Source organism: Mustela nigripes, chromosome 1, assembly GCF_022355385.1.
Source record: "Mustela nigripes isolate SB6536 chromosome 1, MUSNIG.SB6536, whole genome shotgun sequence".
NCBI classification, from domain to species: Eukaryota; Metazoa; Chordata; class Mammalia; order Carnivora; family Mustelidae; genus Mustela; species Mustela nigripes.
In genome coordinates, this window is record NC_081557.1 from 33632077 (window position 1) to 33703031 (window position 70955).

The following is a 70955-nucleotide window of genomic DNA, read 5'->3' on the forward strand; positions in this document are numbered from 1 at the left end:
TTTACATATATTGTTTGTATATATTACGTGCACATATATGTGTATGTTATATACAACATAGCATGTATATGTTATATGTATATATTGTTATATGTATACATCTACATCTACATGGAACATATGCTATATACAGAGACATATAACATGTGTACATATTTATATAACAACAGGATAATAACTTTATCCTATCTTATTCTTTTTTTTATAAAGATTTTATTTATTTATTTATTTATTAGGCAGAGAGGCAGGCAGAGGGAGGGGAAGCAGGCTCCCCACTGAGCAGAGAGCCCAATGCGGGGCTCAATCCCAGGACTCTGAGATTCTGACCTGAGCTGAAGGCTGAGGCTTTAACCCACTGAGCAACCCAGGTACCCCTATCCTATCCTATTCTTGCACCGGCAGGAGAAGAGGGCAACTCTTCTTTCTTGCAGTGAGCAATTTTCCTTCACAGGAGGTTAGTAGGGCCTGTCCTTTTCAAGGCCAAGTTCTGAAATAATGCTGGTTCACAAGCCTAGGAGAAAACCGAATCATATGGGAGAGAAAAGATCAGAATAGGATTGTTAACAGATGGAATGTGAAATATGGACATCAGCAACATCCTTTTCCTCTTATCATCCATTTTAGACTTTCATGGGGGACCCTGACACATTTACCAATGTGTATCTCATTCCAGTCTTTATTAATCACTATTGATATGTATGGGTGCATTTGCACATTATGTTGTTGGGGGGTGTGATGAGAGAGAAAGGCACATACACGTACATTATATGACATTCGCAGCTTCTCCTCATCTCAACACTGGAATCCCAGTCAGGGCAGGAACTGGGTTGTTGGTTTTCTCACCTTTAACAACCAGCACCTAGGAGAATGCCTAGAATATACTCAATATAACGAGGCTTACTTGAATGGGCATGTTTACTGAAGAAAATGTGCCAAATATAAAATAAGTATAAGGAGAAAAAGAATAAGCAGCGCTAATTTCATCAGCCTGGATTGGGGGAAGGGCGGGAAGAAACTCCTAGAACCTTCCTGTCTGGCTTCTGGTCTATTGTCTAAATGTATGTATATATATGAATCCATGAGCAAATACAGGGATATAATTGTCATTTGATATTCTGCTTTTTCGCTGAACAACTTCTCATGAGCATTTGTCCTTGTTTCTACTCTTCTCCACCCTAAAGGCAGTGACAAAGCTGAAATTCAAGTGTGGTCTTCTGGGAGGGGGCACCTGGATTCTTCCCCATCTGCCATGCACCTGCCACCTGAACTTGGCGGCAGGATAGCACATCCACTGGTAAATGTACACTATCATTTAATTCAGTTATAAAAAATATGCGCAGCTTAATGAGGGCTCTCTCGGGAGAGGGCTACCTGGATAGGAACACCAATCTCTTCTGTGCCATGTCCTGCTCTGTTCCGGGGCCCCGCTCAGTTCCTGCCACATTCTGGGAGCTCATTCAGTAGGCCTTGAACAGAGAATGGATGGATTGATGAGTTTTGGAAGCATCTTTCCCAGGGCAAATAGGAGGAGGTTTGAAAGGCCAGTTGTTAGATTACTCAGACCTTCCTAAATGGGTGCCTTCAGGGGAATTAAGGGAATTTCCCTGAGCAGGGCCACTCCCCCCCAGGTCAGATCATTCTGGGAACACAGCCCTCTGGCCAGCCTGGAGCTCTTGGCACTTTCCCAAGCTCTTTCAGCAAAGGCACATGTGGGTCATTGACTGGAGGCTTTGTGAACATGTTTTAAACAGCATGGCTTGACGGCACTCCATAAATCATTAAGTGTGCACACCACACACGATCTTCTCAGAAAAGACCCGAATTGTCTTTCCCCTAGTTAGAGCCCTAGTTAGAGATTTCAAAAACTGAACCTGGGAAATCAGAGAATTGGGAAAGGGCTCCCTTTGCACCTAAGTTTGAAGAGCAGACTGTATGGTGAAGTTCTTCCCTGTCCCACACCTGAGGACCAAGAGGCTCCACGTACCCCACATCCTGGGAGAGCATCCAAGAAGCAGCCAGATTTCGTGCGCCCCAGGGCCGATGATGAGGTAAAGGGCAGCCCCGTGAGATCACCACCTCCTTGGCCCATTCTTCCTCTGGGCCTAGCAGAAGAGACCAGGGCAGGAGGAGAAGGGGCCCTCGGGCACTCTGGGGTCTGCTGGAGAGACCACTGAGGATAGAGGGAAGGCAGTGGCTGGGCCAGGAGGGCCGGGTACAGAGAATACAAGGCACTCCTAGAGAAAATTAAATGTATATTCTATGACAAGGTGAAATTTTGTCCATTTCCCCAGGATCTTACTGCAGATTTTGGTGTAAATTTCAACAGTCGCCCAAAGTACCTCATTAGCACGTTCTCCAGATGAAACCTTGCACCACACATCTGTACTCGGTGCAATCCCAAGACGCTTCCTGGGTCTGTCAGCTTTCGAACAATACTTCTACTTCATTCACCCATTTCAACAAATATTTAGTTAACAAGTATTAGCTGTGCCCTGCCGCATGACAGGTACGGAGGATAGAGGCTGACACATACAGTAAGAGAGACCAGCTTTTTGCCGGTGGGTTTCCTGCCTACTTGCCCTAAAGACACACCGGTAAAGGGATAATGCAACAGAGGGTGAGGTGGGCCCTCCAGGGGTTCGGGGCCCAACAGTCGGTACAACTGGATTCCTGCTGGTCCCTGTCGGTACAACTGGATTCCTGCTGGTCCCTGTCCTGCATCTCAGGTGCCGTCCCTCCTCTCCTGAAGTTTCTTCCTTCAGAGCAGATGCTTCTGCTCCCTCTGGGTTTCATCCCCCCCCCCCATTGGCTCCATCCCACTCCTACTTGCTCCCCCTTGACTTTGGTGCAGCTGCTCTTCCATCCACTTTACCTTCGGTGTCTGCAAACAAGACAGTGGAGTGAAATATTTAAAGGGCTTGGCGAGAACAACCCCCATCAGCAATTCTGGACCCTGTGTAGTTATCCTACAAAAATGTGAATGAGAAACAAAGACTTTCTCAGAAAACAAAGTGAGGGACTCTGTTGGCCTACACCTGCCTGGCACAAAATAAGAGAAGTTCTTTAGAGGGAAGGGAAATGATCGGGGTGGAAAGTCAGATCTGCATAAAGAAAGGGAGATCTGTGAGGAGGGAGTAAGGCAGGGCCGAAGAGTACTAATGACGGCCCATACGTTCATGTTAGGTCAGTTCAGACGGTACCACTCTGGGCTGTCATCTCTCCCAGTGCCTGGAGCCTGCTCTCAGCAGCGATGGCCACAGGGCGCCCTGCACCTGTTTCTCCCGCCCCCGCCTTCTTTGGCAGAGTCTCGCCCTCTCAGACCAAGTCTCAGGCAGTCAAAGCCCGCACCTGCCCTGCTGTCCATCTAAGGGCTCCCGTGGCTAACTACTTTATAGGCATGTCCTTCACACGCAAATGCAGTTTGTCTTTGCGCTATAGAATTGTATCATTAATCTTCTTCCCTTAGGAGTTCTCAGCAATTTCTCTTTCAGAGAGGAGGCACGGGAAGTCATCAATTTATATACTCGAGCTCCATATCCACATTTCTTTGTCCGTTTCCATGCTGGAGCCGGACCCTGCCCACGTTTCCCTTGTGCCCCGGAGCGAGGTGCTAAACTCTGTCAGTAGAGGGCGCTGGAGGGACAAGCAGGAAGAAAGACCTCTGCCCTTCAGGTCCTTGGAGCTTGGTCTCCAAGCTTCAGTGGTGCTCTTCTCAAAGCAGGGCCCTGACGGCCACTCACCAGAGGAAGTTTCTTAGGTGTCCCACTGAGGTTTCCTGACAGTATCTGTGATTCTCCATTGGATTTCCAGGGTGTTCTGCAGCGCCCTGTGTTAAGTGGGAGCCTAACTGTATACCACATTCTGAGTTACTTAAACCACAGAAACGTTATTTCACCTCTTCCTGGGAGCTGGGAAGTCCAAGATCAAGGTCAAACTAATTTGATAGTTGGTGGGAGCTGTCTTCTTGGCTTGCAGATGGACACCTTCTATCTGTGTCCTCACAGGGGCAGAGAGGAGGGAGCAAGAGCTCAGTACTGGGTATTTATAGACGCTGATCCTATCAGACCAGGTTCCTCACTTAGGACTTGTCTTAACCTCAGTTACTTCCCTAATCCAGTAGACAGCCACGTGAGGAGGTGGGGCCTCAGCATATGAATGAGAGGCGGGGACACAGTTCAGCCCAGAACTCCGCCCCTGGCACTCCTGTCTCAGGCACCTGGACAGCCTATCCCTTAACCCGCCGTGGGCTCCCCTGAGGCGCTTTCAGCAGCCCAGCTACATTCCCAGCTCAAGTGCCCGCCTTCAGAGTTTCCTGCCAAGTGTCCTCCTGGCACCTCAGTGGGGTGTTCTTATTTGTGGGTGGTGGCCCGTGACGCCCAACAATCTTCAAGGGCCATCCCGTGGGCTACAGAGTTTCCAACAAGATCCATAGCTCAGCTTTATGTATCCTGTATCCCTTAGTGTTTACTCATGTCTCAGTTAATCACTCCTTCTGTTATTTCCCATCTCAGACAGCTACCTGGTGTCTGTCTCCTGCCTGGACCCAAGCTGATACAGGGGGGGGCTTCTCCACACCCTGCTCCCTCCTCACTATCACTTCCCCAGTTTTAACTGGTTAAGGCAGAAGTGGTGAGGAAAGATCACCAGGGAGGTGGCATCACCTCTCCACAGAGGCCTGAAGTAAGGCAGTGAAATAAGGCAGAGAAAAATGGCTCTGGACATGTTTCTTAGAAGTCAGGGACAGAAACTGGTTTTCAATGGATTTGAAACCAATAGAAGATCAAGGTGACAGTGGCCAGATCAGGATGCCACCATCCCATCCTTCCATCGCTAAGTCCTCTACCCCCAGGGACAGAGACCACTGGGGAGCAAGACAAAGGGAACTAGACCCTGAGGACAGAGAAAGTGACAGGACTCCATGGACAGCAGTGAGGGACCTGGCCACGGAAGGACGTGAAACAGCACAAGTGCAACCAGAGGGGCCTGGACAGGGGAGTAGGTCTGATTGGGGATGGGTGGGTGCAGGGCGTCTGTCCCTGTGACGCTGAGATTTCCTCCCCAGCACATCAAACACAGGGGCCCAGGCTCTGCCCGCTCAGGGTGGAGATGTCCAGCCTTCACTCCTGGGGAGCAAACAAGCAGTCCTTATACCCAAGAGTAACACACACTTTTCAAGTCAGTCTCATTAAGCATTTATTAGACACCTATTAGGTGCCCTCCCCCCGCCTCTGGGGACAGAGAACTCAATGACTGGGTGTCCCTGTCCCCAGGGTCCTCATAGCCCATTCCCCCCAGGACAGAGCCAAGGGGAAGCTCAGTACTTGTCAGACAGGCCAGGAGGTCGGAAGTGGTTGGGGTCTTTGCCACTCCGGCCCCATTCGTTGGCAGCCTGGTCAGCCTTCGAATCCTCCACTCCGTGGCCGCTGTCTCCATACTTGAAAAGGTCTGTGACTCTCTGAGAACTCTCTCTGGCATCACTGGAATGGAGGAAGGCAGGTGGAGACTCATTAGGGGCTGCTGAGCAACAGGCCCCCGCCCCCACCAATCCCTTCTCTTTCCGAGGGATGGCTGAGAGGAGCCCAGGCCAGAGGGGCTGAAACACGGACCCTGCTCCACACACAGCCCAGGTCAGCACAGGCTGGTCCCCGTGCCCACAGCAGGAGGGTGGGAGGCCCCCATTCCCACTGGCCTTGCTCTGGCTCTGCCAGCCAGTCAGACCCCACACTGGGCACAGAGGGGAGGGTGGGCAAGAGGACCAGGAGCTGCTGTCTCTACAGGAAGCTTCTCTACTGTAGGCCCTTCCTGGCTCTCTAAGGCCGCCATGCTCAGCCAGGCCATCCCTGCATCCCCGGGGCCCTTGTTACCTGATGACTTTAGCAGCCCAGGCACCCCCAGGGCCCCTTTGTGCAGCATCATAGTTCCCGCGGGCATGGAAGTATTTGTCGGAATTTTTGAAATTGGCTTCTCTCATGTCAGAATAGGCTCTGTACATGTCCCAAGCCCCTGCGAGAGAAGGACAAGGCAATAGGGATATCAGGTGGACAGAGAGCCAGTGGCAAACCATAGGGAAGAATCAAGGAACGGCCTTCTCCCACCGACTCGAGATTTCTGCCTGTGCTCCCAGCACCCTTGGGCACCCGAGGCTGAGAACAGGCTTCCTCCTAGTTTGCTTCTCCAGGCATCCCTAGTGAGGGTGCTGGCGGTGGGGCACAGCCAGGCTGTACCTATGCTATCTCCATGCTCCATCCACCGAGAGCTCTATGTGTGAGCTGTTCAAGAGGAGGAAAGAGGTGTTATCAAACAGCCTTTCTCAACCACAGCACCACTGAGATTTGGGGCCAGATAATTCTCTGTTGCTCAAGCCCATTCTGAGACTGTAGGATGCGTAACAGCCTCCCTAACCTCTCCTGCTAGATGTGAGCAACGTATGCCCTGAGGCTCACAACCAGAAATGTTTCCAGGCATTGCCACGTGTCCCCAGGCACAAGATTGATTGCCCTTGGCCAATGAAGCACAGTTGGTGAGGCCCTGGGGACAGGGAAGTCCGATTCTGAGAAAGGCCCAGGAGCACAGCGCCTTTGCCCCAAGGCCTAGCAAATCCGTTCTTGCAGAGCGAAGGCACATGACTGTGACCCGAGTCCCTCTGAGTGTTGGGGCATAAATGGCATCCTGACAACTCTCTGAATAGACCGTTCAGATGACAGCTTGAGGAGGCACTCACTAGAGCCCCGGCCCTCAGCCATCCTTGGCTTCTCGTTCTAATCACCAGGGGCCTCTGAACGTTCTGGTGGCCAGGTCAAACCCCCCTCCTCGCCCGGTTTCCTGAGCCTCTCAGGGATGGATCTCAGGCATCAGGGGACTGAGAAGCTCCCCCGGTGAGTCCACCACCATTGGAGATTGAGAGCCCCCCAGCTTTGGGAAGTGACACTCAGACACATATAACCTGGCTAGAGCTCTGACCTCCTCTGCAGCTGGGTTCTAGCCTCTTTGCCAGAGACTGGATGGCAGTCTCTGACCTGGGACTCAGCTGCTCTAAGCCTCAGCTCCCTCCCCTTCATGTGGGGAACACGCCTGCCTCACCAAGGGATCCTGAAGTCAGAGTCAGAGAGCAACTGTCTCAGCTTGAGCAGAGTTAAGGCCCAGGAAAGGGGAGGAAACAGATCTCCCAGGGACAGCATCACAGACAAGAGGAAGCATCAGGGAGAGCCACGCTGGAGGTGTCTGTAAATGAGTCAGTCAGGAAATGGCAGGAAGGTGGAAGCGAGGCTGGAAGGGAGGGAGGGAGGAAGAACGGGAGGAAGGGCTGACTGAAGGGAGAGAGGGAAAGGAGGAGGAGGGGCAGCTTTAATCAGACGCTGTGCCTTTTGTCTGCAGGAAACTCTGTGCCATTTCAAGACTCATTTTGTGTCTTCTAGTCGAACTGACACTTCAGCTGGGAATGATGATGGCTCCTTCTCTAGTGACGGATGGACACAAACCCTGTGCCTTTCGATCTGTTTCATGAAGAGCTCCCCAAACACGGGGCACATTCTACCACATAGGGAAACACACCCTTGCAAGTGCTCAGGGCAAATCCAAGTGGCCCGTGGATGCCACCCCCATCCGGTGACCTTACCTTGAGCAGCCTCACCAATGAATGAATACCATTGGCTGCTGACCCCCAGGACCAAGGAGCAGAAGATGAGGCCCGTGAAAAGCTTCATGGTGCTGAAATGAAGGAAGGAGAGGGTCAGGGGGGCAAGGACAGGAAGGACAGGACCCACACCCCCTCGGGGCTTTGCAGGTCACACGGAGCCTGCTGTCCATTCCTTTTGTTCTCCGTAGACTCTCCGGGTCCACGCAGGAAACACTGCAGTAGGTCCTCACTCAGAACCACAGTCCCCAGGGCTGAACCCTTCAGCCTGACCCCAGGGCTGGCAAAGAGATCCTCAAGGTGGCACTGATGGGGCAACAGGACAGATAGGACCAACTTGTCCCAGCCTAGAGCAGCCTGTCATCAACCAAAAACCGTATCATCCACAGAGTCTACCGTGTGCCACTCAGTAAGCACAGACCTCATACAGGACAAATGCAAAGCAGAATTATTATTTTTCAAGGGATCTATGTCCTGTTGGGAAAGAGAAAAGAGAGCCTGATATTCCATCCAGTCCCTCTTTGGAGTAGCCCCTCACCTGAGTTCTGGTGGAGCAGAGCTGCTGGTCCCTGCCTGCTGGGGAGAGGTGGCTGGTATTTATACTGAGCCCTCCCTGCTGGGCACACGGGAAGAGAAGAAAAACCAGACTTGGTGCCCGGAAAAGTCTCCCCAGGTCATGGCCCCTAGAGACCTGCAAAGGAGAACTTACGGGACCCCGGTGGTTTTCTTCATCCACAGGTCAATTCCCGGTTGTGCAATACTGAGGAAAAAATGTTTGCTGGTTGTGTTGGCAGCCAAGGCTCTGGAGGAGGGTCCTACTGTCAGAGCTGGAGGGGCTGTGGAGAGGAGTGGTGTGGAGCCCGAGGGGATGGCCCACCGACCCCTGGAAGGTGTGTGGTTAGATAGAGGAGAGCTCCTCTAGCCATGACCTTGCTCCCCTGCTCACTTCCTCAGGCTGGTCCCTGCCAGGCCAGATGGCAGATGTGCTAGAAATAAGAAATGACACACTTTGAGTTTATGCCTAAAGCTCTTGAGCTTCAGAATGGAGTGGTGAGCCCCACCAAGTCTCTCGGGTGCCCTGGGAGGTCCTTGCCCCAGTCTATGTGCACCTGCTAAGCTTTCAGCTCTGAGGTCCAGTGAAGCCCTGCTCAGCTGGCTCAGCCTGTGAGCATGTGCATTATGGAAGCCAGTTCTTGGGTTGGGAGTATCTGATTCTGCCTCACCTACCCAGTCCTGGAGTTGTGTCATAGTGGGAATGAGAGTGTTAGGTGCAAGGGACTAAAACGGTAACCCTAAGAAACCTACAATAGGACATCTATTATGAGAAAATGGCAGTACATTTGGAGAAAGATCAGGTTCCCAGTCAGGGGAAAGTTGGGGGAAAGCTTTTACTGGTATTTCCTGGGGTGTCACTGTCTGTCCTATTCTCACTGTGAGTCAGAAATATCAGCGGGGTCTGCCCAGCAAGATGAAGTCTGTGTATATATGAATATAGTCTCCAACTCTCCAAAGAAATTATCCCTTGTACCTTGCATCACTTTCCTAACTGGAAACATTCTAAAAGACAATCTGGGGCACCTGGCTGGCTCAGTTGGTTAATCATCTGACTTCAGCTCAGGTCAGGATCCTAGGGTCTTGGGATCCAGCCTCAGGTTGGGCTCCTTGCTCAGTTGGGGGTCTGCTTGTCCTTCTCCTTCTGCCTTTCCCCGTGCTCATACTCTCTCACTCTATTTTTCTCTCTCTGTCTCTCTCTCTTAGATATACACAGACAGACAGACATAAAAAGAGAATTCTGGAGACCATAGTTCAGCATACACAGTTGACATTTTCCAAGCTCTTTAAAGACTGATTGAAGAGAAAGGCTGATTATTTTCCTGAAACAGAATGAAGCTTATTATTACTCCTTCCCTTTGCCTGATCTTTTAGGACAAGACAGCAAATACTATTTATTCTTTTTGACGCTCAATGTCCTGTCTAGTTAGTCAAATGTTGTCTTGCTGTTATTGCTAATATGAATGAAATATAGAATCTCAAATTCTCAACCTCTTGTTTCAAATACGAAATCAAGCATATAGGAGAAGAGAGATACGCTAAGTTTTCCATTCAGCTTCACAAAGTATCTTATATGTTTGGGTATCATTTGGGGACAGAGAATGTCAATTACATCGGTCATAACATTATTACCAGGCCGACAAATAATGGGTCCAGACAACCAAGTCGGCTTCTTTTTTGGAGGTTCATATTACAGGAAATACCATCCTTGAACAATTTGCCTTAGTCCCTCACCCAACTGACTCTTTCTTGCTCTCTCTCTGTTTCTCTAAATAAATAAACAAATAAATGTTTTTCTTAAAAAAAAAAAATGTGGGATGCCTGGATGGCTTAGTCAGTTAAGCGGCTACCTTGGGCTCAGGTCATGATCCCAGGGTCCTGGGATCGAGTCCCGCATCAGGCCCCCTGTTGAGCAGGGAGCCTGCTTCACCCTCTGCCTGCCACTCCCCCCACCACACCACTTGTGCTCTCGCTTTCTCTCTCTCTGTTAAGTAAATGAATAAGATCTTTAAAAAAAACGAATGCAGGGGTGCCTGGGTGGCTCAGTCACTTAAGTGTATGTCCAACTCTTTATCTCAGCTCAGGTCTTGGTCTCCTGGTTATCAGTTCAAGTCCTGAGTTAAAAAATAAAAATGATAATGCATGCAAATAATTTTTGCATAATAAAATATCCTGGAATTTTGGGGGCTGAATAAATTTAAAATTATCCATCTAAGTTTTATCTGTATTCGGATTAAAGGAGCTAGATGATCGCGTTTTCTACCTGAACTGGAATTTCTGTACACAGATGGCTGTATTACCCTAACTTTCTATCACCCAAGTCCTGATAATATGAGACTGTTCGCAGTTAAATATTTGAATGGATATTGATGTTTATGTCTTGATCACTCAGTAGCGACATGTGTCACTGTTGTCTGCAGGTCTCCCCCTAGTAACAGGAAGGACGGAGTTTCTGCAAATAAATGCAGGTACATCGGTACATTTGGTGGTCGGAGCCCATGGAATTTCTTTCTTTTTTTTTTTTTAAGATTTTATTTATTTATTTGACGGAGAGAGATCACAATTAGGCAGAGAGGCAGGCAGAGAGAGAGGAAGGGAAGCAGGCTCCCTGCTGAGCAGAGAGCCCAATGCGGGACTCGATTCCAGGACCCTGAGATCATGACCTGAGCCAAAGGCAGCAGCTTAACACACTGATCCACCCAGGCGCCCCTGGAATTTCATTTTAGATTGCTTCTATTTTTTAGTGAAATAGGAAACAGAGTCATCTGCTGAGGGGAGGATGGAAGAGGAGGCATGGCAGAAGTTCTAGAAGAAAAGTGAAATATGGTCATCTAGGAGAATGGCAAAGTGAGTAAACTTGGGAAGTGTAGTAGGATTGCAAGAAAGCTCAAGGATAATGATCACGAATTTAAAGTGAGAATAATCACCACGATTTTCCCTGAGCACATTCAGTTGCCAAAGTGCAGACTTTTGTTTTTTTTTTTAAGATTTTATTTATTTATTTGCCATAGAGAGAGATCACAAGTAGGCAGAGAGACAGGCAGAGAGAGAGGGAGAAGCAGGCTCCTTGCTGAGCAGAGAGCCCCATGTGGGGCTCGATCCCAGGACTCTGGGACCATGACCTGAGCCGAAGACAGAGGCTTAACCCACTGAGCCACCCAGGCGCCCCAATGCAGACTTGAAGTTAGTGGGAAATTGGATCTCACCACTCAGTAAATACTTGTTTACTTAACTGAATTAACACACATGTGAAGGTCAAAGGAGGATTCATTTAAAGATGAAGGAGGGTTATGAGTTATAGGGAGAGAAGTAACAAAGAGAGAGTGATTGAGGGCGTAAATGTACTCCAAGGTCTGAGGGCTGAGAGGACCACTGAGGATGGAGTTACCCAGAATGTAGTAGGAGCAGGTCTTTCTCTAATAAAGCAAAGAAAGAAGAGAATGAGGAAGATGTACTTTGAGATGAAGGACAGAGAGTTGAAGGAAACCAGAAACACCAGTGTTTTATTTGTCCCAGGATTCATCAGTCTCTACCTGTTTGCATTACTGAGTTTGGACCCACAGTGCACAAAACCCAGGGATAGGAACCGTGTCTGGTTTCCCTGACAATCTGCTAAATCTCTTTCACCTCGCAGAGCAGCCCACCTAACAGGTTCTCAGTGATTTTTGTTGATTGAATGTAACAATGAGTGAGTGAAGGGGAAGTGATCTATGTGGTTGGATAGAAGTAGTGAGATGGTGGAGTCTGGAGGTTAAGAAGAATGGAAAAGCTTTGAAAGAATGATGTGCCATTTAGAGATGAACACGGACATTGTTTGCATGCAATGAAATCCCAGCCTACTTGGAATGGTTGAATTTACTGTCAAAGAATATACCCAGGGGCACCTGGGTGGCTCAGTGGGTTAAAGCCTCTGCCTTCCACTCAGGTTATGATCCCGGGGTCCTGGGATCAAGCCCCGTATTGTATGGGGCTCTCTGCTCAGCGGGGAGCATGCTTCCTCCTCTGTCTCTGTCTGCCTTTCTGCCTACTTGTGATCTGTCAAATAAATAAATAAATAAATCTTTAAAAAAAAAAAAAAAGTATACCCAGAAAGCAAATACTTAACACTTACTCTATCATGTCCATCCTATTATTATGTGCCATTATTGGATTATTGTAATGAGTTCTTTTTTTTTTTTAAAGATTTTATTTATTTATTTGACAGACAGAGATCACAAGCAGGCAGACAGAGAGGAGGAAGCAGGCTCCCTACTGAGCAGAGAGCCCGATTCGGGGCTCAATCCCAGGACTCTGAGATCATGACCTGAGCCAAAGGCAGCGGCTTAACCACTGAGCCATCCAGGCACCCCTATTGTAATGAATTCTTAATTGACTTCTGTGTTTCCACACTTGCCTCCAACTAGTCTCTTCTCAACATAGCAACCTGACTGTTAGAACACAAAGGCAAGCCACGTCACTCTGCTCAAAACCCCCAGAGGACCTCAGTTTTACCCATAGTGATGCCAAAGCTCTTTCAATGGCTTCTAAGACTCTACTCAGTCTTAAACCTCATTTCCTACTTCTCTCCTCTCACTCGTTTTGCTGCAGCCACACTAGCCTCCTCCCTGTTCTTCAAACTCTCAAGCACATCTCACCCGGGGGCTTGGATAATTATTCCTTTCATCTGGAACATTCTTTGCCCAGATATTTGTCTATCAGCACTTTAGACAGAACAAGGTCTTAGATACCAAGGATGCTGGAAGGTTCAGCAATATTATTAATGTCACTAAAAATGTTGGCAGCCAATAACAGAAGGAGGGCTGTGAATGACAAGTGGAAGTTTTCCATGAAGGTGGGAGAAGAGTGGGGAGATCTATCAACAAATGTAATTGAGAGAGGCTTTGTCCTCAAACAGTACTAATTAGATTGTCTCTATCAAGACCATCTGGTGGGCATTTTATGAACGCTGATTCCTAGGCCAGAATCTTGAAGGTTCTGATTTCTGACAGTTTGGAGTGGACTTCGGGACTGCCTGTGTTTGACAGTCTCCATGTTTGGGAAATCACTTGTGTAGATAACATTGGTAAAGCTGGAGAATGGGTAGTAAAGAATTTGACAGGGAGTTAGGAGAACGCACTGCAAAGAGGATTGGGGGTGTTGCTGGGTGGACTGGGGAGACCTCTGGACCCTGAGACCTCTGTTCAGCCAGTCCTGGGATGTTGCCAGAGGCTCTTGGTCCTGTTATAAGAAAGAATTCAAAGACAGACTAGACACAACAGTTGGGTAGTACAAAAAAGAAAGTTTATTAATGCAAGAGTACGCTCCCAAGACGTGAGAGCTGGTGAGCTCAAGGGAAAGCTACACACCCTGGAGTCTGGGTATCTCTTTTACTGACAGTTGTTAACTAGGGGTTGGAATATTTATTACATAGGGGAGGGGATTTGGGGGTAGCAGAGTTTCTCGCCTTTTCGCCCTTACTTGGTGAGGGTCTTCAGCCTTCTTTGTCTTGGGACCATCTGTTTGATCCGGTTTCTTGTGGTTTTGTTTTGGGAGTGCTGCCAGGACGAGTCTCTCATGTTCCCCTCATAGCCTACCAGGAATCCCCCTTTGGCTGACTGTCGGGCGTCCTGCTAAAACCTACCTGACTGCTTACTCTAACAGGGGTAAAGAATGTGCAGATGGCAGTGGGGAGCAAAGAGGATGTAGACCCGTCTCTCCCATTCTCTTGTTCTGCAATTGCAGGAGGTCTACATGGGAAAAGATGACAATAAAGTGGAACCGGCATGGGAAAGGCAAGTGTCAGGTTTTTGTAACAGGGGAAGGAAACAGGCGATGAGAAAGGGGAATACTCCCCACAGAGCCTTCTCGCCCAGGGTTCATGGGAAGGCAGTGGTGAACCGTCAGACGGAGCACAGAGAAGGTTGAGCCTGACCCCAAAAGAAATTACGTTAGGTCAAGCAAAAGCAGGGACATAAGAACAAGGGTAAAGGAAGCAGTGGTTTAATATATGGGTTAGGGACAGCAGGCCGGCTTATTTACTACTTTGGGACTGAGTGTGAGATGCTGGACTGTGGAAGGCTGATCTACCACATCTCCTAGGAGTGACTCTCTTTTGCTCAGCAAGAAACACTTTACCTCCAAACCCCTTTCAGATGGAGAAGCTATAGAGAATATAAATGAATCCCTCACAGACCAGAGCCATACAATGCCTGGACCAGTGCTCTTTCTGCTCTAGCTCCTTGCCTCCGTAACTTAGCAAGTGTTGTTTTTTGGGAAACTGTACACCCTTTAAAAATATTAGAAGTGGGGCACCTGGGTGGGTCAGTGGGATGAGCCTCTGCCTTTGCCTCGGTTCCCGACCTAAGGGTCCTGGGATCAAGCCCCACATCGGGCTCTCTGCTCAGTGGGAAGCCTGCTTCCCCCTCTCCCTCTGCGTACTGCTCTGCCTACTTGTGATCTCTATCTTTCTGTCAAATAAATAAAATCTTTTAAAAAAATGAGAAGTGGTTTATGGAAATTCCAGGTTCGATGATTTGGTTTGGGAGAATGCCATGGGTCATGGCAGTCTGAGCTTCTGGTAGTAGAAATCTGGACTTTGCCCCATTCCATTAGTCCATGCTCAACTTTAACAGAATGTCCCATTGTGAAATACCAGAATACCTTTCCAGTACAGACTGTAACACTGAGTTCCCATCACAGATCCTAAAATCCAACCACCTGGATTTGGAGGCAGCATGGCATAGAAGTCAAGAGGCAAGCCCCAGATTCAGACAGACCTAGTACGGTTTCTACATATACTCATATTGCAGGCAGACATTTGATGACCTGGAGAAACATATATAATGTCTTAAGGGAAAAAGAGTGCAATAGAATATGATCTCACTTTTCAAATGTTCAAAGACATCTTCCCACAGTGAAACACAGCCTGAGAAGTTGCACATCAAACAGTGATCCATGTTTCTAGGTAGTGGGTCTTGTTAGTGTTATTCTGGGTTTTCAAAATTCCCTACAATGACATGTTCCTTCATTTATTCATTTATCAACTATTCATTGACTGCCCTCTGTGCAACCATTACCAGATTAGCTGTTGGGCATACACTGGGGGGGGGGGGATGGGCAGAGGCGAGAAATAACCAGATTCAGGCTATTCTTTCGTGAAAATGAGTCATGTGACTGGGGGGGGGAATGATTATACATACATAGAAAGAAGATTCATACTTACCTGATGGTAAATCCGAAAGATCCCAGTAAATAAATGCAAAACACTATGTTTTATCTCTCCTGAAGAACCATAGTCCCTAAGTACTGACATCATTACTCATTCCCATCATGTTCTCCTTAACATTAATAGAATCATAAGTGGCTCGGGGCGCCTGGGTGGCTCAGTGGGTTAAGCCTCTGCCTTCAGCTCAGGTTGTGATCCCAGGGTCTTGGGATGGAGCCCAGCATCGGGCTCTCTGCTCAGCAGGGAGCCTGCTTCCCCTCCTCTCTCTGCCTGCCTCTCTGCCTACTTGTGATCTCTGTCTGTCAAATAAATAAATTAAAAAAAAAAAAAGAATCATAAGTGGCTCAGCTGTCAAAAGATCTCCTGCCCCTTTACTAGTTCTTCACCAGGCTACCAATTACTGCAATTGGGAAGACAAGAGAAATGACTTCTCTTCTGTTGCTTCTACTTAACAAGCTGATCATCAGGAGTAAAGGGACTAATCATTGAATTGAGGATGTGGACTCCTAATTCTGTTTGGTGTGCATCCCCTCTTATGAAGCTCACATCTCCTGAATAGAGAGCACTTCCCTCACAGCTTGGAGCTGTCAGTCAGCATTCTTAGGCACCAGGAAACCCTGATTCGAACCTGTCTGTACTTAGGTCTCTTCCCCCGGAGGCTGTCAGCTAGGGTTTATTGATCTTCTGAAGCCTCCTGGCCTCTGCCTGGTGGGATGGCTAAAGGCACACAGTAGGACCTGGTGGGATTCTGTCACCAGCCGACCGTGAGCAACAGCGAATCAGACTCTGGAACTTGTGTTGCCAACATACAGAAAGACACCGCATTGCATTTTAAAATAGTTTCTTTTTTTTTCTTTTTAAAAAGCTTTTATTTATTTATTTGACAGAGAGAGAGAGAGCACAAGTAAGCAGAGAGACAGGCAGAGAGGGAGAGGGAAGCATGCTCCCCGCTGAGCAGAGAGCCCAATGTGGGGCTTGATCCCAGGACCCTGAGATCATGACCCGAGCTGAAGGCAGAGTTTAACCCATTGAGCCACCAAAGGTGCCCCTTAAAATATTTTCTTTCCTTTCCTTTTAAACATTTGCAACAGGGGGTAGTGAATTAGAAACCACTCGAAACCCAAAATCTCTTATGGAATTGTGCAGTGTTGGTGAAATTAAGAACTCATTTGGGGGGGTGCCAGGGTGGCTCAGTGGGTTAAAGCCTCTGCCTTCGACTCAGATCATGATCCCAGGACCCTGGGATCAAGTCCTGTATCGGGATCTCTGCTCAGCAGGGAGCCTGCTTCCTCCTCTCTCTGCCTGACTCTCTGCCTACTTGTGATCTCTGTCAAATAAATAAATAAAATCTTTAAAAAAAAATAACTCATTTGGGGAGGGGAAGTTTTTTGAGTCTTAGTAATTGCTCATAAGTTTTGTTTAAATTTCAAGCGATTACCTTGTTTCTTTGTTTCCTCTCTTAAATTCCACATGAGTGAAGTCATATAGCATTTGTGTTTCTCTGACTGATGGAGACTAAAGAGTGAAAACTTAAAATGAAAGTAAGTAAATAAATAAATTTCAAGTGTTACCAAAGAGCCCATCTTATGAATCATCATTAAACCTTTTTGTACTAGTTAGGCTATTCTAATACCTAGGTCATTAAGTATGTTTCTCAATAAGTTTTCATTCTAGAGAGACAATAAAATGTTATGTGAAAAAGAGGCTCCTTTTTCTGTCACATTCATTGGCAGGAACATCTAACTTGGAAAATTTACCGCTTACGATTGAGCAAAGTCAAATTTTCAGATTTACCAGAGAGTCTGTCTCAATCTGCTTAGTTAGCAAAATAAGGAATGCTTGTTTAGGTCTCTGGGCCCTAAACATCCCGGAACTCCCTGGCTTCTCTTACCTTCAGAGAGACATGACTGACACCATAGCAGTTTCGTAAACAGAAAGAACTCTCAGCCCCAAGAGATTTACCTTCCATTTTTCCTTTAATTAAAGCTCATTCTCTGCCTAAACAGAGACACACATTTCTCTTGACAGATTATCTCTTTCTACAATCCCAGTAGTGGACCTTCTGGATGAGCATACTGTCCAGAGTAGGACCCCCCACTTTTCTGATTCAGGAAGCTCTAGGCTCACTACATTTACATCCAGGGTTGGGGAACTCACAGCAAGGAGATCCGACCCCACCGGATCTTCAAAGGGAAGCTGGCAAGTGCCACTCAAAAACCCTGGGCACAATGTTGACTTGAGCCCCTGCTTGGATCCCTGCCTATCGTGGTATACAAATGTGTCCACCTCTGTACCTGGCACACTTGAGAAAGGCCTGGAACCACTGGCATTTGGATTCATGAGAAAGATTTCAGGGCCCGTGAAGAAGTGAGCCTATGGCTTCCTATGGCCCCGTTGGCTCTAGCATGACCCAAATCTCTTCTCCAACCTCCACAAGACCAGTCCATTCTGCCATCTCTGTGGGAAAATGTTTCCAATCCTCTGGGATCCCTCAACATCTGGGGAGTCATTAGGCCAGGAAATACCTCTGTGTTTCCTCAGACCTTTACCCCGACTCCGTCCCAAATCCTGGCTTTCTTTAATGCATCAGGGTCAACACCTTGCTCCGCCTCTCAGCTAGTATTTCCGCCTGTCTCCCTCAAGAGGCTTCCCTTCGCAGGGACGATGGGTGCGGAGTCTTTGTTTTTGTTGTTTTGTTTCAATTTTCAACAATTTGGGATCTCTTTTCTGCATGCAATACGTGTAACAATAAGATTTCTGTATTCAAAATATAGGTTGTGGGGCGCCCGGGTGGCTCAGTAGGTTAAAGCCTCTGCCTTCGGCTCAGGTCATGATCCCAGAGTCCTGGGATCGAGCCCCACATCGGGCTCTCTGCTCAGCAGGGAGCCTGCTTCCTCCTCTCTCTCTACTTGTGATCTCTGTCTCACAAATAAATAAGTAAAATCTTAAAAAAAATAAAAATAAAAATATAGGTTGTATTATTCAGGTATGGCAAGAAATAGATCAGGAGGTGACTATCATTAACAAGGTAGTATTTTACTCCCAGACCCCAACAGAAGGTGGCACCCCATGTCACGGGGAGGGGATGGCAGCACCCAGGGTTGCTCCCAGAGAAGGTCAGCAGGCAGAGGGAGTGAGGTGTTAAATGTGGCCGAGAGCCTTTTTTGTGGTTTCTGAGGGAAGGAACATGAGGGAGGGTGAGCAGGCTTAGGGTTGACAAGCTTCCTTCTTTTTCTGTTTTGTCAAGTGACATGTATACATTTGGTAAAATGCATCTGTGAAACTGAACTCCATTTGGGGAATGTGTGGGGACCGTTTTCATCATGTTCGTTTACTTCTGTATATTGTTCTGTGTAATTTCTCTATTTCTTCCTGTACCCACGTTGGAAGTTATATTTTCCCAGAAATATGTTTACTTTATCCAGGTTACCAAACATATTATCACATATTCTTTTCTTTCTGAGTCAGGGAATTTTCTACTACTTTTACCTTTCTGTGGTTCATTTTTCTGTTCTTGGGGATTTATAATGATAATTCTATTGCTATTCTATGTCTTTTGAAAATTCCTAATAAACTCCTATCTCTTTTTCTGTTGCTCCTTGGGAAAGATCTTAGAGCCAACTACTTTGAAGTAAAGTAGCCAACTACTTTACCATTGGGTTGCATTTATCCTTTATTTATCCCTTTATTAAGGTGTTTTTACTCAATATTATATTTATAGTCTTTCCATTTGATTCTTCTTCAAAACTGATGGTTCCTTCTTCATATTATCTTTTACCCCTTTCGATGATATTTATTAAGTGTATTATGAGTTTCTTTGTATTTCTCCAACCCATTACTTCTGGGACACCCAGTATTATATTTTAAGTTGGTGGTCTTTCTTTGATAAAAGCAACTGTGCTGCTTGACTATCTGGTAACTTTTTCCTGTGAGCCCGTTCTCCCTGGGGCAAGTCAGCCTAGAATGTGTGTGAGTGTGTGTGCAGCGTAAATTCTAACACGTATGACGCCCAGGGGATTTAACATGGTGGGGGGTGGTGTCTAGGGAGAGGGGAGGGTGTGAGGAGCCTGAGGGCAGCAGGTGGAACACAGCTGTGCAGGATGGAGCTACTCTTTGCTGCCTGCAGATCATTACCCTCCTTTACCTCCTCCGTCCTGGCCCTGCCCTTCCTAAGCTTTCTCTGGTGGCTATAAATGCCAAGCCCTGAGGTGGGAAGACAGCGTAGAGAGGAAGAAATCAGCAGGAGCTGACATGTCCTACAGCCTTTGTTTCTAACCTGGCCTCACCCAGGTTGAGCACTGACTCTGTTCTCCTCACCAGCCCCTGCAGAGCTGGGCTGACACTGCTGGTACTTCTGTCTCATAATGACAGGGAGAAGACGGTGACCCTTCACGGTAAGAAAATGCAAAGAGATCTTCCCACCCCCATCATTCCCCCATCTGGAACCCCAGCTGAGCTGCAAATTCACTGAACAATACTCTCACTCCAGGAAGAGGTAACTCGAAGTTTGGGTGAAGTGAGACAGAATCCCTCCGACTAGATACTCCCGACCCAGGAACCGGCTTCCATAATGCATGTGCTCACAGGCTGGGCCAGCTGAGCAGGGTTTCATTGGGCCTCAGAGCTGAAAGCTTAGCAGGTGCACACAGACTGAGGCAAGGACCTCCCAGGGCACCCAAGGGACTTGGTGGGGCTCACCACTCCATTCTGAAGCTCAAGAGCTTTAAGCATGAACTCAAAGTGTGTTATTTCTTATTTCTGGCATCTGACCCAGCAGGGACTAGCCTGAGGAAGTGAGCAGGGCAGCAAGGTCCTGGCTAGAGGAGCTCTCTTCTACCTAACCACACACCTTCCAGGGGTCGGCGGGCCACCCCTCGGGCTCCACACCACTCCTCTCCACAGCCCCTCCAGCTCTGACAGCAGGACCCTCCTCCAGAGCCCCGGTCACCAGCACAACCAGCCAACCTGTCTCATCAGGATTGCACAACCTGGAATTGACCTGTGGATGAAGAAAACCACCGGGGTCCCGTAAGTTCTCCTTTGCAGGTCTCTAGGGGCCATGACCTGGGGAGACTTTTCCGGGCACCAAGTCTGGTTTTTCTTCTCTTCCCGTGTGCCCAGCAGGGAGGGCTCAGTATAAATACCAGCCACCTCTCCCCAGCAGGCAGGGACCAGCAGCTCTGCTCCACCAGAACTCAGGTGAGGGGCTACTCCAAAGAGGGACTGGATGGAATATCAGGCTCTCTTTTCTCTTTCCCAACAAGATATAGATCCCTTGAAAAATAATAATTCTGCTTTGCATTTGTCCTGTATGAGGTCTGTGCTTACTGAGTGGCACACGGTAGACTCTGTGGATGATACGGTTTTTGGTTGATGACAGGCTGCTCTAGGCTGGGACAAGTTGGTCCTATCTGTCCTGTTGCCCCATCAGTGCCACCTTGAGGATCTCTTTGCCAGCCCTGGGGTCAGGCTGAAGGGTTCAGCCCTGGGGACTGTGGTTCTGAGTGAGGACCTACTGCAGTGTTTCCTGCGTGGACCCGGAGAGTCTACGGAGAACAAATGGAATGGGCACCAGGTTTCCTGTGACCTGCAAATCCCTGGGGGGGGGGGGTCCTGTCCTTGCCCCCTGACCCTCTCCTTCCTTCATTTCAGCACTATGAAGCTTTTCACGGGCCTCATCTTCTGCTCCTTGGTCCTGGGGGTCAGCAGCCAATGGTATTCATTCATTGGTGAGGCTGCTCAAGGTAAGGTCACCGGATGGGGGTGGCATCCACGGGCCACTTGGATTTGCCCTGAGCACTTGCAAGGGTGTGTTTCCCTATGTGGTAGAATGTGCCCCGTGTTTGGGGAGCTCTTCATGAAACAGATCGAAAGGCACAGGGTTTGTGTCCATCCGTCACTAGAGAAGGAGCCATCATCATTCCCAGCTGAAGTGTCAGTTCGACTAGAAGACACAAAATGAGTCTTGAAATGGCACAGAGTTTCCTGCAGACAAAAGGCACAGCGTCTGATTAAAGCTGCCCCTCCTCCTCCTTTCCCTCTCTCCCTTCAGTCAGCCCTTCCTCCCGTTCTTCCTCCCTCCCTCCCTTCCAGCCTCGCTTCCACCTTCCTGCCATTTCCTGACTGACTCATTTACAGACACCTCCAGCGTGGCTCTCCCTGATGCTTCCTCTTGTCAGTGATGCTGTCCCTGGGAGATCTGTTTCCTCCCCTTTCCTGGGCCTTAACCGGAGCAAAAAAAGAAAGGAGAGGGGAGACTAACAACCATCTATCAAGCCTGCACTAGGAACTCAGCACCTTCATGCAATGGGCAGTGACCTGCTATGCTGGTCTGCCCAAGGCTGAGGGTTTTCCATGACCCTGTCAGTGCGAACGGGGAGGTTTCTGGGCCAACAGGGACACTTCTGCTCAAGCTGAGACAGTTGCTCTCTGACTCTGACTTCAGGACCTCTTGGTGAGGCAGGAGTCTTCCCCACATGAAGTGGAGGGAGCGGAGACTTGGAGCAGAAATCGTTCCTCTATTCTTCCCTGTGGTTTGCCACTGGCTCTCTGTCCACCTGATATCCCTGTTGTCTTGTCCTTCTCTTGCAGGGGCTTGGGACATGTACAGAGCCTACTCTGACATGATAGAAGCCAATTACAAAAATTCGGACAAATACTTCCATGCCCGCGGGAACTATGATGCTGCACAAAGGGGCCCTGGGGGCGCCTGGGCTGCTAAAGTCATCAGGTAACAAGGGCCCCGGGGATGCAGGGATGGCCTGGCTGAGCATGGCGGCCTTAGAGAGCCAGGAAGGGCCTACAGTAGAGAAGCTTCCTGTAGAGACAGCGGCTCCTGGTCCTCTTGCCCACCCTCCCCTCTGTGCCCAGTGTGGGGTCTGACTGGCTGGCAGAGCCAGAGCAAGGCCAGTGGGAATGGGGGCCTCCCACCCTCCTGCTGTGGGCACGGGGAACAGCCTGGGCTGACCTGGGCTGTGTGTGGAGCAGGGTCCGTGTTTCAGCCCCTCTGGCCTGGGCCCCTCTCAGCCATCCCTCGGAAAGAGAAGGGATTGGTGGGGGCGGGGGCCTGTTGCTCAGCAGCCCCTAATGAATCTCCACCTGCCTTCCTCCATTCCAGTGATGCCAGAGAGCGTTCTCAGAGAGTCACAGACCTTTTCAAGTATGGAGACAGCGGCCATGGAGTGGAGGACTCGAAGGCTGACCAGGCTGCCAATGAATGGGGCCGGAGTGGCAAAGACCCCAACTACTTCCGGCCCCCTGGCCTGCCTGACAAGTACTGAGCTTCCCCTTGGCTGTGCCCTGGGGAGATGGGCTGTGAGGCCCCTGAAGGCAAGAACAGTTGCTGAGTTAGAGTTCCTGAATTGTATACCCTTCCTACTGAATACTTTAAAGAGCACATTAAAATGTTTAGTAAATGCTTGTGAATGGGCGCCTGGGTGGCCCAGTTGGTTAAGCGGCTGTCTTTGGCTCAGGTCATGATCCTAGGGTCCTGGGATCGAGTTCTCCATGGGGCTCCTTCCTGGGCAGGGAGTCTGCTTCTCTGCCTGCCACTCTGCCTGCTTTTGTGCTCTCTCTCTCTTTCTCTGACAAATAAATAAATAAATAAATAAAATCTTTTAAAAAAATGCTAGTGAAATTCAATGTGTCATTGTCCTCTGCATACAGCAAGTGACAATTTTCCTGGGTATTTTTAATATGAGGGACATGATCAACTTACATTATCTTTTTTCCCATTAATTAATAAAGGCATTAATAAAGAATAATACTAATTTGGGGTAACAGTGTATGTCCATGATAGGGACCATACTGTATAGACTATATTCGGATCATACCTGTCAGTTCCAGGTACAGAGCGACACCTAAACTCTAGTTCTCAACACGAGCAGCCACATCCATCCCCATCGCGGATTTTGGACACATCTGGGATTGCTTTCAGATGACACAGTGATTGCAGGGCATTTGGTGGGTAGACCAGAGGTACACACAGCTTCTAATTTAGGAAACAGTCCTGCAACGGGGCATCCTGAATCTTGCTTGACTTTCGCAGTGTCCTATCAGACATGAATTTAGGCAGAATCAGATTTACTGCGAAACTGAATGAAGCTTAAGTTTCAAGGACTCCTCACTTACATGGGACCATTCCAAGATCCTCGGAGAGGTCCTGGGAAAGGATTCACATGGTCCCTTATCTTTGTAAAATCTGCAGAAGTAAAATGTTTTAACTAAGACAGTTATTGCTTCTGTTCATACCAAGATTCCGCCATCAGTTTTCTGCTTGTGTTGAGCGGCACTGGGGTGGGCACAGGCATTTTGGGAACCTGACTAAAGAGCAGTTGAATTTGGGTTATAATTGGTTTGCACATAGTGGGACATATTTGTGTGGTTTTTCAGTCACTTCCAAGTATGATTAAGTTATTGATCGCTATCCAGAGTGGGAATGGCTTCTAGGTATGTATTCTCTCACCATCTTCTGTGGTTACTCCGGATGCAGGAGTGACAGTCATATGGCAAAATGAACTTGTCTCAGTTCACTCAGGCCAGCACAGAGTATGTGGGTATTTGGGAAGAAACAACTTTGAAAGTCAAGCATGAGTCAATGGAGAATTGTAAGATCATAAGTGGACGATTTTTGTCTTGATGGAATCCTAGTCAAAATGGAAGTTCTCCCCTGGAGAGAGGTTTTCCAAATTTGACAGTGGTCAAACTTTATAGAATATTACCAATAGCAAGTTGTGAAGCTGAAGGAAAATTCCTAAACTACCAGTAATTTTTAAAAAATCAAACAAGCACACTAAAATAAAGACAGAATTATCTTTTTATTTTTCATGATAGAAAATGATCTTACTAGGTCATTGTCATAAAATGAAGATCAAAGTAAACTCAGAAAAAATTATATTAAAATTAAAATTATATTAAAAAGATTATATTAAAACAGAATTTTAGGGCAGTGAAATAGTCCACACGTTGCAAAAATGGTGGTTATGTGTTGTAAGTTTGCCCAGACCCACAGAATGTACTGTAAGAGAGAACCCTAATAAACACTATGAGTGATAATGATGTGTCAGTGTAGGCTCATCAATTGTATCAAATATTCCACTCTAGTGGGGAATGCTACTAATGAGGGAGGCTACGCATGGGGGCTGGTATAAGTTATATGGGAAATTTCTGTACTTTCTGCTCAATATTGCTGTGAACCAAGAATTGCTTTAAAAATAAATTCTATTAAAAGAAAGAAAAAGGATTGTTGAAGGGTGTTAGGCTGTTTATTAATAAAAATATTTGTAGATTTTTCTGCTTTTTGCTATGTTTTACATACTTGTCAGCTACCTAAAATTTGCAATTTCTCCCTATTCTAAATAAATATTTCATATTGTAGCTAATATAATATTTGTAATTTCCTGTTGTTTTTCCTAAAGGGGGCTCCCCAAATTGCATAATTCAGGCCTTATAAAACCTGGGTCTGCCTCTTCATGTACAGTGAAAAAATGTTCATAATTATTTGAGCCTGGAATCCAACTGTATTTTACATATTAACAGAGTATTTTTAGTCCAGTTTTAATATAACTTAAAATTTCCTGGAAATGCAATTGCTTTGTAAATTGGAACTGTGTTTTGGGAGAGATTTTACCATCCTCTGTTCATGATTTTGAGAGGGACAGCTCGGGATGGAATCACACCTCTATTACTCTGCATTGTAACTGTTAGGTTCACGGTGATCTGATGTATATGTGCCAACATGGAGACCTCTATTATGTCTTTTAGTGCTTAAAATATTAAAATACATATCATTTTATCTTAAATTAATTCTATTTCTTCTTTCTGTTAGGGAACCACAATTTTTGAAATTAATGCTAAGATAGGTAATATCACCTATAAATCTCTTTATTTATTTATTAAAAATATTTTACTTATTTATTTTTCAGAGAGAGAGAGAGAGCACGCGTGCACAAGCAGGCAGAGTGGCATGCAGAGGCGGAGAGAGAAGCAAGTTCCCTGCGAAGCAAGGAGCCGGATGCGGGACTTGATCCCAGGACCCTGAGCCAAAGGCAGGGGCTTAAACCACTGAGCCTGTCAGGCGTCCCTCAACCTCTTTCACCAACGTGAAACAGGAACTGAAAATACAGGGAGTTGTAATATTGACGGTATTGATGTTCTTTCTGGTGACTTATGTCTTTCTGAGGATTGCAAACACACCTGGGAGAAGAATGTGCACCTACTGATGTCTTTAAAGATGCCAAAGGCCCAGAGATCAGGGTCAGCTTCGAAATTCACTGTGCCCCAGAGACACTGTCCCCGACTCCCTGTCCCTTCCAATCAGTCTAAGAGCCCCCAAGGAGATGGACTATCTGGTCCTAGGAGTGTGACAAATAACAAATATGAATATGGCCAAGCTTGGATCCTAGGTAGGGTGGGGTAGGGGGAGATCAAGTTGTCTGGGATCCTAAACCCGTGGGCGGGCGCACAGAACGGAGCATTCCGGCCTCAGGGATCCGGGCAGTAGGGGGCGCTGTGGCGGGAGCCGCGCCGGGCGCGCCGGCCCCTCTGGCACCAGAACGCTAATCGCCTCCTTCGGCGGCTTCCGGCGCGTCTTCTTTGAGCGGGTGGAGGCAAAATCATGGACCGCAACCCTTCGCCGCCTCTACCGAGTCCGGACCAGGACGGAGAGGAGGGCGCCGGGGGAGACTGCATAGGAAGCACCGTCTACAGCAAACACTGGCTCTTCGGCGTCCTCAGCGGGCTCATCCAGGTGGAGAATGTCGCGCCCGCGTGGGCTCCCCCACATTGCCCCAGCCCCCTGGTCCCGCCTCTGGCAGCCCGTTCCTGCACCCCTCCCCGACGACCCTTCTCGAGGCGTCGCGCTTAGCGTCCGGGCCGCCTCCACGGACTCCCCAGACTGCGGGGAGCCACTTCCCGGTGCCCCTCCACACAAAGGGAGGGGAGGTAGAGGGGGAGGGATGCGGGAATGCTTACAGTTAAAATATTTTACTTTTGCATATTCTCCGAAAATGTCTGACCGTGACATTGTTCGGTTTTTTGCTCCCCATTCCCACTGTCGTTTCCGAAGCTCGGGGCCTAATATATTTCGTGGACTTTTGTTGTATTAAAGTACAGGTGATTTGGAGCCCTGCAGCTCTGATAACCGAAAGCGTGGCTTCATCACCTGCTTTGGGCAAGTCACCTAACCTCACAGAGTCTCGATTTCTTTCTCAGTTTCAAAAAAACCGCGACGAAAATACCTGTATTATTGTATATAGGTTTATTGTGTAGGTTAGATAAGATTACAAGGGGCATAAAGTGCTTACCATGGTGTTTGGCTTATAGAAGCTCTCAATAAACGTGAACTTTCTTCTCCCTCGTTTCACGGACTGCCTGACTTTAGATCTGTTCTCTCCAGTGCATCTACGGCAAAGCTGCCGGAAAAATCGTCCTTAAAAAACAAACCAACAGAAAAAAAGCAAATTGTCTGTGGGAACTCATTTTGGTCCTCTTTGCCTGCAGGAGAAAAATGCTTATTTCTTAGCTTGGAATCCAGGGCTCCCTGCAACCTCCCCAGCCTCATCTGCTCACCATTCCCCAGGCATTACTAGGCCGTTTGTTAACTCTGAACTCTTGCACTTTCTTAGGTATGTTCTTTTCCCCTTCTTCACATGACAAACTCCTATTCTCCCTCAAAGATTGAGCTTGAAGATTCTCTCCTAGGAGAAGCTTGCCCACCTTCTCCAGGCATACGTCATTGGCCCGTGGTTTTTGCTTTCAGGACTCTGTCCACAATTCATTTGAATCACTTAGCCTTTTCTGTTGTGATAATTAGCTTATGTATCTTTTCCTCTCTAGATCCTAAACTGCTTGAAAGCAAGGGGTTAAATTTATTTGCCTCTGTATTTCAACCCCAGTGCCTAATAACAGTGTTTACTCCATGAATGTGCATGAATAGATCTACCCAGGGTAGTAATTTTTTTAAACAAGGTTTCTGCAAGAGAGGATACTTTGAGGTCAGTGTCTTCGTGACTTGTGAATGATTTGGGATAATATTATGTGATGAGTACTGTGGACTGCTTTTATCATCACTTTTCTTCCTTTCTGTTGAAGATCGTTAACCCTGAAAACACCAAATCCAGCTCAGATGATGAGGAACAGCAGATGGAGCTCGATGAAGAAATGGAGAATGAAATTTGCAGAGTATGGGATATGTCAATGGATGAGGTATGGGGTTGGAAACAAAAGTGAGAAGACTTTTGGGTAAGGAGGTGGTGAATGGATTTTTTTTTTTTTTTTTAAAGTTTCAGTCCTTAAGTCTATGGAAAAATACTTCAGTGTTTGTAATCACTCATAGGGGTATAGGGAGTGAGCTTAAATGCTCAACTTTTGTTTCTGAAGCTAGAGGATCTGAGCTGTCTTTAGATTTGGTCTAAATATATAGTTATCATGAATGCAAGAATGCGCATAACCAGGAAAGTTCTCATACTTACCTGCCTAAACAGAATGCTGTTCTTGTGTTTGAGAGCAGGGTAGAAGTTAGGAGACCGCTGATGACCACAATTAAATTAGAAGAGGACAAGAAGGACCCGTGTGTCTATAAATACAAAATAGTATCTTATCATTTGTATTGTATTCTTTTTTTTTTTTTTTAAAGATTTTATTTATTTATTTGACAGGCAGAGATCACAAGTAGGCAGAGAGGCAGGCAGGCAGAGAGGGAGAAGCAGGCTCCCTTGCGGAGCAGAGAGCCCGATGCGGGGTTCGATCCCAGGACCCTGAGATCATGACCTGGGCCGAAGGCAGAGGCTTAATCCACTGAGCCACCCAGGCGCCCCTTGTATTGTATTCTGTAGCTCAACAGCATTTTCGTGTGTGTATTATTCTATTTGCTTTTCACAATAACCTTGTGGTATAGGTAGTACCTTTATTTTACGATAAAAAAAGACATGAAAAGAGATTGACATACATAATCTCTTACTTAATTACTTGAACTGTTGGCAGTAGTTTCCTGATTAAAATCCTTATTTTATTTTATTATTTTTTTTAAAGATTTTATTTATTTATTTGACAGAAATCACAAGTAGATGGAGAGGCAGGCAGAGAGAGAGAGGGAAGCAGGCTCTCTGTTGAGCAGAGAGCCCGATGCAGGACTCGATCCCAAGACTCTGAGATCATGACCTGAGCCAAAGGCAGCGGCTTAACCCACTGAGCCACCCAGGCGCCCCTAAAATCCTTATTTTAGTCTTTCACTTCCCTTCTGTGCTCCACATTGCCCCGAAATTTCTTTTTCCTAATACACAGAATAAATTGTGTTCTTTTCTTCTGTCTTACAAATTGTCCATGGCTATTCATTGGCTTCGGCTGTTTTTTTGAGATGGCTTTATTGAGGTAGAATTGGCACCAAAAAAACTGTATTCTTGAGCTGTAATTGATGTGCAGAAACGACACCTATTTAAAGGGCAGGACTCTGTCCATAATTCATTTGAATCACTTAGCCTTTTCTGTTGTGATAATTAGCTTACGTAATTTAAAGTTTTGAAAAACTTTATGTGTGTACATGCACACGAAGCCATCACTGTAATCAAGAAAGAGAACATCTCTCTCACCCTCAAAAGTTTCCTTATGCCCCTTCATAATCCCTTCCTCTTGCCCCTCCCGGCCTCCACCTCTCTAGGCAGCCACTGGCTTGTCCTTCTTCCACTTCAGAGTAGTTTGCACTGTCTAGTTTTGTATAAATGAGATCATATTCTTTTTTTTGAGAGGTCTGCCTCTTTGACTCGGCATCATTGTTTTAAGATTCATGCCAGTTGTGTCTGTCAGTAGTTTATTTATTTTTTTATTGCTGAGTGATACTTCATTACATGTGTATGTCATAATTTATTCATTTATTACTCTGTTGGTGGATATTTGAGTTGTTCATGGTTTATTAAAGTTAATACTGAATTTTTGTGTGTAATTATATACAGACTTATGTGTTTCTTTTTCTCCGGTAAATAACTAGAGTATTATGGGTCATAAGGTAGGTGTATGTTTAACGTTTTAAGAAATAGTCTGAATTGTGTTTCTTATAGGTTGTGTAAAAAATTGTGTATTTTCCAAAGTGATTTTTACTTTTTACGTTACCATAAGCAGTGTATGAGATAGAGGTCTAGTTTCTCCTCATCCTTGCCAACACTTGGTATGGTCAGACCTTTCATTTTAGTCATACTAATAAGTGTGTAGTGATTCTTATTGAAATTGTAATTTGAATTTCCCTAATTACTAACAGTGTTGACCATATTTTTATGTGTTTATTTGCAATCTATATATCTTTTGCGTGTGTATGTGTCTGTTCAGATTTTTCCTACTTTTTAATTGTGTATGTGTTTTTTTTTTCTGTAAGTTTTATAATTTTAAGTTTTACTGGTAGGTCTGTGACCCATTTCGAGTTAATATTTGTGTGTGATGCAAGGTATGAATTGAAGTTCACTTTTTCTGCATATGGATGCCCAGTTCTTCAACCTCATTTCTTAAAAAGACTGCCCTTTCTTCACTGAATTGCCTTTGTACCTTTGTCAGAAATCACTTCTCGGTACATGTGAGTCTATTTCTGGATTCTCTTTTGTTCCATTGGCCTATTTGTGCATGTTTATAATTGTATTAATTACCGTACATTTATAAGAACTCTTGAAATCGGTCTGTGTTAATCTTCCAACTTTGTTATTTCTCAGAGTTGTTTGGTTGTCCTGGATCCTTTGTATTTCCATATTAATTTTAGAATCGATTTGACATTTTCATCAGAATGCCTACTAGGATTTTAACTGAGATTGAGTTGAATTTACAGATCATTTGGAGAAAGAATTGATAAATTGAACAAGATATATCTTTCCATTTATTAAGGTCCTCTCTAATTTGTTTCAGCAAAGTTTTGTAGTTTTTAGTGTATAGGTATTTCACATTTTTTGTCAGACTTATTCCTAAGTATTTCATATTTTTCCATGGTATTATAAATGGCATTTTTATTTTTATTTTTAAGATTTTATTTATTTATTTGTCAGAGAGAGAGCGAGCGAGAGCGAGCACAGGCAGACAGAGTGGAAGGCAGAATCAGAGGGAGAAGCAGGCTCCCTGCGGAGCAAGGAGCCCGATGTGGGACTCAATCCCAGGACGCTGGGATGACCTGAGATGAAGGCAGCTGCTTAACCAACTGAGCCACCCAGGCGTCCCATAAATGGCATTTTTAAAAAGATATATTTATTTATTTGAGAGAGAGAGAGATAGAGAGAGAGAGAGAGCGCATGCATGTGCACGAGAAGGGAGAGGGTCAGAGTGAGAAGCAGATATCCCACTGAACCGGGAGCCTGATGTAGGACTTGATCCAGGGACTCCAGGATCATGACTTGAGCCGAAGGCAGTTGCTTAACCAACTATACCACCCAGGCGCCCATAAATGGCATTTTTAAAAACTTCAGTATCTGTTCATTGCTAGTATGTAGAAATACAGTTGATTTTTGTATATTTTATATCCTGTAGCTGTATTTGATTTATGAAGAAAAATTTTTACTACTTTTTCAATTGAATTGCTTTTGTTTCTTTTTCTTGCATATTTGCGCTCCAGTATGATGTTGTTTAGAAAAGCAGTAAGGGGGGCATCCTCTTGTTCTTAATTGAGGCAGAACATCTGGTCTTAAACCATTATTATGATGTAGTTGCAGACTGAGAAAGTCCCCTCTGTCTCTAAGTATGCCTAGAGTTTTTATCAGGAATGGATTTTGTATTTTGTCATGCTTTTGCTAAGTCATTTGAGATGATCATGTGGTTTTCTTTTTAGTTTGTTAATATGATCAACTAAGCTGATTGATTCTCAAGGTGCTAAAATCTTGTTTAGAAATTTTATTTAATTTCATGAGAGATAATTCATTTTCTTGTCATTGTCTGGTTTGATACCAGGGTAATGCTGTCCTCATCAATTGGGAAATTTTCCCTCTTCATTTTTCAGGAAGAGTTTGTGCAGAATTAATATTATTTCTTCCTTAAATATTTGGTGGAATTCACCAGTGAGTTTTCTTTTTGGGAAGATTCTTTTGTTTTTTACTTGTTTTATATATTTTAGTTTTATATATTTATTAATTTTAAGAAATAATAGTATTATTGCGATATAACTTCCTACCATAAAATTCACCCTTTAATGGTTTTTAGTATATTGTGCAAAAGATTATAAATTCAATTCACTTGATAGGTATAAGGATTGATAAGTATAAGGTATTAAAGGATAAATTCCTTTAATAGGTATAAGGCCATTCGGGTTACTTAGGTAGTTTATGTTCTTCAGGGAATTTACCTATTTTGTCTAAGTTGTTAAATTTATTGGCATAAAGTTCTTTATAATATTATGTTATTGTCCTTTCATTGTCTGTAGAATCTGTAGTAATAGCTCTCTCATTCATGATATTAGTAATTTGTGTCTTCTTTTTTCCTCATCATTCTGTCTAGAAGTTTAATTTATTGATCTTCATAAAGAACCAGGTTTTTTTTTTTTTTTTAAGATTTTATTTATTTATTTGACAGACAGAGATTACAAGTAGGCAGAGAAGCGGGCAGAGAGAGAGGAAGGGTGAAGCAGGCCCCCTGCTGAGCAGAGAGCCCTATGTGGGACTTGATCCCAGGACCCTGAGATCATGACCTGAGCAACCTGAGCCAAAGGCAGCGGCTTAACCCACTGAGCCACCCAGGCGCCCAAGTTTTTGTTTTATTGATTTTCTCTGTTGCTTTACTGTTTTCTTTTTCATTGATTTTCATTTTGATCTCTTTTTATTTTCCTCCTATTCACTGTGGTTTAATTTGCTGTTTTTTAATATAGGCATATAACACTATAAATTTTCCTCTGTTGCTTTAGCAGTGCATTTTGGGTTTCCTCTCATTTAGTTTAGTTCTAATTTTTCTTTCATTCTTCTTCGGCTGTTGAGTTATTTAGCAGTGCATTGTTTAGATGTCATGTATTTGGGAGTTTTTCAGTTACCTTTCTGTTACTGGAGTCTGTGAACACTCTGAATCCTTTAAAAAATACATTTAGACTTGTTTTATAGCCCAGAATGTGATTTATCTTGAAATTTTCCATGTTACTGAAAGAATGTGTATTTTGCTGTTGCTGGGTGGAATGTCCTATATATATACACATATAAATGTCAGATCAAGTTGGTTGATCTTTTTTTTTTTTAATTTTTTTTTAGTTGGTTGATCTTTCAAGTTTTTTTCTACTTGTTTTACAATTATTGAGAAGCTGTGATTTAAAAAAAAAAAAATTAGTTTTAAAGAACCAGAACTCATTTTTAAAATGAAATTTTAATGTGAAATCCTCAAATATGAAATAGGTAAAACAGAGCTGCTATTTGAATAAGATTGTTGGTGGAAGGCAGGGTCATGTTTTTGGCCTCCTTTTCACCTTCTTAGGGTAGGTCTTGAAGCACCTCTAGAGAACTGAGCTATCCACTTATCACTGGCATAAAGTCTTTCCAGTATCACAGCTTTATCTCCTCCCACTAGTGTTTGAGCAGGACCAGAGACTTCAGGTGCTTTCTGTATTTTCATGTGTTGATGCTCTTGTTCATGTCCCTGTCTGCCTGGAATGGCCTCCAGCCAGCAAAATCTTTCTCCTCTTTTATGACCCAGCCTAAATGTCCTCTTCAGTGTGATGCCTCCCCAGACACTCCAGGCAGAATTCGTATCTTCTGTGCTCTCTTGAAACCTGTTCACTTTGTTGCATAACACTTATTCAGCCTTTGTGTCCTCTGATAGATTTAAGTTCCTTTTCTTAAAAGCTTAATATCACCTCTTCTGAGGTAGCCTCCCCACATCTTGGCTTGTAGCACATATTATCTTGTCTCTCTTCTTTATACCATTCAGATCAGTTCTTTATGGGTTTATTGTTTGTTCAGCCATCTAGAATAAACATTCCATGAGACTGGGACCTTGTCTAGCTTGTTCACTGATGCGTCTCCCAGAGCCTCAAACAGTGTCTGTCACTTGGGTTTTGTAGTAAATAGTTGGTGAAGAGTGAATGAATGAATGAACGCATGAGTGACTGAATGAATAGCGGAGAGGCAGCATGGTGTGCTGATGAAGAGTGTGGCCATGAGTCAGGATTATCTGGGTTTTGTGTTCCTGGCTTTGTTCTACTGATTGTGTAATCTTGGGCAGGTTGCTTAGCCTTTTAAGACTTTTTTGTTTAGGGGCACCTGGGTGGCTCAGTGGGTTAAGCCTCTGCCTTCGGCTCCGGTCATGGTCATGGTCCCAGGAGTCGGGCTCTCTGCTCAGCAGGGAGCCTGCTTCCCTTCCTCTCTCTCTGCCTGCCTCTCTGTCTACTTGCGCTCTCTGTCAAATAAATAAATAAAATATTAAAAAAAAAGACTTCTGTTTATTAGTGGAATGGGACTAATTATAATAACTACTTTATAGGGATGTTTTGAGAATTGAATAAGATAGTATCCAAACCACTTCCCTGTTATTTACCACTTGCTCAGTAAATGTTAATTGCCATTATTTCTGTAATTGGTGTTGATATTGTTAGACTATGTAATCCTGTGCTACCCTAGGAATTACTATCGTTTAAATAAATCAGTCTCTGCATGCCCTAAGAGTTGCCCAGATGACATCACTTTCAGTGTATCTTTTCTCTGATTGTGCTCTCTTAATAATTACAGGATATCTCTTCTAGTCAGCAGTCATTCAGGTTACCTTGGTTTCAACTGCTATGAAGGATTACTGTCTCTCTCCTTGGGGTGCCTCCAGGGCCCTTTGAAGAGCATTTTCACCTAAGCCAGGAAGCTTCTGGTTTTAAGTTAAGCTATCGCAAATATACACTTCAAGTTTGGTGAAAATCCGAGTTAGTAGACTGTCAAAAACTTCATTTTATTTAAATACTATACCACACAGATCTCCACAGCGAAGTGATTTGGTCTTGGAGTGTGCGAGATTGGATCATATGACCACTCCAGGTTTATCTACTGGTATGGTGTGACCCCGGGCCCTGTGACCTGGGCAAACTCTAGGAAGGAGATATGAAGCTGTTGCAGTTAACACTGTGATCAGAATTTTCTGTTGAGAATTTTGAAAGCACAAGTTCCGATTTGGGGCATGACCCGGTAGGGGTTTTAACTTGTTCCTGCATTGTGCTTTAAGGTCTTAGAAGACAGGAATTATGAGTTTGATATTTTTCCCCACCCCAGTGTCTGAGAGGCTACCAGACAACTAGCAGATGTGTTTGAATGAGTTAACATTCCTGGTGGCTAGAAAGATCATTAAGGTAAAAGCATTCAAGGCAGAAAAAAGAAGATATTCCTGAAATACCACAATTAGTTTACATTTGTTTATGGATTTGTTCCTTTGTCTTGGGTCCAGATAGCACAAAGACTCTCTAACATTATTTTAGTGTAATGATACAATTCTAACCTATGGCTTTTTTTTCCTTGAGCCTGAAAGGAGGTATATATAGAAAAAAAAAAATTTTTTTTTAAAGATTTTTTTTTTTTTTTAAATATTTTATTTATTTATTTGACAGAGAGAAATCACAAGTAGATGGAGAGGCAGGCAGAGAGAGAGAGAGAGAGAGGGAAGCGGGCTCTCTGCTCAGCAGGGAGCCCGATGCGGGACTCGATCCCAGGACCCTGAGATCATGACCTGAGCCGAAGGCAGCGGCTTAACCCACTGAGCCACCCAGGCGCCCCAAAGATTTTGTTTATTTATTTGACAGAGATCACAAGTAGGCAGAGAGGCAGGCTGGGGGTTGGGTGGGAAGCAGGCTTCCCACTGAGCAGAGAGTCCGATGTGGGGCTCTATCCCAGGAACCTAGGACCATGATCTGAGCCGAAGGCAGAGGCTTTAACCCACTGAGCCACCCAGGCACCCCTAGAATAATTTTTTTTAATGGTTGTCTGAACTGGGGGGTTTAAAGAAGACTGTTCTGCATCCAAAATAATAATCATTTTTTATTTTCAGGACGTGGCTCTATTTCTCCAAGAATTTAATGCTCCTGACATATTTATGGGAGTATTGGCCAAATCCAAATGTCCACGGTTAAGAGTAAGTATGTACACTTTTAAAGCTTTCTCTTTGAAGCAGTAACAGCAGATAGTACTTGATAGTCTTTCATTTTTCTCACTTTCATTTTCTTGCTGGCCACAAATCAGTCTGCAGATTTTTATTGAACATTGCCTGGCACTTGATAATGTGCCGTTTAAAATTATTAGAGTGGGTTGGACCAGGGAGATCAATACTTTCGTTTAACCGCTGTGGAAACAGGCATAACCAAAGTTATCTTCCTAGTATGTGGCAGAACAGGGAACATTGCCTGGACTTCCTATTTCTGTTGATTGCTCTTTTTTATTCATAAAATCCTCCAATGCTTAAAAACCTTCATTCTTGGGGCACCTGGGTGCTTCAGTGGGTTAAACCTCTGTCTTCGGCTCAGGTCATGATCTCAGGGTCCTGGGATCAAGGCCCGCATCAGGCTCTTTGCCCAGCAGGGATCTTGCTTCATCCCCTCTCTCCGCCTGCTTTTCCACCTACTTGCAATCTCTGTCAAATAAGTAAATAAAATCTTTAAAACAAAACAAAACCTTCATTCTAAACTCAGCCTGACACTCAGGACTTTCTATAATCTGAATATAATTTAACTTTCCAGCATAAAATCTATCATGCAGATGGTGCTTCTGATATAGCAAGGCCTGTCCACTCCTTGTCTCAGTAGCTTACTGTGATCACCATCGCCATGCCTCCTTTCGTATGCCCTCCATCCCTTTCAGAAGTCACATCTGTTATCTAAGGTGCTACTCTTCTTCTAAGCCTTCCCAGATAAGTAAGCTCTCAGTGGCCATTGCTGATCGTAAACTCCTGAGAAGAATTATCTGTGCTTCTCATTTCGTCTTTATCTATGCTGTGTGTGGTGGATTGTGTTTCTGTGTCATTTAGTTTGGGATGTGCTATGCATATCGTGGGTGATTAGTAAATATTAATTATACTTAGGAGCAACTGCTATTTACTGAGTATTTGATTTTACCACTCCATGAGATAGGAATTTATCTTCACTTTATAAATAAGAGAGCTAAGTCTCTGGTTAATGTGTCCAGGGTCATACAACTGGGAAAGAAGGAATCTGGGATTTGAGCCTAGCTGGCCTGACTTCCGTATGGCCACTGTAGTGTATTACCTCTCTTTCTTTGAAATATGAAGTGGAGAATTCTGTAGTGTATTTTTACATATTGAATGCTGAATCCAAATTTCATTTGGGACAGTGTTTTACCTGAACTGGGACCTGAAGAATTGATGAACTGCTTTTTCCTGGGGTCATTGTGTTGATAGAGAAATTTGGCAGTTGCGTACGACTTTTTCCCTGTTTTTCTAACTTAAATACATTGACTCATGATTTACACTTAAAGAAAATAAGCTTATGTCAGCAATAGCACCTTTCAGGAATTAGTCATATCATTATATATGCCTGTGAACCACAGCCTGTCTGTAGCTATGATCCTCTGCCGTGGCCGCATGTTAGAAGGGAACACGGACTCAAACTTTGGCATGTCCCAGGCCCACCCCCGAGTTTCTGATCCATTGCTTTTGTGGTAGGATTGAGGGTTTCTAACAAGTTCCCTGGTGATGTGAGTGCTCTGCACCAGGGCACACCTTTTGAGAAGTTTTACCCTTGGGACCTTTTAAAAATCCCGAGTTGGGCTCTACCAGATCAGCTGAAACAGAATCTCTAAGTGTGAGGCGCCACACGAATTTTAAAAAGTTCTCTCAGCTGATTCTGGCTAGCAGCCAAAACGAGGAACGTCTTTGACGGAGAGTTCAGCCATTCTCCCTTTAATTTGTAAGGAAATGGATGTGTCTCTCTGCTGCTTCAGTTTTTAATCCATTCCCAGCATTTGACAACCCTCATTTTATTGAAACTCCCTTTCTGTAGTTTTGGTGCCACCTCCCTCCCTTGGTCTCCGACCTCTTCAGTCACTTCTCTGTCACTTTCATTGGCTTTAATCTTTCTTCCTACAGAGTGTGGACTCCTTCTAAGCTGTAGACCCAGATCCCTTGTCCTCTTTAAATTCATTTCCTTAGTGAGCTCATCCACTCTCTACACCTTTAAGTTGCGAGTCTATGCCTGTGGGATCAAAGCTGTGCCCTGCCTTCTGATTTCTGGTGCCACATCTTCAACTTTACCTAGACATTTTGTACTTGCTTGCTGAATTTTCCAGTCCAGAATCTCATATGTTCTGACTCCGTGATGAACACACTTACGTGGTCATAAAAATGATGTGCTGTGTTTGGTAAACAGTAGTCTCTCAGGCCCTCACCTGGAGCTTCTGATTCAGTAGCTCTGAGATGGCACTCAGGAATGTGTATTTTTTTTTTTTTTTTTAAGATTTTATTTGACAGAGATCACAAGTAGGCAGACAGGCAGGCAGAGAGAGAGAGAGAGAGAGGGAAGCAGGCTCCCTGTCGAGCAGAGAGCCCAATGCAGTACCAGTATCCTGAGAGCATGACCTGAGCCAAAGGCAGAGGCTTAACCCACTGAGCCACCGAGCCACCCAGGCTCCCCTCATCTGAAATATAGGGATGATAACAGTACCTGCCTCATAAATTATTTATTTTTTTAAAAAAGATTTTATTTATTTGTTTGACAGACAGAGATCACAAGTAGGCAGAGAGGCAGGTAGAGGGAGAGGGGGAAGCAGGCTCCTTGCTGAGCAGAGAGCCCGATGTGGGGCTCGATCCCAGGACCCTGGGATTCATGACCTGGGCTGAAGGCAGAGGCTTTAACCCGCTGAGCCACCCAGGCGCCCCTGCCTCATAAATTATTACATGAATAATAATTTATGGAAAGTGCTTGGAGTAGTGCCTGGCCCTAGTACATGCTAAGTAAACATCAGCTGTTACTACTGAGGTTATTCACTTCCTTTAACATTTCTACTATCATGCACTATGCATTTTGCTGCTGACAAAAATCTTCCTAAGATAACATTGCAGTGTAAAGATCTTTATAGATGCACATAGCCTCCTAGATTAAATAAAATCTTTTCAACATGGCATTCAGGTCCCTTAGTCCTGATCCTTTTTACCCACTGTGTTTATCTTGTGCTATTCTCCCAATTTTGTGCAATAGCCAGGCTGCTCTCTTCAGAGTTCAGTGCATTAGCCGTGTGCATTATTCCCTTCCTGCCTTTGCTGATACTTTACCACTTACCCAGCTGTCTTTGTTCTTCTTTGCATGTCTGAATCCTACTAACCATTTACCCATTTAAGACTGAGTTCATTCTGGGGCGCCTGGGTGGCTCAGTGGGTTAAGCCGCTGCCTTCGGCTCAGGTCATGATCCCAGGGTCCTGGGATCGAGCCCCGCATCGGGCTCTCTGCTCAGCAGGGAGCCTGCTTCCTCCTCTCTCTCTGCCTGTCTCTCTGCCTGCTTGTGATCTCTGTCAAATAAATAAATAAAATCTTTAAAAAAAAAAAAAAAAAGACTGAGTTCATTCATAAGATTTCTTCTTCCATACTTTCTTCTCTTCTCTTCTTCCCCCATACTGACCCAGTGAAAGTTTTTTTCAAGTTGTTATTTTTGTATTTGTCTTTTATCTTCAAGACACTGTGACCTATGACCTGTGACATTTGATTTGGCAGGAAATCTGTGTGGGAATACTAGGTAATATGGCCTGTTTCCAGGAGATATGTGTGTCCATCAGCAGTGATAAAAATCTTGGGTAAGTTTTACCACATAAGAATTATGTTTTTACAAAATAAATTAATATTTTATATCCCTAAGGAAATCCTTATACATAGGAGATACAGGAACATTTTACAAAATGCAGTACTCCCTTTCTCCTGATGAATAGTCTCTAGGAACTTCATTGCTTATTAATGGTAGCTAGGGGCTTTCATAGTTTTTATGGGCATGATTGAAGATTTAGGCCTGTTTCTTTATTGGTAGCAAAAGGACAAACAATCAGTAGGTGGTAAGCCCAACAAGATGAGACCCAGAGGGGCAAAGCTTGGCGTTGGGGCCCCTGACGAGATTCCCAAATAATTAAGATCAGGGAATCCAAGGGCTTAGAGAACTAGAGCCTGAAAAAACTAGACTTACCCTGAGAATTCTTGACTTAACATCCAGGGATAGGGCTTATCAATAGACTAGAAGATAGAAGGTTGCCTCCATGATTCAGAGGCTTTCATCTTTTCACTTGGAACATTTTAGGCAGAGGGTTTTTTTTTGTTTTTTTTTTTTTTTTTTAAGATTTTATTTATTTATTTGACAGAGAGAAATTACAAGTACACTGAGAGGCAGGCAGAGAGAGAGAGAAGGAAGCAGGCTCCCTGCTGAGCAGAGAGCCCGATGCGGGACTCGATCCCAGGACCCTGAGATCATGACCTGAGCTGAAGGCAGCAGCTTAACCCACTGAGTCACCCAGGCGCCCAGGCAGAGGGTTTTTTAAATGGTGGAAATCCAAGTAGTTACTTTAAGAGAGCTGAGAATTAATATGCTAAATTTTGTGAACGTATTCATTTTCTCCAGGCAGAGAGAATTCATGGCTGTTAATTAGAATTTCAAAGAAATTTATGCCCACAATAGATGAAGAAAAGTGTTCTGGGTGGTTATTATCAGCTAGAGTTGTGGGGGTTTATTGTAGGATTTAAGTCCCTGGGTCTTTAAAATAGAGGTAATTATCTCTTCTATGTGTGGAGTGACTTTAAGATCCTAGTTTAAGGACTTTATTCCTCAGTAATTCCTGGAGTAAATGATCCAGGATTATATTTAGCCTCTAGTGGTCCCTATCAAAAATCTAATGAGTCATGTTAAGATAAATATGGAACAGTTTACATCAGTGATGGGATATAAATTTGTTTAGCCACTTTAGAGAAATTGGGCATTATTTTGTTAAACTGGAAGATAGGCAGTGCAGATGCTGTGATCAAACTGTTCCACTCATATGTATATGGTAAGATAAACTGTGCATATGTATATCAGCCAAAATGTATTAGAGGAGCATTCCTTGTTATGGTTCCAGTTAGAATCAACCCATAGATCCATCAACAGTAGGCTGGAAAAATAAATTGTCTTATATTCATATGATGGAATGTCTGTCGCAATGAATCAAAGAATGATCACTGTGGGAAAACATGGGTAGATCTTAAAGACATGGTGTTGAGCAAAAGAACTAAGACTACAAGGAGCACATACAGTATAATTTTTTCACATAAAATTTTCACATAAAATTCAGAGCCAAAATATATTGAATAATAAAACTATGGAGTAAAGCAAATATAAAATTGCTGGAAAATTTCAGGTAGTAGTCATTTCTAGGTGGGAAAAAGAATTGTGATTTGGAAGGGACACACAAAGGCTATGGAGATGTAGTACTGTTCTGTTTTTTGTAAATATGTGTTTGCTTGATAATTAGTCATTAAGTATAAATTTATATCTATAAGCTTTCTTATATATATATACTTTAATTCGAAATGAAAAGTTGAAAGAATTAAATTACCTAGACATTTGAAACGAGAGAAGAGATCCATATTGGGTTAACTTATTTTGTTTTTATAGACAGGTGTTACTGCACTGTTTGTATGATTCAGACCCTCCTACTCTTCTGGAAACAAGCCGGTATGCTTTCTTGCTATGGATTCTGTATAGTCACTCATACAGGAATCTAGGACAATAGAGTTAATTCTTCATTCTTGAATTTCCTTTACTGTTTTTCAAACATAGATACTACGCTCATGTTTATCTTGTAGGTTGTTGCTTACTTGTCTTTCCCAGACAGAAGTGGCCAGTGTCTGGGTTGAAAGAATCCGGGAATATCCAGCTATTTATGATAGCATTTGTTTCATTATGTCAAGTTCAACAAATGGTAAGTCACCGTGTAATCTAGGAACAATTTTTGGTTATATTTAATTGTTAGGAAGCCATGTAACTGTTTCTGGAAGTTGCGTAAAAGAAGTGTTAAGGCTAAGGTGAGAAAGTATTTCGATTCAAGACATAAAATTGCTTCTTAAGCTGCCAGGATACTGACAAGTCCTCATTTAAAAATGAAGGAAGACAAGCACATTTAGACAAAGGAGGTGAATAAATTGCCCTCTGAATAAGTAATGCTTTGGCAAGATTTGGTTTTCTTGGAATAGCTTTAGGAATTTTGACTAAACTTACTGCTCTTAAAATTTTGTTTCTCATTTCAATATCTCATTGTCTGCAGTTGACTTGCTGGTCAAAGTCGGGGAGGTTGTAGACAAGCTTTTTGATTTGGATGAGAAGCTAATGTTAGAATGGATTAAAAATGGGGCTGTTCAGCCTCTGGACCCTCCCCAGGAAGATTCTGAAGAGCAGCCAGTGTTTAAGATTGTGCCATGTGTACTTGAAGCTGCGAAACAAGTACGGTAAGTGAGTGCTTTTGTGCAAAATGGTCGGGGAAAATCCAATTGCTAGAAATACCCTTAGATGTAGGTTTTAGTTTCTTTTCAGCAGGATGAATAACATCCCGTTAGTCTTTGTCAGGTTGGATTTACTACTAACATTTGTGATGACAGTGTGTCTGCTGTTTTAAAAAATCCTAATGGTTATAAAGTACCTATTATAACACTACTTGGCTATAGGCTATTTTCCAGCATTAATTATGGTTACAGTCTTAAAATTTTCTGCAATTTTGTGTAATTTAAATCAAAGAGAAAAAATTTTCTTAGGTTTTGTTTTCCATCAGACATTAAGCTTTTTTAGTTATTGTCAGACATCATTTGTTTTCTTGTTTTATGTATGTATGTCAGTCTTGGATAGTGATCGAGTTTTGGGCTCTGATGTCTTGCCAAGAGTGATTACTAGGTGTTATATGTAGATCATTGAAACTTTCTTGCTAGTCACTAGAAAATTAACTTGTGAATTGAACTGCTTAATGGTCAGTTGTTTATTTTTTGTGCTTAATAATGCATAGGAAAGTCTGTGAATTTTATGTCCTTTATCCAAGTTAGGATTAAACTTATGGTCTTTCCTCAAAACCTTTTTCACTGTTCTTATTCTCAGTGAATGATGCAATCATTATCCCATTCAGAGGATGTGGAAGTCATTACTGACTTTTCTTCCCTATCCTATTCTTTTTCCTGGCCAGTCAACCTCCCAAAACTTGTTCCTGACTTTTATAGGATCCTCTCCATGCCATCACCCCGTCACTGTCTCTCATCTAGACACCTGCAGCATTTTCTCACCTGAGTTCCCTACATCAGGGCTGCTCCTTCCAAGCCCAGACTGTAGAGCCATCTTTCCAAAGCACATGCTCATCATTTCACTTTTCATGCTTCAGACATGGCCTTCCTTAGGATGAGGTCCAGATTTTCTTTTTAAAGCATGGCTCACAAGGATGTAGTGTTCTTCATCCTTATTGTGTTATGTGTTTTAATCATGTGAAATTTCTTTCATCAATGAAATGGAGCTCTTTCGCTTCCACGCCTTTGCATATCATGTCTCATTTACCTCAGACACTTCTACTGCAGCTCTATGCCTGAACGTCATTTGTCTTAGGATACCCTTCCTTACTCTCCAGACAATTAAGTCTGCTTGCTCTGTGGTCCTCTAGTACCTTGGGCTTCTCTTAGTATTATATTCATATCACTTTATCATAATTGCCCATTAATTCTCTATTTTTTTTTTTGAAAGAAGCTCTCTCTCTTTTTTTTTTTTTTAAAGATTGTATTTATTTATTTGACAGAGAGAGATCACAAGTAGGCAGCAAGGCAAGCAGAGAGAGGGGAGTAGGAAGCAGGCTCCCTGCCGAGCAGAGAGCCTGATTTGGGACTTGATCGCAGGACCCTGAGATCATGACCTGAATCAAAAGCAGAGGCTTAACCCATTGAATCACCCAGGCGCCCCTCTCTTCTTTACTTTAGATTATAAACTTTATGAAGATAGAAACAGTGTTTTATACATCTGTTTTCCCAGCTGCTAACATAGTGCCTGAAAATAGTAGTTTATAAAGTATTTGCTGAACTATCTTTTTTATCGTTCACTGTTTTTTACTTAACATTTTGAGGAACTAAGATTGTGGATTTCTAGAAATCCAAGCTGTTGATCACAAAAATTATGCTTAACATCGTTTTAGTATTCTTAGCGAGGGAGCTAGGGGAGTTATGGAGTTTTGAGAATGTCATTACTGTTGGTGCTTGCAGCAGTGGGCTTTTCATTCTTCATATAAATGTTTTAGTTGTTTTTCATCCTGATTATTCCAGTATGCCAGAATGAGGAAGTATCATTGTTGTTTTTGTGGGATGGGGCCAAAAAGCTTTACTTCTCATTCTTGTGTGTTGATTATATTCCAAAATATTTCCTTATGTTTTGACTGTTCCCCACACCCCCCCACATCCCATCATGGAAATGTAAGCTGCGGTGAGCACTGAAACTTTGCTGTTCCCTGATTGATCCTCAGCACCTGGGGCAGTGACTAGTACAGAGTGGTATTTGTTGAATCAGTGAATGATTGCGTCCCATAGAGTTGTTGATTCAGTGCTTTTGCTTTTTGTATGTAGTTCTGAAAATCCAGAAGGGCTTGATGTTTACATGCATATCTTACAGCTGCTTACCACAGTGGATGATGGAATTCAAGCAATTGGTAAGGTGTTTTATGGGGAACTACTGGAGTTACTCTTTGAATTGTTTGCTCTTGTTAGAATACTATTTGCTTTATCGTTTTTATTAAGTACAGTGTCCTGATACTGGAAAAGACACTTGGAATTTACTTTTTGACCTGGTCTGCCATGAATTTTGCCAGTCTGATGATCCACCCATCATACTTCAAGAACAGAAAACAGTGCTAGCTTCTGTTTATTCAGTGTTGTCTGCTATCTACGCGTCACGGGCTGAACAAGAGTATCTAAAGATAGAAGAAGGCAAGTACCATTTTAGTTCACTAAAGTAAGTTCTGTTCTTACTCTGTCAGATTTTAAAGCCCAGGCTTATGATTATTGTTCATATGGTTGGTTGGTTGGTTGGTTGGTTTCTTTCTTAGTGCTTTTATTCCCCTGATTATAAAAATATTACATGCTTAATACAAAAAAAATTGCAAAGTTTATAAAAGGACCCATAGCACTTGTAAATCCACTATCCGGAGATCATTACTGTATACTCATACGCATATATATCTTTAAGTCCTGCTTTTTAGGCAACTTTTCTCATTTAGAAGTATAACTTGAATATTTTCCTATATAAACAATGTCTTTCACAGAATGATTTTTTTTAAATGACTACAATTAAATATAGAATCTATCTAGAATTTATTGTGTCTTTCACAGATTTTTTTTTAAATGACTAAAATTAAATATAGAATCCATCTAGAATTTATTCAGGTGTGACATGTGAAGTATGGTTTCAGCCTTTTTTCCAGATGGCTACTCAGTTGTCTTATTAGCATCAGTTTGTGAATAAACCAGTTTATCTATACTGATTTGAAGTTTATTATGTTCTGAGTTTCCTATGTCCTGAGTTTCCCTATATATTTTATTCCCTTTTATTGCTCTACTCATGAGCAATAAATAGCCATAGTTTTTAAATATTTTAATGTTGAGTAAGGATAGTCCCCTTTCATCCTAATTTTTCAGAATGTTTTTGACTATTATTTTTATTTAACACTGAATTTGATTAACAGGTTATGAAAACAAAAATCTTCCTGATATTTTTATTATGATCATGTTCAATTTATAGTGCTTAAGAACATGTTTTTCCATTTGTTCAAGTCTTATTATATGTTCTTAGTACCATTTTATAATTTTCTTCATAAAGACCTTGCATATCTCTATTAGGCCTATTCCTAGTTATTATATCTTTTGGGTTGCTAATGTCTTTGACATCTTTTTTTCCATTAATTATTGTTGTTGGAATATATGACGGTTATTGATTTCTGTATATTAATTTTGCATCCCATAGTAACCTTACTGAGTTTTCTTAATATTTTTAATAGTTGTTTCTGTGATAATTGTGGGTTTTCTCTGATACTGCTTTGGATTTAAGTTAGACATCTTTTTGTCTTTTCTTAAGTTAGATATCATTTTTCTGCCTCTGATTTTTTCTCTTACTTAGTAGGTAGCCTTGTGCCTCTGGTAGTAGAAAAACATCCTTACCTTTTTCCTGACTTTACTGGAAATGATTCTAATATTTAACCATTAGTCATGATACTACTATTTACATTTTACCATTTAAGGAGAAATTAATCTATTCTTATTTTATTAAGTTTTTAATAAAAAAAACCTGAAAACTGAAAAAAAAATGAATGTTTAGGAGCACCATTTTGTATATTTACATTTAAATAAACCAATATATGGTTTGTGTATGTGGATCTAACATTTAGGAAGGTGAATATTTTTGGTCTAATGGTTACCTTTATAATTATGACTGCTCCAAAAATAGAATTATAACTACTCTCCAGTCTTTAAAAAAATCATTAAAATATCATGGAAATCTCGGGACGCCTGGGTGGCTCACTGGGTTAAAGCCTCTGCCTCCGCTCAGGTCATGATACCAGGGTTCTGGGATCGAGCCCCTCATCGGGCTCTCTGCTTAGCGGGGAGCCTGCTTCTTCCTCTCTGCCTGCCTCTCTGCCTACTTGTGATCTCTGTCAAAAAAATAAAATATTTAAAAAAAATCATTAAAATCTAATATCAGAAAATGTATTTCACTGTTAACAATTCCTTATCAGTTTTTTCTGGTACTTTCAAATAACAAATTCAAGTCTCAGGGATGGCATTCCTGAATTATATTTTAAAATATCTTTTTAAGTTTTTTCTTCGAAAGCAGTAATTTTGTGTAGGATCTCTTTTCTAGTCTTTCATAATTTTAATTTTCTTCACCAAAAAAACAAAACAAAGCACTCTTTATTCTCATTCCCTTTGTTTTGCCCCTCTGTCTTTCTGACATCCTTGTGCCTTTCTGTGTTTTGAGCAATGTCTTCCCTCCTTTGTGCTCCCCTGCCAGCTTTGCCTTCATTTCAGTGGTGGCTTGAATTTTTCTGTTAACCTCTTCCTTGAGTTCTGCCAGCTGAGGTGTCCTCTCCTTTTGTTCATTTCTTAGTCTGAGCTCTTCTATGTCTGCTTGGTGCTTGATTACATGTTGTTTTAAAACTTACAGCTAAATATTATCGTAATATGTGTAAGCTTCCATGACAGCCTCTTTTGGTATTCTTCATCTTTTTTTTTCTTGTCCCTTTTCTTTTTTCTTTAAAATGTCTTTGTGTTGCTCCTATATTGGTTTCCTTTTGCTGACTCATCTTTGAATGACTTGTTTTTCCTGGACTAGCCATTTGCAGGGAGTTCACATAGGAAAGCAGCTAAAGCTGTCATCTAGGCTAATAGGAGTTGGGTCTGTGAGTTTTTCTGCTCTTTTTACCAGGTGACAGATGGCTATGGTTAAGTCTTAACTTTCCCATTGCCATTTGCTTCCTGTAAATATGGCTTGTCTCTGGGATTACTCATTTACCCCCTCTTCCTCTTTTTCTTAGAACCCCCAAAGGTAGAACCCCCAGGGGAGCTCCGGCTGCTATCTTGCACATTCCATTCCTGCTCTTGCATACAGGGGATTCTGGATTTGCACCTCAGAGTATGTGCTGTACCTTAAAAAAATGGACTTTTCTGGCTGTTTCACAGCCTTGGGCAACCTTTGGTCACTTTCTTCTGCACCTTCTGCTTGATTGACACTACTTTGACACGATTTCCGCTTACCTTGTCTTTGAGGTTTCTGCTGTCTCCTAATTTGATCTAAGCTGGCATTTGTTTTTTGTTGCTTATATTCTCCCCTCCTCCCCCTTGGTGGATGGTCTTTCTTATCTCCTTATATATATATGTTTTCTGTTGAAAATCATGAGTTTTTATTTGCAATATTAGGAACATATCTTTCTTGATGTTATGGGTTTAGGTGTATTTTATCTCCCCCTCCTCAACTTCCTGAAACTTTATGTATGATTTTTATGATTGGGGAGAGAGTGAAAAGACGCTCTTTGAACTCGAAGCCACTAAATAGCTGTCACCCATCATCCTGCCCTAAGCTTTGAATAAGGGCTTTGCAGAGTTCAGGCTGGGGGTGAGAAAGAAGAATGGTATGTAGATTGATGTGACTTACAAGGACATCAGGGAGTAAAGAACTGAGAGTTAGAGTCAAGAGTTAGTGACAACACAAGGAAGAGAGTAGGAATAAATGCTAGGGGACTGTAGTAAAGCAACCCCACAGGATGGGTGCTTTGAAGAGGTGACATTGAGTTGAGAAATAAGGGACAAGATTTCCCTAGTTTTTTGATTTCTTTAATTATAAAAAAAATGTCACTTTCATGTTCTATAAATGACGTAGATCTGGAAGTGAAGTTAGATTGTTTAAAATCAATATACTGAGTTCAGTGCTACAGAAAATTTTGTTTCCTGGATTTGTAATTGTGATGCACAAATGGTTGGGTTAGAATCAGTAGTTGGATCAAAGTGAGATTCAACGTGTTCATGCTATAACATATATTTTGAGGTTGAGCTTTAGTTTTATTTTTTATGTTCAGTTTTTATTAGAGGCTAATTAAAATGATTATTCAGTCTTTTAAGAAATCATACTGTTTTTGAAATTTAACTTTAACTTAAAGAAATACACAATTTAAAAGCTTTAAGATGTCGATGACAAAAAGTTTAAAATTCAAATCCTTTTCTCACTGTGGCTTCCAGGGCACTGCATGATGGGACTCTTGCTCAGCTGTCTAAACTTGTCTCGTGCCCTCCTTCCCCCTTGCTTCCCTTGGCTTGAACCACAGTGGCTTTTTTTGTTCCTCAGGCCATTTCCTTTTTGGAATTTTTGCATTTAACTTCTCTCTGCTTAAAACGTTTTCCTGGGCTCTTGGCATTGATGCCTCTCCTGTAGTTCGCACCTCAGAGAGCTTCCCTGACTGGCGGCTTTATTATATTCCCCTTTAATTTCCTTCATAGGTAGAACTCAGCCAAAGCTGAGATGATCTGTTCTATTCATTAGTTTATTTGAGAGTATGAAAATGGGAGCCTCTTGAAGGCTCAAGGCCTCAGGTCTTGTTTGTCATCATCTCTCTGGTACCTAAAGTAAACTGTATAGCCACCAATAAGTTGTTCAGTACTGGTGAATGAATCAATCAGTCAACAAAAGGAGGAAAGACCAAATTTAACTGGTTAATTCTGTGCTGCTTTTTTTTTTCTGTTTAAATTTTTTATTTTTTTTAAATTAACGTATAATGTATTATTAGCCCCAGGGGCACAGGTATGTGAACACCAGGTTTACACACTTCACAGCACTCACCATAGCACATACCCTCCCCAATGTCCATAACCCCACCACCCTCTACCTACCCCCCTCCCACGCCGGCAACCCTCAGTTTGTTTTGTGAGATTAAGAGTCTTTTATGGTTTGTCTCCCTAATTCTGTGCTTCTTGATCTGTTTGTACACTAGATCTTCCTCTAATCGACAGCCTGATTCGTGTCTTACAAAACATGGAACATTGTCAGAAGAAACCAGAGAACTCAGTAGATTCTAACACTGAAGAAACAAAAAAGTCTGATTTAACCCAAGATGATTTCCACTTGAAAATCTTAAAGGATATTTCATGTGAATTTCTTTCTAATATTTTTCAGGTTTTAACAAAGGTAAGAAAGAAGTATTGATGGTTTCTTCAGCAAAAGAAAGTATGGATTGCTTAATGCTCCAAACTTTACTATCACTGTATAATTTTTTTAACATAAAAGTAGTATAATGGGGCATGGGGCGCCTGGGTGGCTCAGTGGGTTAAGCCGCTGCCTTCGGCTCAGGTCATGGTCTCAGGGTCCTGGGATCGAGTCCCGCATCGGGTTCTCTGCTCAGCGGGGAGCCTGCTTCCCTCTCTCTCTCTGCCTGCCCCTTTGCCTCCTTGTGATCTCTGCCTGTCAAATAAATAAATAAAATCTTTTAAAAAAAAAAGGTAGTATAATGGGGCAACTGGGTGGCTCAGTCGGTTAAGTGTTTGCCTTCAGCTCAGGTCATGATCTCCAGGTCCTGGGTTGGAGCCCTGCATCAGGATCCCTGCTCAGCAGGAGTCTGCTTCCCCTCTCCCTCTGCTGCTCCCCCTGCCTATGCTTTCTTGCTCGAATATTACACAAATTGGGTGAAATAGAGAAAGAAAAAAGTTATCACTCTAACTTGATAATCTTAATGTGGCAACTGATATGGTTTGGTATGTTTGTATATGTTTTTCACATACTTAAAATCCAGTATATAGAATTTTATAGGCTGCTCTTTTCACAAAACGTTGTTACAAGCCCTTTTCCAGAGTCTAAATTTACTGAAAGACCTTTCATTGAAAGTCAGTTTGTTTTTTGTAAAAAAAAAAAAAAAAAAATTGGTTTTCATAACTTACTGAGACTTGTTTTAAGGGCTGTTCTTCCTGAGTTTGCTCAGGATTGTTAGCATATTCTTCCTTTGAGCATGCTTTCTATCCATATGTTTAGAAAAAAATTTCAATATAACTTTGAAGAATATATGCACATTCATTGCATTTTTTTAAGAAGAATATTTCCTGAAAGAAGTTTCCGTTATTCTGTTAATTTGGTTTTTTGGTCAACTATTCTGCTTTTTCTAGAGAGAGGTTATTACTTGAGTATATATTTTTGGAAGTTAGATTCCTGGGCTTGCTATTGTACAAGTGAAGATGGCTGAGGCTTAATAGCTGCATATTGCCCAAATGTATTTATGTGAAAATGTTGGCTTTACAAGATTCTTACTATTAGGTATTACAATTTTTATATCATGTAAAGTTCAGTAGGTGAGAAATTGTGCCTTATTTTGATTTGTATTTTTTATTAGTGAGGTTGAACATCTTCCCCTATATATATATTTTTTTCTTTTAGATTTTATTTATTTATTTGAGAGAGAGAGAGCTTGAGCCAGGGTTGAGGGGTGGATGGAAGGGCAGAGTGAGAGGGAGAAGCAGACTCCCTGCTGAGCAGGAAGCCCAACATAGGGCTCAATCCTAGGACCCTGGGATCATGACCTGGGCTGAATACAGTCACTTAATACACTGAGCCATCCGGGCACCCCCCCCATATAGTTGTATATTATCTGTGTTTCCTAGTTTATAAATTTATCTATTTTGATTATTTACATGAACTCTTGGGCAATAATAATATCTTTTGCATATTCATTGCAAGTATTTTTCACATTTTTTGCAGTGACTTTTGTTAATGCTTTTTGGTTTTGGAGGGATGTTTATTTTTAAGTGACAGGAATATAGAAAGAAGGTGGACTGAGAATAAACCAGGGATATGTAAAATTCTTATGTGCCATACTAATGGAATATGGATTTAATCTTGAGGACTGAGGAGCTACTGAAGGTTTTTGTTTTAAGGATCAAGTGAGATGATCTGTTTAGCAAGATTACTCCAAAAGCATGAGAGAGGATTAAAGTTGAGGCTGGAGGCCTGCAGACCAACCAGCAGGCTCTCATGGGTGGTAATCTTCAAGAGTGATCTGAAAAATAATAAGACCCTAAACATCAGAAGGGTTGGTGGAAAGAAGAGGGTGGGATGAGAGAGATTTAATAGAGTAGAATTAAACTCTTAGGAGGAGGGGTCAGCAGCAGCAGAGGAGGAGGAAAAATCTTGGCTGTATCTTAGATTATTGCTTTGTGTAGCCGGGTGGGTGGGTGGGTGGCAGTGGCTTTTCCTAAAATAAGGAATACAGTGGAACAGTGTTTGGGTTACATAATGAGGAATGATGTTGGGCTCAGCTTGAGGCATTTGAAATGCCCGTAGGATCAGTAGGGAGTTGCATATACTGATTTGTATTTATTATTCAGATAAAGCTTCAGAAATTTTCCTTTTTTAACATTAAATCTTTGCTTGTTTTAGGAGACTGTGGCTCAGGGACTAAAGGAGGGCCAGTTAAGCAAAGAGAAGTGTTCCTGTGCATTTCAAAACCTTCTTCCTTTTTATAGTCCAGTGGTAAGTATGAGTAAATGTATAGGTGGCTGAGTATTAGAGGATTACTGTATTGTTTTTATGTAAGTGCTTGCTCTCTGAGGCCATTGTCAAGAAAGATCGTGCGTACAATTCACATAACTTAGTGCCTTGCTCAGATAGATGACTGTGGGGTAATTCATGAGAGTAGCCTGAGTAGTGATTCTAATTTAAGAGAAAGGAGTCAACACTGAATTTATTGGACATCTTACTGTTATAAAGTAAATCACATATACATTAAGCAAAGATAAGATTCTTGGGTAAGAATGAACAGTAGGTTTTTGTGGTTCATCAGATTCCATTACATTTGCTACCATTAGAGATAGTTTTAAAATAGGAACTTTTGAAGTATGAAAATGAAGTATGGAATGTGGGAATGAGAAGCCATGTCAACAAGGAGTAGGGTAATAAAACTCAGTAATGGACGCTAAAGGGGAAGCAGTGGGGGTATAAATCGTAGTTCAAGATAAAACTAAATGGTAAGGGCTAGTCACTTTGATGTTTCAGGGGACTACCTGGGAATCCGTATTATTGTCATCTGGGGATCTGTCACATTTCTTTTCCTCTGGACTCTTTAGAGACCATAGGTAGAACATATAGTCAACAGCTGGTATTTTAAAACCACATTTTCTTCTACTTGTATTTATTTGGCTCTTTTGTTTGACTCACAGATAGAAGACTTTCTCAAAATTCTACATGAAGTTGATAAAACTCTTGCTGATGACCTGGAGAAAAGCTTCCCAAGTTTGAAGGCTCAGACTTAAACACTGATTTGGAGTTTCCTCTGCCCAATAAATGAACTTAACTTTTGGCACTGACAGTTGAAATTGACATGTAGGAGATGTTAGGTGAAGCCTGTTGGACCCTCATTGTCTGGTATTACACCTATACCCTTCTCTCTGCCCCAGTCTTCTCTCACTTAATTCGGCATTAGAATCTGGAGTTTTCCTCTGCTGTCAAATACACCACCCCATATGCATTTTTTGGTGGGGCGGTGGTGGGGGGAGGTATGGTTTTGTGTTAGTTGTCTTCTTTAGGTAAAAAAAAAACCAAATACAAGCTTATCATTGAGGTTCTTTTTAGGTTGAGGACTTGGTAAGGATTTTCTTCATACCTTTTAATTTGATTTTTATGTGAGAATTTTCTGTTTGTCTCCCCTGCAAGTACATTCAGCTGCACAAATAGAAAACCCTACTCTAAGAGCTTAATCTGATAGCTTTTATGTGTCTGATGCAATAAGAAATCCAGTGGTGAGCAGTCTAGACCAAATTTGTTGACTCAGGGATCCTGATTCCTTTTGCCTCCCCATGTAGTCTGTGTGTAGACCTTTGTGTTCATATTTATTGGTTAAGGGGACTTTAACATCTTTGGATCTTCCATCCACATTCAGGCAGGAAAAAGGAGAAAGAGGTAAAGGGACTTTGTCCTTCGAAGTCCTTACCTTCATATTTGTAAAGGACATTCCTCCCTGCCCGGAACTGTGTTGATGGCCATCCCTAACTGCAGCTATTTGAAATAAAGTCTCCCCCCCCCCCCCCCGGCTCTTAAAGAGAGAAGCATGAAGAGTTCTGAAAGGCTTTTTGATAGTCAGTCTGTGATTTTTGCTACAGTATACAAGCATATCTTAGCCTTTTGCGATTCTAAATTGTGTTGATTGTGTGCTAGATTGTCATTAACAACTAACTCAGAAGCAGGTTTTAGTTTATACAGTTCATTTTTTTTTAATGTTGTAACTATGAAGATAGAAATGTAACATTTTGATGAAAGTGTATTAGCAAAAATCTCTATTTTCAGCATAATTCCAGTGGTTAGATTTCAGAAAATGTTTTGCTTGAGTGAGTTCGGAGTTATTTAAATTAAGATGGAGGGAGTTTAAGAACTTCGGACTGTATGCAAACTGGGCTTCATGTGATTTCCCTCACATAACATTTTTATCCTTGTATAGTGCTTCAAAATAAGATCTGTGCAGAAAGACAGCCAGGGAAGCTATTCCCTATTCTTAGGGAAGCAGTTTGCATTATTTAGTTACTGAAAGTAGAGTTTTTAAGAAAATATGAATTATGAATAACAAAGCTAGCTTTTTACCAGTCTTCAGGTAGTTTTCTGGATTGTTTACGCAGCTGTGACTATTAATCTAGTTTTATTTATGAGATGAGGTGAGCTTTGGATCCTCTTACTGTGCTAGCTTCCCAGCCTCCTCCTTTGCATAAAAAGCACAGCCATCTTTTTAAACCCCTCTTCTGGTATATAGCCCCTTCTCAGTTTATTGCAGAATCTTTCTAGCTTTGGTCTTATCTCACATTTTGTCTTTTTTCTTTAAGTGACTTTTGCTGATAAAACATTAGGACATACCATTACTGAGAAGAGATACACAATTTCCAGTTTGGAGGTAGTTTTATTGTTGAAAATATTCCTGCTGAAAAGAAATGAATATAAAGTTAAAATCTTACTGTTAACTGTGATTAGTAGGTTTACGCTATAGGTTTTCATGTCTTCTGTGCTGACCTTATCCTAGGCTGAATGTGACTGTATTTAACGTGAGATCTCAAGGGCACTGGTGAAGTCACTTCCTGTGTATGTGAACTAATGTGAGTTTGCTCCTTGGTGCCTTACAGATAGAGGCTACACCAGGTGGAGCTATCAAACAAAGTAATCTTTCTTTGCAACAGAACATTAGGAATAACTTCCAAAGCTGTGATCCTTGAGGAGTGGTAAGGGAGCTCTTTTTATTTAGGATTTGAGATGAATATTCAGAGGCAGACCTTTATCATTGCAAGCAGAGGCGGGTAGAAGGTCACACATACATACTTAGAAAATATGTCTAACATGCATTGTGTGTTGTGTTAGGAAGCTTGTCTTCCTTCTGGAGCAGAGATATTAACATGATGAGGCAGAGGTAACTCTCGGACACTTTATGGCCCATCTGCACAAGTGTTGGCTTAGTGGTTGAGCCCAAACTGGTCAAGGCTGGCTGGAGCTCAATTCTCCTGTTGTTAGTTTCTGAAAGATAAAATTACCAGTTCCTGTAGGGTGAGCTCAGAGGATCTGCCAATGATACCTGCTAGCTAGTACTAAGAATTCCATTTTATCTTGAAGTTTAAGGTGAAAGGTACAAAAAACCCTGTAAGAGTAATATTCCCAAGTTGTTAGTCATGTTTACTTGAGTGCATATGAATTTCGCCTTTTGTTTTAGAAATAGCACATTTTAAAAGGGAAGCAGAAAGCTCCTAGCTGTCTGAGGGAAAGAGTGCCACTCCAAGTGGGTAAGTCACCAAGGGAGAAAAAGAATATATTTGGGAAGGTTCGGAATGTCCAGGTTATTTTCTGTTTCCCATTTCTTCCTTGGACCTGCCCTGTCACTTGTTACTAATTGCTCTTGTAACATGATAAGGTATTGTATATTTTCGTATTTTGATATGTTTGCAAACTTCCTAAATCTATAAATTATAATAGTTTTTTAAAGAAATAAAAGATGAGCAATGCTGAATCTTTTTAATACTATACAGTCTGATGAATTCACCCCCCAAATTTAGGACTTGCATTAATTACAGGTGATATTTTGAAATGGTGCTTTCTCCAGGAGCTTAAATATGAAATTTGGAATTACATGTACAAATGAAATGAAAACTTTTACTATACTTTGTTGCAGAGAAGGGGAAATGTACAAAATGAACTTGGGTTATTATGTTAAATATGTTGTTCTATTTCTAATTAAATTAGAGTTTGATTTTTGAAGTATCTAAACCACTTAAGACCAAACACTTAGGACATATTTTCCTTTTGCCCCTCCCCACCAGTCTCATAGAGGGACAGATAGAAAAAGTTGTGCAACCTGTAGCAGATTTGATCATTGTTCTCAAGTCTTCACCTCTGTGTACTCATTCTCATTCCGTGGCTTCTCAGTGGGTAGAGTATACTTCTGTGTTCCTTGACTTTGAATTTGGCCAAGTCACTTTGCTTTGGCCAATAGAATTTTTTTCTTCATTTGTAAATATGTATTTAATATATTTATGCTAAATATCGAGAAAAGGACTTCCTTAGGATATATATATATATATATATATATATATATATAAAATATGTATATTATATATATAATGGAAAGATATAGATATACATACCCATGATATATATTAGGGGAAAAACCCTACCCTAAACATAATTCAATCAAAAGCAGTCAGTTTTAATTTTTCATTCTTTACTCATTTTGGTTAATGAAGGTTTTACTTTAATATAATGAGTATGCAAACGTGCATGAGTCTCTGGGTCTGATGTTTTGATATAATACTGTTAAGGGTCTGCAGCTATGCTGTTACCAAGTACAGTATCTTCTGGACACACATGGCTACTGAACACTTGAAATATGACTAGTCCAAATTGAGATAAATATAAAATACATATCGGACTTTAGGAAAAGTAATAAGAAAAAAGTAATACAATATTTTTCATCAATGTTTTATATGGATTACATATTAAAAGATAATATTTTGGATATATCCAGTTATAAATACATTATTAAATTGCATCTTTTCTTTCTAGCTTTTTAAATGACTACTAGAAAATTTAAATTGTAGTGATTTAAACTTTTTTTTTTTTTTTAAGATTTTATTTACTTATTTGACAGACAGAGATCACAAGTAGGCAGAGAGCCAGGCAGGGGGGGGGCGGAAGCATGCTCCCCACTGAGCAGAGAGCCTGATACAGGGCTCAATCCCAGGACCCTGGGATCATGACCTGAGCCGAAGGCAGAGGCTTTAATCCATTGAGCCATCCAGGAGCCCCTAACTTTATTTTTTATTTTATTTTTTTAAGTTACTTTTCCTGAATTATTTATTTACTTGTTTGCTGACAGATTTTTTTTATTAACACGAGTAATATGTGAACACCATTTTTCAAAATCCTAACAATACAGGAAGGACCAAAGTCCTTTTTCTCTACACTCTCTACACTCTCTAAAATTCCTAGCCCCGCTTTTTTTTTTCTTTTTAAAGATTTTTTATTATTCATTTGACAGAGAGAGATCACAAGTAGGCAGAGAGGCAGGCAGAGAGAGAGAGAGGAGGAAGCAGGCTCCCTGCTGAGCAGAGAGCCCGATGTGAGACTCGATCCCAGGACCCTGGGATCATGACCTGAGCCGAAGGCAGCAGCTTAACCCACTGAGCCACCCAGGCGCCCCCTTAGCCCCGCTTTTATGTATTTACGTAATGGCCAATAGAAGGTTAATGGAACTGATGCAAGCTGAGTACTTAATATACTATTCTTTTTTAAGGCTTAATAATATTCCTTTGTGTGTAGATACCTCCTTTTCTTCATCTGTTTCTTCCATCTGTAGGTTTGACCCCTCTCTTGGCTTAGTGAATAATGCTTCCGTGAGCTTGGGAGTGCAGATAAGCTCTTTGAGATCGTGATTTCAGTTCCTTTGGATATACACTCAGAAGTAAGTTTGCTGGGTCAATGGTAGTTTTTTTTTTTAAAGATTTATTTATTTTAGAGAGAGAGAGTGCACAGTAGGTGGAGGGACAGGGGGTGGGGGGGAAGAGAATCCTGACACAGGGCTCAGTCTCACAATCCTGAGATCACGATCTCAGCCAAAACCCGAGTTGGACGCTTAACTGACTCTGCCACCCAGGCACCCCTATTTTTTATATTTTTGAGGAAACTCCATAATATTTCCATAGTGGCTGTACCAGTTTCTGTTCATAGTAACTGTATACAAGTGTTCCTTTTTCTACACATCTTCATTAATACTTGTTATCTTTGTATTAATGATAGCCATCCTGTGTCTGGTATGAAGTGATCTCTCATTTTGGTTTTGATTTGCATTTTCCAGGTGAATAGTGATGTTGAGTATCTTTTCATATACCTCTTGGCCATTTGTAATCTCTGATGAAATGTCTCTTCATTTCCTTGCCTAAATTTTTTTATTCAAGTTACTTGGGTTTTTTGCTATTGAGTTGAAGGAGTTGTTCCCTGTATATTTGATGATTAGCTCATTATAAGGTACATGGTTCGGAAATATTTTCTTACATTCCATAGGTTGCCTTTTCATTTTGTTGATTGTTTCCTTCGTTATGCAGAAGCTTTTAGTTTGCTGTAGTCCTACTTAACTAGGTTTGCTTCCGTTGCCTGTTCTGTTGGTGTCTTTCCAAGAAGTGACTATTAAGACCAATGTGAAGAGGCTTTCCCGTTTTCTTTGTGAAGTTTTACCATTTCAGTCTTACATTTACAGTTTTATCCATTTTGAGTTCATTTTTATGTATGGTGTAAGATAAAGGTCCAGTTTCCCTCCTTTTTGTGGATATCCAGTTTTCCTTAACACCATTTATTGAAGAGACTCTCCTTTCCCCATGGTGTATTCTTGGCACCACTGTTGACATCAGTTGTCTGCGTATGTGTGGGTATATCTCTGGGCTCTCTGTTCCGTTCCATTGGTCCATATGTCTGTTTTAAAACAATCCCATTTTTAATAGCGTCAAAAAAAATAAAACATTTAGGAATAACCTTAATCGGGAATCAAGGAGATGAAATACTTACACACTGAAAACTATGAAACACACACAAAAATCAGGCAGACACAAATAAGTAGAAAGACATCCCATGATCATGAAGTGGAAGAAAGAACATTGTTAAAATGTTCATGCTACCCAAAGTAATCTATAGACTCAATGCAATGCCTATTAAAATCCTAGTGAGCATTTTTTTTTTCTCACAGAAATAGGAAAAAAAAAGTCCTAAAATTCAGGTGGAACCGTAAAAGACTCCAAATAGCCAAAGCAATTAGCTTAAGGAGCAAAGCTGGAAGCACCACTCTTCATGATTTCAAAATATATTATAGAGCTTTTTAGGGTTTCATGAATGAGATCTGAAAAGCTTCAAGAATCTGAAAATTCTACAACTGCATTTATTTTTCATGAGCAGTAAAATTAGGTGAAGATGTACCAGACTTGATACCTCATTGCAAATATAACTTGTACTGGAACATCAAGAGCTCTTTAGCTACAGCCTACTATGTGCCTTTTGCTGCCTCTAAATATCTTTCCTTGTGAAATGGTTTAAATTTACCTTGGAAACACCAGCTTCCTGTGTTCTACTGCTAAGGCTACAGCATATATTTGTAAAAACTTTTCTGCTCACTAGGACACCTTGTTAATTACATATTGGGCTTATATCAATATTGGACTTGTTGACTGCAGGCTATTTAGGAGTTGAAACCTTACTCAGACCATCTGCCAGACCCTGCCCATTGGAAATGCTCTTCCCTATTACTGTAATGAAATCACTAAAATCATTTCCTGTCCCTGGTCCTTGTTCAGATCTTCTATCTATTGTCAATAAGAGAATATTAAAATACTCAGGAAAGTCTACATATCCTTTTCATCTTGGTCTACAGTATAGCACATGGCTTTGTGTTGTAGTGCTGGAAATAATAAATAATGACGTCAAGCCTATTGTAATAAAAAAAAAAAGGCTGCTTATTAAATTCTTTCCCCAGCTGGTTTTTCTTTGACATCATGGAATCTGTTTATAATTACTTTTATGGGTTTTCCCTCTTACTGTTCAGGGTTTATGTGATTACATAAGAAATTGAAACATTTTGGGAACAGACCCTTCGTAGAACTGAGTTTCCTGCTCAGTTAGTCAGATTACGACAATGGGACAGTGGGAAGACTTTTTATTCTCCTGGAGGAGTTCTGACTTCCTGAAGTATGAACTTGCTTCCAGGAAGGAGTGTACCTTGAAATCATGGTGGGTGGGTAGATGAAGCTGTATTATAGTCTACAAGTCAAGAAAATTCATGTACATGGCTTTAGCATAAGTCACCGAGTCGGTAGTTTTGTTTTGAGTGCTGTCTGTTGACCCCATACCATTTGAGGAATTTGGCAGCTCTGTAAATTCACTCTTCCTTTGGGACTGTACTTGGAAGGCTGTGGCATTTGTAAATCCATGAATGTGCTTTCTTCAAAGTGTGATTGGCATTGGACTTGTCTTTCCTGTGCCCAGGAGCAAGCATTCATTTGGCCAATCAGCAAATACTCCTGGAGGAAACAAATCCTTTAACTCCCCCATCTCGGAGAAGTCTGTACTGTCTTACCATTGGGCGAAAAAAAATCTGCTGATGTTGTGGACCCCGGAACAAAGTCCCCAAAATGCCCTATTTTTTTTTTTTTTAATGTTTGTTTGAGGTTTGGACGAACCAGATAATGTCCTGTTTGTCATAATCAGTTCTAGAAATAATTTCAGTTTTTGTGATTGTAGTAGCCAATATTGAAAGCGATTTGAAGACTTCTTGCTCCAGATGTACTGTTTGCTTGTTGTCCACAGCAAGTGATATCTGAATGGTTTTCAGAGATCCAGATTTCATATTTTCAGATGAACCTTGAGTAATCTGAAAATCTTAGATTTTTTTTTATTCTATTTGGACTTTTTTTTTCCCCTATTTTTTTTTTTTTTTTAATTTGGGCATGTTTTAATGTGGGTTTGCTCTCTCTTTAGAGCACATGGATGAAGACACAATTTTCCACAACAATTCATGAAGCACTCAAGGATTATTTTATGTTCTAGGAAGTTGTACCCTGAACTCTTGTGGCCCCAAAGGAAACCAGGGGGATCGTGCTGCAGAAGCCCTTTGGAGGAACGTGCCAATTACTCCGTAACCATGAGTTGGCTCTCCTTTGATGGAGAGATTAATAGTTTCCATAATCATATCATCCTGGTTGCTCTGTGCCCAGAGTTTACTTAGACTTGAAAGAAAAGGAAATTAATTGGAAAAGAAAAAAAAAAATATGTTCCTCTCTTGCCTCGCTTCCAAAGCCTCTCATCTGGAGAAGGGATGAGAAGGAGATTCAAGGGTGTGTTGTCAGTGGAAGCCAAGAAGTTTATTCTCTTTTGCAGTTCTTGATGTAAAGATCCAGAAGAAAGTAGCTGGATAGTGGGGAGGATATAGGCATGGGAATTGGGGCACAGCTCTGCACATATAATTCCAAACAGAAGAGAAACATTTGGTAGCGAACCCAGTATATACCCATGAAGCCATGAGTACCTGCTGCTGGAAGTAAATGCAGAAGAAGCAAAAAAGGGGATTTGTAGCTCATGTGATTGCCATCAGACAAATTAGATTGCTCTACTTCCACTATAGAGAAGGTGCTGTGAGCTTATTTGTCACATCCTTGGAGTTTGGGAAATATTTTCTTTAGTTAGAATCTATTCTTTTCTGGCGCTGAAATTGGAGCTCAATTCTTTTTTTAGCCCTGACTGTCACTCTGACCAGTTCTCTTGCCCTTTGTGCCAGTGCTGATAATTGTAATGTTGCTGTTGAGCCTCAGAGGATTTCAGTGGACAGATGATTTGGTTCTTCTTGGGAGCATTGGGATATTAATAAAATGTTCTATATCAGAGATGAACTTCCAACAGGTGATCAATAAGTGTTTTGTTGAAGTTTATTGAACCAGTAAGAGAAACTGAATTGTAGAACACTTCTCATTTATTCATTCATGCCACAATATATTGTGATTTTTTTGGAGTTGACACGTGTTAAGCACTGTTTGGTTTGTGGGAGTAAGAAGGTGACAATTCAAAATAGGAAGAAAACAGAGAGCTAGTTAATAGGTGTTCATTCTATCAGTTCCTGAAAGTCAAGGACCATGTCACTTCCCTTGAAGTGATGTACTTTTGTTACCAGACAGAGAACCAGTTCCAAATTCAGATTCAACTGCTCACCACTTGAAAATCATTACTCAAGAGACAGGTGATGGTGGGAAAGGAATGGTTGCTTAATTCAGGAAGCTTGCAACTTGGGAAGGTGGTACACGAAGGTCTCAAAGACCATATTCCCCATCCAGGGAAGTCATGGGAAAAGGGAGGGAGGGGGTTCTGTGTGCCAGAGAAGCAGGTGCCCAGGTGGTTAGTCATTTGTCAACCTGACCCTGAGTAGACTTGCTGGCATTAGCAACAGCTGTTTTTGGATGTAGTCAGGCTTTATCTTCTGGGAAAGTTTGGTCCTTGATGCTGAAGGCCAGGGGTCTGCACATCTCAAGGAAAGTAGGTTAGTTCTGCTACAGATCAAGAGATTGATGTTAGCAAGCAAGGAGTGCACAAGCTTGAAGCAAGTTAACCCTTAAGACCAATTGGGGTGCTGTTACACTTTCACTCCTGCAAGTTACCTGCCAGTAGGAGATTTGGGTTTGTTTGTTTGTTTTTTTACTCTTAACGTGATTATAAAAGATAGATTGGCCCTTTCTTCGGTGGTTATCTCCCTGCAGTTTATATGTAGGCCCAACAACAAGCACCCTTCCACCACTGGCCACCTTCAATGACAAGGACAGAAGATGAATGTTTGCCACACCTCTCTTTGGGACCTTACAAAGATACCACGTCTCAGGCTACTCTCATTCCATTCCAGGGATTGACCATATCCCACCTTCAGAGGGAGGCTCTGAGTTTTAGCTTTCCCAAGTTCTCTGAATTCTCCATACAGGTATCTGCTGAATTGAGAGCTAGCCATCATGCCAATAGGCCTGCCGTACCACAGCATGATGATGCCACTGCAGAGGCTGGAGGCAGGGGGTTTGAGGGAAGGTTGGTCCAGGAGGCTGGAAGAATGATGTGTATATAAGAGACGCCAGGCTTTGGTGCTACTGGGAGATGAGATGAAGCTCCATCACCTAGGGAGAATTCTAGAAACTGACCCAAGCCAGAAGAGCCCTCCTGAATCTGCATTAGCTGTAGAACATAGGTGCAAGCAATGGTGAAGCAGCCAGCACTCTGGAGGCTGAGAGTTCACAGTTGGAAAGAACACAATCCTTTTCACATCTACCATGAAGTCTGATGGTTACACCGCTATGGACACCATCTTAGGAGGAAGCTCTTTAAGACCGTAAACTTTTTTTTGGTTTTTGGTTTTTGGGGTTTTTTGTTTTGTTTTGTTTTGTTTTGTTTTGAGATTGACCATTCTTGAAGAATTCTTAAAGATTGAATTCTGACAATATTGATAATATCAATTTCATTTGTTGAACCAGAGTAAATTAAAATAGATTGGATCTAAAATGAATTGATCTTTGGCTTATTAATTTTCCTATTACTAACAGATGTGGGCTCCAGAGAAATAGCAGATTTGATATAAGCAAAATGAAGCTGTACCTTTTCACATGTGAGTAACACTATGAGTTAAATTTTGAGACCCTATAACAGGGGAAAGAGTCCGAGGGGATGGACTTACCAAAGTTTTAATAGATAAGAGAATCTTTACAGACGTCTTTCGGTATTTCTACAGTCAGATATATTCTGTATTCCTCTACGTAGGTTTATTTCCAAGAAAACAAAGGGGCAGGTGATGATAGATGATAAATATATTTTTTAAAGATTTTATTTATTTGTCAGAGAGAGAGCACAAGCAGGCAGAATGGCAGGCAGAGGCAGAGAGAGAAGCAGACTCCCTGCTGAGCTAGGAGCCCGATGCGGGACTTGATTTCATTACATTTTAGGAGGCTGGAGGTTTGCTGACTAACTTTGTATCCAGAATCCATAGGGACCACCTAATATATATGTTATGAGTAAACCAAGAGTGTTCCTTTAAAGGCTGGCACATCTAAAGGAAAAGAAATTGGAGAATTCCAAATCTGGTTTACAACCAACCTCCAATGTAAAACAGCCTAACTAGTTCATTCGGATATTAAGCAAGCATTAGCTGATTCCCAGATACATGTCAGTGCCAAGGACTGGGAATACAGTGCTTGGAATATGGCAGTTGTTCCATAAGTGTTAATTGCCTAAATAAATGAAAGCTGTGCTCCCTATCCAGAGATAGAATTACCTAAAGCTAATAAAGCTTAACCTTTAAGCAGTGGTCCCCAAAGTTTGATGCACATAATAATCACCTAAAGGTATTTTAAAAATGCTGATACCTGGCTCTCCCCACCACACATGCCCCCTCTCCCTACATTCTTATTTACTTGGTATGGGGTGCAAACTGAGTATCAGGATTTTTAAAGCTCCCCACATGGTCTAATGTATAACAAAGTTTGAGAGGTACTATGTTAAGGGCCTCAAACTTGCTCAAGCCCTTTCCAAAATGCCTGGGAGGTGCCTAACAATTTCAGCTGTGAAATTTTTAGTCATTTTCTTGAACGGTCTCCCAAATTGAATAAGCTTCAGGTGCTACAAAACCTGGATCCGACCTTCTGTATCCTTGAGGCGTTCTTGGTCCAGTCAGCAGGTTACTCAGCCAGCACGAGCCTTTCAGAGGTATAATGTGGCGGAAAGACGCAGATTACCAGTCCTCTTATGGCTGTCACCAAATGAAAATGAAACTTATAAGCAACACCTGCCGCTTTTCGTGGGCTCATCCTTGTTTTTCTGGTCCATGACTGTGACATTGGATTTTTGCAGTGCTTTCAGAAGGAGCTCCACTTTGGCGTAGAATTGGTTGCTACCAATGTCAGGGCTCCATGGGTTTTGGGGTTTTGCATTATGATTGGATTTTCATGGTTAGCAGAAAGTTTCTAGCATTTCTAGCACCAGTCCTTTGCAAGAGACACACGCTCATACGCTGATCCTTTTCTGTGTCCCTGGAGTTCTGTACCTCACCATTCTCCCTGTCTTTCCTGGGGGAGTTGCCTGGTGACACTTACGAAGCTGATTTAAAGCTCTACAAAATTTATTCAGTGATTTTATTACAGAGACAAACAATAACCATTTCTGCTGTACATGTGGGCCAGTTGGCAAATAAAATGGCCACATGTGGAATTTCCGCTTCTTTGCCTTTGGCCACGTGAGCATCTGGGACTGTGTGTCCCTGCCTCAATGGGATGAGCATGCACACAGCCTGGAGAGGAAAGAATGGAGCAGCTCACTGTGCAGGAGCGTTTTGAAGCGCCTCTGAACTTGCTAAGTTGCCGTGTGAGCGGATTGGCTGGTATCATCTACTAAGTACAAAGGCTACTCCTGGCTTCTTTGAGGCTTTGTTATTCCTGGTCGTGTTTTGTTGTGAGTCCTCTTGGTCCCTCAGGTGTATCAAATGCCTACTTAGCAGGTCATATCCAGGTTATTTACACATCTTATTATCTATGGCTTGTTACCTTTCAAGGAAAAGTTACATAATACATAAGCCAGAGTCCTCAGTGATGACTCAAGGCAGATTAAGGGCATGGCTGCTTCTCTTTGTAAGAAAAGACAGAGGCTTTTAAAAATTGATTTCTGTCACAATGGAGCCTGTAAAGTCTTCTGATATCTGGCACCTAAGAAAAGGTGGCTCCAACTAACCTCTTCCAGTGTGGAGTTCTGGGGTATTAATGCCATGCAGGTAGGATTTCCTCAAAGACAAGGGGATGATCTCTCCTTTGTGTCTATTTGGAACTCCTGGAGTGGCATTCCATTTTTTTTCTCTGTATGATGTTTTTTTTTTCTTCACTCTTCTAGATGGTCACATTTAGATTCTTTCAGAATATTCCTGATCATTGTAAAAGCTTGGCCACACTTCGATGAACTCAGTTAGAAATACAAAGGAGAAAGAGGTTAATCAAGTTTGCTCACTTTCCCTGTTGTAGACTTAGTGATACCCTTTCATAAAAGCTTCAGAGATCATTAATTAGACAAATGGTACCGGCTTTGCTTTCTGCAGCCCCAACAAATGCTGTTTGGCTGGTAGGAGAAATGACTAGTTGCACTGAATGAGGGGGGTGATCATGCCTCTTTGAATGGTACAAAGCAAACATTAAGACAGCAGATATTGGGGAAACCAAGTGCGCCTGAGCAACAGGGCCCATTTCTCCATGCACAGTTATTTTCAAATGCTGTAAGATAGTCTCCTTCCTCCTCGAAAATCTGAACAACCGGCATGTCCTAGTGATTTGGAATGTTATATATTTCCATAGTTAATGGGATTTTTCTCACAGTTTGCTTTATTAACATGATCAGGAATGCTGTCTTGCACAACTCCAGGGGGCAGTATTCACACTGTCTCTTATGAAGGTCATGCCTTCTGGACTTAGAATGCCGTGGCTCTTCCGGATCGTATTGGGCACTTCATAATTAGCTCGTAATAATAGACAAGGAAGCTTCCTATGACTTAGAACCCAAAGTTAAAGAACGCTAAAAACCTGAAGAAACAAAAAAAATCCTTTGGGTTCCATAGTCCATTATTTGAAATTTTTTGGTACTTTGAGGAGAAAATTACCTGGGATAAGTGAGTTCTGGGACCCTGGTCCCCCTCTGTCACTCTCTCTGACTTTAGGTAAGCTATAATACATAGCAAATAGAAGGCTTTGTCATGACCAGTACTAATTGGGCTGTTTTGTTCAATGTGTTTGACCATAAGCCAACATTTCTTGGAGTAATAATGGTGAAGCAAAGTTGTTCAAATAAAAAATAGGGTTTCCAGTTGTAATTTTTAAAAGAGTAATTGACAACTGAAGTAGATTTGCATAACGCTGCGTGTAACCAGACGTGTGCACAGCTCTTCCCGGAAAGCCATCCGGGTGTTGTTAGAGATGAGTGCTCACTGAAGGTATCATGTTGTGAAGATTACGTGCTTTTTGGAGGAAGATTTAGTAGATTTGGATTTTGAGGACTCAAGAGATTATGTCCTGGCCTGATCTCTCTCTCTCATCCCTTTGTCTCATCAAACTACTTTCCATTTGAACATGAGTAGAATCCCATATGGCCTGTAACATCTGAGGTCTTGTACAAACACCTCTGATTCATACTCGGATACATGGGTCTTTGACCTTTCTGATAAAGGATTACAGAGAGCATTTTGTTTTATCATCACATTTTCATTTCTCTCACGTAGTCTTGCTTATTTTTATATTCATTCATTTGTTCTCAACAAACATATGTTGAACATCTTCTCTGTCACAGGTGCTGTGTTGGATTCAGGGCTGTAGGGATGAAAAGCACAGTCCTTGCTCTGGAGGAGTTTTTGGTAAAGGAGAGAAACAAGGAAACAAATAATTATAATCCATAGACCAGAGTAAGCTCAGAGAGCATTCCCCGCTGTGATTGTGGCTTCTGGCTTCTGGCTGCAGTTTGTTTCCGAGATCCCCTTTAATTAAATGGCAAAATGTAAACTAAACATATACTCATTCATGGGCATTCAAACCAACTCTCATCTTAGAAGTGGTAGCATGATGAGTAAGACAACACAGCGCTGTTGGAACAGCTAGTTTCGGGTTCTTTTTCTGTCCTTTACAAGCTGTGTAAGTCTGGGCAAGTCACTGAACTGTTCTGTCTCCCATTACTTTAAAGACCAAAATAAGCAATATAAATAAAAGCACTTTGTGCAATGGAAAACACTATATTTAAGACTATTTTAGGGAAAAAAAAAAGGCACTTTGCCACATGCACACACACACACTGAAGAATAATAAGACTAACTTTTTTTTTTTTAAGATCTTATTTATTTGACAGAGAGAGAGATCACAAGTAGGCAGAGAGGCAGGCAGAGAGAGGGAGGGGGAAACAGGCTCCCCGTTGAGCAGAGAGCCCGATGCGGGGCTCGATCCCAAGACCCTGGGATCATGACCTGAGCCGAAGGCAGAGTCACTCAGGCGCCCCAATAAGCACAACTTTTACTTTGGGCCCCATTTTTTTTTTAACCTGAAAAAACATTCTTTTTTCCTCTGAAAGGATTTTTTTTAAATCATAAATATAAACTGGATTGTGATTATCAAAACAATTCTTCCTTCTACCAATCTTCAGTCACAAGGCAATTAGAAAGTATGCATTTTATTTTATTTTATTTTATTAAAGATTTTATTTATTAACTTGGCAGACAGAGATCACCAGTAGGCAGAGAGGCAGGCAGAGAGAGAGAGAGAGAGAGGAGGAAGCAGGCTCCCCATGGAGCACAGAGCCTGATGCAGGGCTTGAACCCAGGACTCTGGGATCATTACCTGAGCCAAAGGTAGAGGCTTTAGCCCACTGAGCCTCACCCAAGTGTCCGAAAGTATGCAATTTAGACCCTCAATTTGTGTATAGCATGGTATTAAAATAAAATCCCTATAGATGGTCCTCAGAATAATTTTGCAGAGGATGATTTTCCCTGAAGGGTGCATACTGTATGCACTTCAGTCTTACTGGACAAAAAAGAAAAGTTCTCCATGCATTCCATACAGTATACACCCGCATTTAATGTATTACTCAACAACTCACCACTAAAAATTCAACATGTCCTTTCCCATCTTTAGAAGTATAACATCTTGGGACTGTAACTTTTAAAAGATAATTGTGTAGATGATGAATGCTATCATGGCTTTTCAAACTTTGATGAGGTATTTGTATAAGGGTTTGGAGTTAAAACATATATTAAAATAAATGTTCTTGTCTGTGGTGATATTCTTCTGTATCGAAGAGCCACAGGGAAAGGGAAGAGGAAGGAAACTTGCAATTACTGAGTGCTTCCCATATGCCAAGACCAAATCTAGAGAATTTACATACATAATCATATATATAACAGAAACACCTGGCTAAGTTACAATCTTTTATTCTTCATAAGAATAAGAAAAAATTAGGGGCGCCTGGGTGGCTCAGTGGATTAAAGCCTCTGCCTTCAGCTCGGATCATGATCCCGGGGTCCTGGGATCAAGCCCTACATCGGGTTCTCCGCTCCTTGGGGAGCCTGCTTTCTCCTTTCTCTCTCTCTGCCTGCCTCTCTGCCCGCTTGTGATCTCTGTCAAAAATAAATTAAAAAAAAAAAATCTTAAAAAAAAAAGAATAAGAAAAAATTAAAATGTATATAGGGTTAAACATTTTACATCAATTTTCATGTACATTACCTAAAAATAGGATGGGGGGAAACAGGAGTTGCCCGCATGTGGGTCAACTGTTAGGTCCAGAAACATCATTTTAAGCAAAACTGTGTATTTGCACAACTATACATTTCAACTTTACCCTCTCTCCTGAACTGCCATGCAAATAGCATAGTTGTAGGGGTGAAAATAAAATGATGCTACACGCTAATCTCAAACGCTTCCCTAGAATGATCCATGTACAGTTCTTTTCCTATATTACATGAACATTGAACTGCCCCCATACAAAATGCTGTATTAGTTTTACTTGTTATTTTCCCAAGGAGACACATGAAAGGACAAAGCCAGTTTCCAGCACTGGAACACTTTTGGTCATATGAGTATTCTTGATGAGGGAGCAGGAGGCTGGCTGAGGACAAAGCAAAAGCTGGCGCCTTGCACCCCCTCTTCACCCGCTCCCCTCCATATGTGTAGCATTCCTCAGGCACCCCTGATTGCCATAAAACGATAAATAGTTAACTTGCAGGGATCGCAATCCTGCAGAACAGGAATCTCCCTTGCTCTACAAGATGTCCTAGAGACCTAAACAGGGAGGTTACCTTATCAATAGCACAAATTTCCAGAGGCAAATAACTCTTGGTTCCTGAAGCCCTAATGTCCCCCTCCCACCATAAACTGGAGGAGACTGGGGTAGAAAGGAATGTAAATGATAGCCAGATCATAATGCCCCACCAAGAATCCCCCATTATCTTGATGTTAGTGCCTGACCTAAAGATGACATTGATCAAGCCATAAGGGCAAAGACTCCCCCCGGCACCTTGTAGGCCCTCCCTAGCATGTGAGAACTCTGTCGAAATCTCCCATTCCTTCACCACCTCCCCCAACCGTGGGGTATATAACATGCCCACCTTCACAACCCGGGGCAGCAGCAGCTCTTCCTGCCCACGGGTCCTGTCCCCGTGCTTTAATAAACCACCATTTTGCACAAACGACGTCTTAAGAATTCTTTCTTTAGTCATCAGCTCCGAACCTCCTCACCCCACCGAACCTGACTTAGGTTCTGGGACTTCATCATTCTGAAGGTATAACACCCATGCAATCTTTCTGAAAATTGTTTTTCAAGGATTTACTTCAAGAAAATAAAAGAATAGTTCACAGGATAGAAGAAACAGTAACTTATGGGTCAGAACCCTTTTGTTTGATGAAAAAGGGATCAAGTCAGCTGTGACTGGTTCCAGATATTCAAACAATGTCATTAAGTCCTGCTTTCTCTTTCTCTTTCAGTAGTGCTCTTCTCCATGTTGGTATCACTCTCAATAAGTCTTCTCCTCTGGGTGACTTTCATTAGCTATCATTCTTCAAGGTTAAAGATAAAAGAATTTCTCTTCTTCTTAATTGTAAACAAGTTCTTGGGCCTGATTCTTATTGGTTCAGATTGGGTCATGTGACTATCACTGGCCCTTCCTTTCTTCCTTCTGGCTAAAGGCTAGCAATCCTCTGCCAGGCTGATGTAGAGTCATGTGACTGTCCTAATAGTGTGTAGGCAGAGACAGAATCAGGTTCATCCAAAGCAAGTGGACTGAGTGTGGGAGTCAAGAGGGAGTCCCCAGAAGAAAGAGGTTCTGTTAACAGAGGAAGAGGGAATAGATCCAGAAGTCAGAAACAGTAATGTCCTCTACCAGCAATGAACCAATAAACAAGGAAAATTGTTAGTTGAGATCAAATCATCACTGATAATGTAGTATTTGATGCAATCACTAAATGTTAATGTACTAATAATTTGCAAGTAAAATTTCAACACACATTTGAGGCTCAGTAAAGATTTGTTGAATGAATGAGTGAGGCGGTGGGAGGTTTGAGATAGAGTGGACTGAGGAAAGAAGAGCATTCTAAATTCTTTGTCTTGTTAAGGAGAAAGGTTATAGTTACTGATTAATCTTGGTGTTGACAGGATTAGATTTTATACATTGAAGTGTGTTTACTAGGCATTCAAGAATAATCACTATTGAGAAAGGAAAAAAGATACGGAATTTCTAAACTACTGGTTTACGAAGAGAGAGGGGGCCACAAAGACAATTTGGTCAATCCAGCAAAAATCTGGTTGTGAAAGGAAAAAAAATAATGCATTTAATACCCATGATTTGAATGTGTCAAATCCTATTATTAAAAGTAAAGATTTTTCTGTTGAGACGAAAATCAAATTTTATGTTGTTTAAAGGAGACAGCCGTGACAACACACAATAAAGGGGTGGGTCAAGAAAAGCTAGGGAAGTGATAAAATAGAGGGCAGGAATCGAAAAACTAAATAGGATTCAAAGCAAAAAAAAAAAAAAACTTAAAGGGACGCCTGGGCTGTCTTACAAGTGGTACGACTAATATAATAGCATGCCTGTCTCAAGGGCTAACAATGAGGATTCCAATCCTTTGAGACAAGGATGCTATTACATCTTCATTTTACAGACAGAGAAACCAAGGCATGAAAGAGTTAAGTAAGTTGCCTGAGGTCACCCAGCTAAGTAAATGGCAGAACTGCTTTTGGCCTCACAGCCCACGTTCTCAACGCCTATGTTCTAAATGCACACACATGTATAGACTTTTGTACCTTATAGTAAAAAATAGCTGGGCTCTTTGTATTTGGTTCCAGTCTTCTTCCTGGGCTTCTAGGAAGACTAGACTTGACCGCTGCCTTGTGGTAAGGAAGGGCATGGTGATTAGTTGTAGCCAATGAAAGGAGAGCAGAAATGACAAGTGTCATTTCTGGGCCAAAGCATTTAAGAGCTGGCATGCCACCTCACAACTCTCTTTCCTCTCTGGTGACAGCCGTAGACAGATGGTGGAGGCACAAGATGGAAGTTACCCGCATCCCTGACTAACCGCCC

General features: G+C 42.1%; 3 protein-coding genes across 4 annotated transcripts; 2 read left to right on the forward strand and 1 right to left on the reverse strand.

Annotated features, from left to right (window-relative positions):
• Positions 1-5176: 5176 nt before the first annotated feature.
• Positions 5177-8263, reverse strand: LOC132022180 (serum amyloid A-2 protein-like). The gene is made up of 4 exons (XM_059407520.1): positions 8172-8263; positions 7616-7707; positions 5865-6003; positions 5177-5477 (listed from the first exon to the last, which is right to left on the reverse strand). Exons 2-4 carry the CDS (start codon positions 7701-7703, stop codon positions 5315-5317), a joined length of 390 nt encoding a protein of 129 aa, XP_059263503.1. The 5' UTR covers positions 7704-7707; positions 8172-8263; the 3' UTR covers positions 5177-5314.
• A 12232-nt stretch (positions 8264-20495) lies between these two features.
• LOC132022183 (serum amyloid A-1 protein) lies at positions 20496-22814 on the forward strand. The gene is made up of 4 exons (XM_059407521.1): positions 20496-20588; positions 21042-21133; positions 21981-22119; positions 22507-22814. Exons 2-4 carry the CDS (start codon positions 21046-21048, stop codon positions 22667-22669), a joined length of 390 nt encoding a protein of 129 aa, XP_059263504.1. The 5' UTR covers positions 20496-20588; positions 21042-21045; the 3' UTR covers positions 22670-22814.
• A 3135-nt stretch (positions 22815-25949) lies between these two features.
• On the forward strand, positions 25950-54821 carry SAAL1 (serum amyloid A like 1). Of its 2 annotated transcripts, none has more exons than XM_059407528.1 (12): positions 25950-26136; positions 27480-27593; positions 35343-35426; positions 39010-39089; positions 40928-40987; positions 41119-41234; positions 41577-41757; positions 43891-43973; positions 44062-44250; positions 48798-48991; positions 51227-51319; positions 52006-54821. In XM_059407528.1, the coding sequence occupies exons 1-12, from the start codon at positions 26005-26007 to the stop codon at positions 52096-52098; spliced, it is 1419 nt and encodes a 472-aa protein (XP_059263511.1). In that variant the 5' UTR covers positions 25950-26004; the 3' UTR covers positions 52099-54821. The 2 variants fall into 2 exon arrangements, with proteins under 2 accessions (XP_059263511.1, XP_059263513.1); XM_059407530.1 differs by having other exon boundaries at positions 43937-43973; positions 44067-44250.
• The last annotated feature ends 16134 nt before the right edge of the window (positions 54822-70955 follow it).

Bases quoted from the DNA above. Each gene is read 5' to 3' on its own strand.
- LOC132022180 (XM_059407520.1), bottom strand. From the start codon at position 7,703: ATGAAGCTTTTCACGGGCCTCATCTTCTGCTCCTTGGTCCTGGGGGTC. The intron at 6,004-7,615 runs GTAAGGTCACCG...CTTCTCTCGCAG, and splicing joins CATTGGTGAGGCTGCTCAAG to GGGCTTGGGACATGTACAGA. The intron at 5,478-5,864 runs GTAACAAGGGCC...CCTCCATTCCAG, and splicing joins TGGGCTGCTAAAGTCATCAG to TGATGCCAGAGAGAGTTCTC.
- SAAL1 (XM_059407528.1), top strand. From the start codon at position 26,005: ATGGACCGCAACCCTTCGCCGCCTCTACCGAGTCCGGACCAGGACGGA. The intron at 41,758-43,890 runs GTAAGTGAGTGC...TTTTGTATGTAG, and splicing joins GAAGCTGCGAAACAAGTACG to TTCTGAAAATCCAGAAGGGC. The intron at 44,251-48,797 runs GCAAGTACCATT...TTTGTACACTAG, and splicing joins GTATCTAAAGATAGAAGAAG to ATCTTCCTCTAATCGACAGC.
- LOC132022183 (XM_059407521.1), top strand. From the start codon at position 21,046: ATGAAGCTTTTCACGGGCCTCATCTTCTGCTCCTTGGTCCTGGGGGTC. The intron at 21,134-21,980 runs GTAAGGTCACCG...CTTCTCTTGCAG, and splicing joins CATTGGTGAGGCTGCTCAAG to GGGCTTGGGACATGTACAGA. The intron at 22,120-22,506 runs GTAACAAGGGCC...CCTCCATTCCAG, and splicing joins TGGGCTGCTAAAGTCATCAG to TGATGCCAGAGAGCGTTCTC.